The 72089-nt window shown below is 37.4% G+C and overlaps 2 long non-coding RNA genes across 2 annotated transcripts in view; one reads left to right on the forward strand and one right to left on the reverse strand.

The window, feature by feature from the left end:
* Positions 1–24243: 24243 nt before the first annotated feature.
* LOC113956076 lies at positions 24244–53241 on the reverse strand. Its single transcript, XR_003530741.1, has 6 exons — positions 53041–53241; positions 49711–49893; positions 46924–47053; positions 36060–36141; positions 28707–28858; positions 24244–24324 (listed from the first exon to the last, which is right to left on the reverse strand). It is a non-coding gene; the product is annotated as an uncharacterized LOC113956076 (long non-coding RNA).
* A 14060-nt stretch (positions 53242–67301) lies between these two features.
* Positions 67302–72089, forward strand: part of LOC113956078 — a 22405-nt gene continuing 17617 nt past the window's right edge. Inside the window, exon 1 of the long non-coding RNA XR_003530742.1 lies at positions 67302–67367. This is a non-coding gene — a long non-coding RNA (uncharacterized LOC113956078). The remainder of the gene's footprint in view (positions 67368–72089) is intronic.

Here is a 72089-nt window from a genome sequence, read left to right on the forward strand (position 1 = left end):
GCAATTAAAAATGACAGCTGTATGAATGACACTGTGTGCCATAGAATAAAAAGAGTTGATGATCTGAGCCTGAATTTCCAGTGCTCTTTGATTCCTGCCACGAAAATGTGCAAATAAATAGCACGCAAGCAGTAAACCTGATCAGCAGGAGTTCATACTTCTGTGTTTACTCATACAAAAGGCCCTTCCTCTATTTCATGTCTGTTGGCATTTGTTATCATCATCCATTATTCAAAAACCGTTTGATAAAATTTCCCACTAAACTGGGCTATCAGGGCATGTAAACAGCTTTGTTTCAGTTAATGTTTCATTGAAAATGACACGATAAATTAAGGACCTGTTATATTATATGCTTAAAAGGAGGGACACTGATATACAGCTACATTATTTGATAGCTATGGAGATCTCCAGAAGGCAAAAGGCAAGAATAATACAAAGACACCCTTTTGTGTTGCTTTCCTGCAATGGTAAAGCTGAAATGGCTGATCAATAACAAGTAAATATGATAGAGGAACTACTTTAACATTTATATACATATATATATGAAAATAAATAAAACTGTGAAGAATGAAAGCAAATCTCTTGCACTGATTTAGCCAAGACTTCTCTTACCAGCTTCACTGGACGTGATTCACTTCTACAGATAGCTTTGTTGAGCTGATTCAGGCTCAGCTGTGCAGCCCAGCACAGCTGGGGAGGGAAGAAGAGAAAATGATAGTACCGAAAAGAGGAGAGGAAGAAAAAGAGGGTAAAGGAAGGGCAAACAACAGGATTTTCCCCTTTTACTGGAAGGGCTGTTAGATTAGATCAGTTTTCCTGTAAGACTAATATTAAAAAAGTGTATTACGTAAAGGCGCGAAGTACTCACCCTAAAGCCAAAAGGAAATTAACTATATTTTTCACCGATTCAATTGTCAGCCTCTCTCTTCAGAGACAACAGCTGTTTCCTTAAGCTTTGAATTACAGTGTTAAAAATCTTTTTTTGCCCTCAGATTTGCCAGCAGTTTAGAAGCATTTCAGCAGTGAATTCACCGCAGGCTTTTATTTTGCTCACGGTGGTGCCAAACGCTGGAATACGAGCATTGGCCCGTGGGAATGCTATTGATTCTGCTCTACAAAGCTGCGGAGGCACATCTGGAGGTCAGGAACATCATGTACTGAGTAACAACAGACTCAGAGTTAGCTCACAGGTAAATTCCACGGTGACCATCAAGGTAATGATGAGAAGACCTGAGACTTCCACGAACCCCTTAGGCTTGTGTCAGGGATGGTACAAACAGTGCAGAGAGCCTCACAATTTAAGGTAAGGTGTTTTGGAGAAAGATTATGTAAATGACAAGTAAGTAGGAGAAGAGATCAAGAATTTCAAAGGAAGTGTGTCAAGGGTTTTGAATAAAACTTATGTAAATAATAGTTTGTATGTACAGTATATGGACTGAGGTCCAGAAATACTTTTTGTGTGCAGCATTTGCACTTACTGGAAAATACATAAAGAGAGACAAGGCAGTATCAGCATCCGGGTTTTTTCTGTGAGCAGTGCTTTCTCAGCAATGTGAGACATCACACTCATGCCCTCAGAGAGGCAAATTTAATCCACTGTTCTCAGACTACTTGTTTTCAAGTACTGTGGTTATGGTAGAAACAAGTGATTATTAAGAAAGCTGATTAATCAATTGGTACATGTTTATGGGAAGACTCATTTAACTTGGCACTCACAACTGTAGCTGGAGTGCAGGTTTCAGAGTTCAGGGAGCAATATACACAACAAAATGAATTAAGCATTTTGTTTGCTTGTGTCTACAGTAAAGTAACTTTATTAGGAGTAATTAAGAGTGCTTCAAAATTAATACTCTTAAAATAACAGTTTCCAGGCATATAAGTCATTACTTTTCTACTAAGTAAGGAGTGTGTGGCAAAAAGCCTCACACCTTATTACATTCCTCCAGTATTGTGGTTTCCATCATTTCTTTGAAATCCATACCTTTCATGTACAGTTCATTAACACTGATCAAAGCACGTATCTTTCTAATAAAGTCAATTTTTCCTTGTAATCATTTGTAGATGTCTCACTTCATGTAATATTTCGGATATTCTTTATCCTGTCATCTCATTTCTAATGTGTGGCTATGGTCAGAGAAGTGACATTATAGAAATTATGTCTTGGTTTACCACATTTCTTCTCTCTCAATGACATCCATAGCAAGTTTCTCACTTTAGAAGTCAAAGCAAGATTTTTATAACTGCCAATTTTCAAACTGTTGCCTGTAAAATCAGCTGTTTGGTTGACTGCAATATCTGCTAAAACAAAGCATTTCAAAATAATTTTCAAAAGTAATTTCTAAACTTGCAATTAACATATTGCATGTGCAAATCTCAATAATGACCTCTCACTAAGGAGTAAGGTGTATGGTGTCCTGCATTTGATATCGGAAAAGTCTGCTTTGCACATTGGAAAGATGGAAACCTGGCTGTTCAACCTCTATATCTGGCTCTGATTGATTTCTGATTCCTGATGAAGGTGGTAGCTCAGTAAATGCACATCTTCTAGTGTGAGATTTCAGTGGGGTTTGAGGATATGATGAATGTCCTGAACCAACATCTTTGGTAATGGAAAGTAAAAAATACTTTAACTGGGTAAGATGAGGTCAAAAGTCTATCTTCTGATAGTAGAATCAGCAGACATCACTCTGGAGGTTAAGTGGATAATGATTAGGAAAAGATATAGAAAACTGCAAAAAATGTACTCAAATGGGGATTCCTGCTCTTCCAAAAAATTCTTAGCTAAAGACTACTTTTGTTAAGTGCTCTGATAGGTGTCACTCTTGATCTCCTTGTCCCACATATTTTCTGTTAATTTCAGTGGCACTACTAGGAAATATAGCACTGCAGCTCTGCATTAGAAAAGATAAGCATAGTCTTGATTCCTTCTCATTTCTATTATTTAAAATTATTTAAACTTTCATCATTAAGAAAAAGGAAAAACCTTTTCAGGCAGAGACTGACAGACAAAAGGCTCGAAGTATGCTTTGTTTTTGGCCAGGTCATCTGGCTGCTTCTGGCCCCGGTTCGCCTCCATTCTCCTGTGCCCTGTTCTGCCCCCAGCCCAGACTTGTTCAGATTTCATCGGAGAGGCTTGACCCATCTGCGAAGGAACCTTTGGGGTTGTCCTGGCCAGAGCCAGCCACTGACAGCGTGAGTTAGTGGGAAGAACTCCTTTTTCCCCTTTTCCCCTTCCCCTTCTCTCTGTGGGGGGAGATCTCCATTTTGGCTTCTCCTGCACACCGGCGACTGCCGGTGATCCAACAGCGCCCCCTGCTGGCCAACACGGAACAACTGCAGGCTCCGCTCCTCCCATCATCCAACAGCGCCCCCTGCTGGCCGTGGTTAGAATTGCGCCAAAAGGTGGAAAGTACTGAACTGTTTCCTTTTGAAGGGGACTTGGATACAGAATTATTGTTTAATTGTTTTGTGTTCTTTTGTTGTTCTGCCAATACATATATACCCTTAAATAAAGGGCTGTTATTTTTTCTTTCTCTATACTTCCTCAGTTGAAGCCTCTTAATTTCAGATTTACAATTGCTTGGAAGAACTTAATCTTCCTCATAACTCATCGTCCTTAGCAAAACATTTCAGTCTCATTAAACTGAGACTGAAGAAGAACAGTGTAGAACAGTGCATGCATTTTGAAATGGCAATATTTGCTGATATAGGTAACTACAAGTAATTTCTCAATGTGTGCTGGAGAAGTTATTTTTATTTTTTCAAGAGGGCTCTTTTTGTTATGTTTAACAGCAGCCTTAGTAGGGAATCAACAGTTTTATATCTACTAATAAACTTCCAGTTCCAGATTATTAGTCTGTTGTTAAACTATACACCATATCATTGAAAGGCATCACACAGGTTTTTCTGCAACTTCTCTTTGTTGTTGTTGTAAATAACAGTGTTAATGTCTCATTTTAGGGCGCAGCTGAAATCCTTTGCTTTGTCAGTGACAAAAACAGAGATTTCTTGAGAGATTGTTTAATATTTCCACCAACTTCACCTGTAAAATTGTGCACTTGTGTAAAAGTATGACCAAAAAGTGTTTTTGTGGTGTGCAGTGAGATACATTGTCTCATGACACAGTTTTAAATATTTAAAATGCAGAATATGCAAAATGTGTACATATTATACATACATACGTTTATGGTTAAAGAATTTTTATGTTTAATAAGCCTGTGGATTTGAAGAAATACGAAAACAAATTCAGAAGTAGGGCTGACAAATTTCAGTCCTATTCTTCTGTTTTACTATATTAATAACCACCTAAATGTTTATAATAAAGATATTCCATGCATGTTTTCTGCGAAGAGAAGAGAAGAGAAGAGAAGAGAAGAGAAGACTCTATTAAAAGAATAAGAATAAAGTTATTAAACATGCTAATTAATCGACCATTAAAAGGGTGATTGGGGTCAGTGGATTTGTGGTGAATTTGGCATATTTATATTATGTGAGACTGACCCTTTTCTTCCTCTAGAAACCAAGTCTGTGATCTATCTTGCTGTCATTACACATGCAGAGCTAGGAGTTGGACTTGACGATTCTAGTGGGTCCCTTCTAACTCAGGATATTCTGACTCTTCCATCCTCACCTGCCTGAGGAATCTACTCCTCACTGTGATACCTAAGGAAGTTGTGAAACATATTCTGTAAATACACTTACCAAAACTCACTGATACCTGTGCATTGTCATCACCCTGCAGCCAGCAAATATTTGCTCCAAGCTCTTACTCATTAATACTGCCTCCTTCCATTGAACATTGGTGTGGAGTGACCAGCAAAAAGGTACAGATGAGCTACACAGGTATTTGAAGAAAACATGGCAATTCCTGGCTGGGCGGAGACTGAGATGAACAGAATAGTTTTCACCTTCTGCCTTTCTGCTCCAGCTGTAAATCGTTCATGGCCTCTGAAGAATAATTTCTCCAATATGTCTCAGTTGTTGAAAATGTCTACTATGAATTCTCTGAAAAGCCTCGTAATTTCATAAAGTGTTTGTTGCTTTTCCCACAACTCTTTTCTTTAATGTCTAATAACTAAATAAGTGTCATCAGTAGTATGGACATAGCTCCCACCAGATTTGAAAGCAAACAAAGAAGGGAAATTTAGCTTCATCTATGTAAATGAGCCCTTGTCATGCTATGCAATACTATAGACACTAAGGAAGTTGTGCTAGCAAAACTCTTTATAGAAGGCAATTTTTCTTGATGTAAGAAAGAAAAACGACAGAAATTTTGAGGAAGGGAATATGAGCGCACATTTACCCCTTTAAAAGGTTGCAACCATAAAACCTGTGTTTAATTCAAAACCTAGATCCAAAGAGCAGTAAGCCAAATGTTAAAATAAAGTTTATTTGGCAGTAAAATGATGAACTTTAAGAGTGCAGTGAATTGCGTGCCTTGTATATACATATTAATCAAAAAACCTTTTGGTTAAACTAATGTTCAAGGTATGATTCAAAGACTCAAAAGTAGAAAACAACCAGGATAGGCTAGAATGAATGATTTTTGAGTACTAAAACCCAGGGTTCAGAGCATTATGCAGACTAATTCAGTACCTGTAGTGTCAGCTAAAGACTGAGGAAAATAGCTTGTCTGGTGAAAGAGACTTTCCATTAAAGACTCTATATTATAATAAAGATATTTATGATAAATTTGGTATTTTCCCTGTTTCTAAACTTTAAAGTAGCATCCCCACAACAAGGTTTTGACATCAGACCATCAGTTGTCTGAGTAGGTTGAAAAAATAATGTGTACCATAACCATCATGTTTACCAGAGAAGAAAAACCTCCACTTGCTTTTAGTTTATCAAAAGACAAAATAGTTGATGACATTTATTTTGTGTTTACTTTCTTGTCTTTCTCACTCATCCTCATGTCTTGTTCCTGGATATATACTGTTTCATGTACTTTTTCACAGGCACTTGTCTGTGATCTCTGTTAAATAGCAATCTAAAAGGCAATCTCCTCTGATAGCCTTTCATATACTCTTTTGAACACGCAAGCATTGAATGAAGGTGCTAATGTCATTTACACGCCTAGCTCTCATTGTTGATTCAGCCTTGCTTTTGGAAAAAAGTATATACAGTACTGAGACATCTTAAGTAAAGATGTATCTTGCTCTCCCATCTTTCTTCCGCAATAATGCTCTGTCTCAATTAGATAAACAATCAGGATTGTTGTCCTCTGATGGACATTTTCTCTTTAAAATGCTGGAAGACATTTATTCTTACAGACTTATCTGTGCACAAGTGTACTTAACTGGTAGCTGGAATAGAATAATTTACATGTGTTCAAAGGCAGTGAAGCATGTGGGTGAGCATGCCTTTCAAAGTTCATGTCAGCTGAAAGACAAATATCTTCAACGGTAACGATGGTCTGAATGCATTTATAATCAATTGCTTCTTCTTTATACTTGTTACACTTGCCTGAAAAGTCTGTAGATTAGATGTCTGTTAATTGAACATTCAGAGGGGATTTTAATGTGGAGTCAACATTACTGACATATCAGATGGTAATTTAAGCACTAGTAAACTTGGGAATAGTCAGCAATTAGTAAATATATGTCTAATTATACCATGGTAAGAAGCAGTTTGAAGAAAATTTTAAATTACTTCCTTGTTATTCTTTATTTTTCAGTGTTCTGTGCCTGTAACAGGAATATTCTAACCTGATTCTCCATCTCAAGTTTAAAAGATTCAGTCCTGATGTTACTTTTAGAGTTGCCAAAAAAAAGATAATTTTATATCTTTTTTTTCTGATAAGGTTTTAAAAAACCATCACTTTTGATGATGTTTTGGAGGAGGAGAATAAGGCATCTTTCTGCGTGGAATTTTCAGTGTTTGGAATTTTCATTCATATCGAGAAAAATCAAGATGTTTCCTAAAGTATAAAACATACAACAGTTGTTCTGCCCCCAACCTCCTTCATGGACTGTATTATTGCCATGGTTTAGGAATGGTACTCTCCAGCTTAGTGTTCCCACTGAAACTCCAAACTACATGCTACTCACTCTCCTCCCTTTTCCACTCCCCAAACACGTTGTAGTCCAAGTACATAGAAAAAATAGCTTAGCTGGCACATCAGTCTCCAGAGAAAATGGCAGAAGGACACGTGAGCTACAAATCCCAAAGGAAACTGTAATAGTGATTCCATACATATAAAAACAGCCTATCAATGCTGAATAAAACATTTTCAACTGCTATAATTTACTTTCACAGAAAAGCTGTCTCCTATGTGAGTAAATAATCTCTTATAATAAACTCCAGATGTCACCCAGATAATGGGTTCCAAAAGACAATTGATTGTTTTTCAGTGCAGACACTCCCAGGTTTTATTGGATCCTGACATTTTCAAGTATGTTCCAACTCCAAATTTCATTCTTTGTACTGTATTCCCATTAAAACTTTGACAGTCATGATTTTCTTTTACATTTTTAGTTCCTTGGTCTAAACAACTATAGGTCCTCATAAACTGAGATGACAGAATCCTGAAAGAGATCTAATTAGAGTAATCTTGTGTGGGAGCCCAAACCCAGCTTTCAGCAAAAGAAAGCTCGGTTGACAAACATCCTGTGATCTGAAGAAATCTGGACCCTTGTCCTGAAACCTGTTGATGTGCAAACTGAAGATATAAACCTGGCTCCAAGAAGAATTAAGAAAGGACTTTTTGAGATGATTGTATCAAACCATGTCTAAACCGCTGTAATCCCTCTATCCTCCATGTAATCCTACTAGAAGAAAAATTAACTATTTAGAAAATGCAGTAAAAACTTGTGTAACTCCCCAATTAACATAACTCATCCCCTTCATTAACATGTCCAGCCTTTAAAATTGTGTTCTCGTGTTCAATAAAGGATTCCAGTTCCCCATACTGGGATCATGTCTAGCTTTTATTTTTCAGACCGCCACTATCTTATCTTTTATTAATTTAAAAGCCCAAACAGCAGTCTACAGTCTCATTCAAATCACATCATGTATGGAAAAACCTTCGTATTAAGAGGCCCTATTATTATTATATTAAGACAGTCACAAATTAATAATATTTTCTACCAACTATTAGCACAAAAATTCTAGTATAAATTTGAAAATTATACATAGACTACTACATAGTTTTCATATCATTCTTGCTTTAGCAGTCATCTACCCATCCAGTACAAAATGCAAAACTATTAATGGAATTAAAACTAAATTTATTAAAATACTGTTTAATTTAAAATATCTCCACATCCAAGTTGTAAAAAGGAAAATCTCTTTTATCCCTTGCTTTGATGAATCTAGTCTGTGCTCTTCTAAAAATGATCAAATTGAGCAGAGAACCCCATGAATCCTAACACAGCACTCTGAGTGATGTCCTTAATACAGCATGTGGTATTTAGGCCACCTTGAGGACAACTGCTTCCATCTAGCCACTTGTATCTTCAAACAGCTATTTAGTCAAGATACACTGTGTATCAGCTATTGAAGCACTCATCTAGTAACAGCTCCTTCTATGAAGCAAATTAAATTTGCACATTTTGCCATGTTTGAGAGTATTTCTATCAATAGAAAGAGTTTGGTTTGGTTTATTTGTTTTAAAATTATTTTACTTTATTAGTTATTCTATTTGTTGCTACTATTATTCTGATAGTTTTTTGGAGGAAAATTGATGGGAAAGAAAGAAGCAAGGCAAAAATCATATGCCATGTGAAAATAATATTTATATATGGGCTAGAAATAATTATAATTTTAAAGAATTTTCTCTCCTGTAATTTGTGCCATCCGTAGCATATAACTGCAAATTACTTCACAGGTAGTTTCATACTACCATGAGAGATGAAGCAACAGCATCTTCCACCATCTACTTCTTATGAGCGTATCCATATTTCTCCTTCCATGTAACCAATTTTACTGCCTCTTTATTTGAAACTTCACTCACGTGGACTAACACAGGTTCTGCACCTTGGATTGATATGACTGTCTCAATCAAACAGGTATTCTCCACCCAAAAATGGAAATGTGATAGTGTGATCATATGATTATGCAGATGGCACTTCATGATTCCTACTGTCTTGATTTACAATGAAATTCACATTTTGACAAGAACCTTGGTTTCCAGTAAAACGTAGTAGTAGCATTTCAGAGGTACTAGAGAATCATAAAAAGTGGAGACAAGTTCTATTACACAAAATTCCCTTTGAAGTTACCTCAAGTTTTGTCTATTAGTTTTAAGACTCTTGCTTCAGCAGTCCTGCAATCAGTTGAAAATCACTATAATATTAGAGGAAGTTTTAAGTTTTGTGCTGCTATTGAGTTTCATACCTACAACTGAATTTCCTTTATTGTGAAGCTACCAAGGCACATTGTGGGTAATCAACATTTTAAACATTTAGTAAAATATAGTGTATACATTTTCTCTGTGTTGCCTCCCTCCTTTTTTGTAATGGCATCTTTTTCATCAGAGAGAAAAATATTCAGCCCTTATTTTAATGAGTTTAGACAAAGAGTCTAAACTCTATCAAGAAGAGACCTATGCAAAATCCCTTGCAGAATCTGTGCAAAAATGACATGGGGGGAGATCTGTTCATTAAACTGTGAAAGAAGTGCAAGAGGTGATATACTCTCTGGTGCACCATTTTCTGCTGAAGCACGTGTACCTTCAGATGGGTCAAGCTGTTAAGAGTCATTGCTACTTGAACTGTGAAGGAGTCAGATTGGAAAGACAGGGAGTAAGGATGGTAACCCACCAGATGTTGTTGGCAGAAGGTGTTTCTGCAGACATGGTCACTGCATTACCTCAACTGCCAGATTTGGTTCCTCCTCTGTAAGCTGAAAACTTAAAACATCTGCAAACTTTTTCCGTGAAGAGAAATGTAAACATACAATCAAAATATAAACTGTGTTATTAGTTTAGAAGTGATGCTAGAAATCAATAAATAATAAAATGTGGTATTGTATATACCTTCTCAATTAATTTCCTGATTTATAAGTGAATTCTACTGGTGGTTCTGGTAAGCTTATAGGTCATGGAATAATAGAAGTATTAAGGTTGGAAAAGACCTCTAAGACCATGGGGTCAACTGTCAACCCAGCACTGCTGCGTTTACACTAAACCATATCTCCAAGTGACACATCCACTCATTTTTTTAAACACTTCCAGAGATGATGTAATGCCACCTTTTTCTTTTTCATGACTTCCCTGGGCAGTCTGTTCAAATGCCTGACCACCCTTTCAGTGAAGAAATTTTTCTCAATATCTAATCTTTTATCAGACCCTTGCAGTTCTGAGTAGCTATAAAGATACATTTCAGGGCAGGATATAATGCTTATTAGCAAGAAGGACAAATGCTGCCATCACCTGTTGCTACTAAATTTCCTGTTAAAAGAAAGAGATCATAAGCAGCACTCTGGTGCATTTCACTTTGGTTAGTGCATTTCAACAGTCTAATGCTTATCTAGTCATTTTATTTTCCAAAATAAGTGTTAATCTTTCAGTAGATCAGTTACTTAGGTAAATATGCATACAGCTCTATTCTTCACAATTTTATCACACTGCATAGTGTCTATACTGGGCTTCAGTAACATCACTTGGAGACTTCAGAATATGCACCATGAGTGAAGAATGTCAGTCTTCATCAGCTGTTTATTTGGGAAGTAATTATTATGCAAAGTTTGCCAATGTATGCTACTGAGAAAATCTGAAAATGGAATCAATCTGCACATGTCTATTTGAACATGACAGGTACATTAGGAAAATATAACCTGTAGTCTGAAGTAATCTTGTCATTCAAGCCTGTAGGTAGGTGAAAAGTGGCTGATTAATACTGTGTATAAATTTTCTATGTGAATATCAGCTCAGATTTTTATACAGAGTATTTCATACTTGAAGATCAGTGCCTGTGAAATACAGCATTAAACATATGTTAAAGAAAACTGCATCAATGCGGCAAAAATAAGCAAGGTTTAGACTAAATTAAAGGTCAGTGTAAGGTCATCTCCAACACTGGTACCCTGCTTAAAGGCTGTGAGATGCTGTTGACTGGGCACTGTGTTGTGAAGAGCTGCCACACCAAGCCAATGTTGGCACAGGCTGCAGTCAGTTAAGTATGATGTAGCCACCAGCTCTGTGCGAAGCTAAAAGCATTGGCCCCAGGATTTTTCAGGCCTTGTCTGGGCTTCTCTTTGCCTGCCTAAGGCTTTATTTTCTTTTGTTTAAGTAAATGTCAATGTTAAAAGAGTTAATGCTCTGTCAGAAGCAGTTCTGCAGTCAACCTACTATCAAAGCCTCACCATTCTCACAGCCTGCCTCTAGTGTCTCTGATGTACTCCTCAGTGGTGCTTTCCTTGATGAAGTCTGGCTTTCCTGAGCAGTAGAAGTTTTTAAACACTCCTATAACAGATATTAAGGCTACTTGCCACTGCTTGTTTCTAAAAAAAATATGTGTGGGCTTCTGTTTCTTTACAAGTGAGAAAATTTACAAAGAATTCAGCATCTTGTTCCAAAGTTGTTGAACAACTTGGGCAAGCACAAATGGAATAGATGCTCTTACTGGACTCCTCCTAATGTGACTTCTTCTAAGGAAAATTATTGCAAACAGAAATTAACTCACAAATTGTATCTTGGAAAATTTAAGGACTACTCAGAATGACTCATAATAGTTTTAAAAAGCCCTTAATGACAGCTCTGGAACTCATATCATGGTTAAGTTTAGTAACAAACATCTGACTTTTTTCAGATATTGTTCTAAAGTATGTAAAATATCTTTCCCACAGATAACTGACTTCAATGAATAGTAAAACACCAGTTTGGTGAGACATTACAAACTAATAAAAGCGCTTTTTTTTCAATGTTACTTAGTGTTACTGTCATTTTTGTTTTAGATATGAAGCATAAGTATGTTGCCAACAGAGTCCTGGCTTTCTTCATCAAGAATTCAATGACTTCTGTCATGAGAAATAAATCCAAGATAAATATACTAGATTTTGTAATTAGGGAGATATTTTTATACTTATGGAGCTATACTTTCTATTTTTATACTTAAAAGAGTATGTGCAGTATTTTTTACAAATAGATTGAAGTCCCTGGTATCTGGCAGAACTATCATCTGGGGACTCTTTCCTTGTGACTTTACACAGAAAATTCAAAGCAGTCACAGAATATCAAGATTTTCAAATATTTCTAATTCTTCAAGGTGGGTATATATTTATATATGCATAGGTAGACATACATATGTCTGGTACCTGAGATGAACAGCTTATAACTTATAGTCATTTAAACAATCTACGCTCATAATAGGAAGACAAGAAGAACAGAGGAAATAAGAATGCGTATTTTATGACAAATAAAAATACTGAACTTTTGAGCATATATACATATGTCATGGAAATAAGTAATAATGCATTAACACAGGAATTGGTAAATTTCTTTAGGCTCTGTTCCTCCCAGAACATTCTGTAGCTTTGGATACCCACAAGGGGTGTGTGTATGTATGTATTTATACATATATATGTATGTGTATGTATGTATATATGTGCATACATACATATATATATGTATGCACATATGTTGCCTATCCCTTACTGCATTACATAAATGAATTATGTGGCTTTTATGTTATGCAAGAGCTTGTTATGCCAAGGGCTTTATTTGCATATTTTGTACATGCATTGAATTACACTGACTATTTTGCCATTGTTGATCTGCTGAGGGGCAAAAATGATAAAAGTTAATGAAAAATTCAATGATTTATACTACTAAATTCAATGGGAATTCTCTCTTACTCTTCATTGGGACCAAGATTTCAGCTCTATTTTTATCATGGGCAGAGTAAGTAAAGATGTTTCATTATTCTCCAACTCACACAAATTCTTCTTTTCATTCTGTACTGCAGGAGTATTGATACCCAGAGTTTAAAGAAACTAATCCTTATAACTTGCAATTATTTCTCTCCTACTGAACTCAACTGCAAAGCTCTGAGCTGAGTTGAGAGTGACCCAGCTGAGAAATAGATTACAAGAAAGAGGAGAAGGAATTTTCTCATAAAAAGAACAGTGGTTCTGCATTAGAACACACATCACATTATTTCCATTGTATATATTTTGTATTTTTAACAAGCTGAGGAGAGGTTATTCCCAGAGAAACTGTAGGATGATACATCAGTTTTTGGAAGGAATTTACAGAGTTGCTGTGCATCTCTTAAGCTTTCTTCTTTTTAAACTGCATGCATTTGGCTCTTTCGGGTTCCTCACGTCTTTAATCCTTTCAGCATTCTTGCTGCCTGTCTTCAGAGCTTGCATGACCAGTGAAAAACAGAACACAAAATTCTGTTTTCACCAGAGCTTGGCAAAGTCCTTAGTTGATTCCTCAGTTTTACATAAAACTTCCTGATCCAGTTAAGGCCTGCACAAAGCCGTTCAAGTCAGCTGGAAGAGTCCCACTCAGTACCATGGGCTACATATCAAACTCTCTGTGGAGACATCAAAATGCAGATTATACTGTATTTCTTTTTTTTCTTCAGTCAGTGTCTAATTGCAAACTCCTCTCTGAAAGCCCCGTGCTGACATTCCTAAAATAAACATTTCCTCATTTATTGACCAGTACTAATTCCTTAGTCTGTTACCTTTGGAAACCAATTACATTGCTCAAATTTAAAGTTTTTATCTTCCGCTTAGAAAGACTGTTGACATACCAGAAAGAGTTCAGAAAAAATAGTCACAAGTATTATCCAACATCTGGAATATCCATTTTAGACTGAGTGATTATTTTGGTTAATACAGATTAATTGTTCCTGATCTGCAGAAACCTAAATGGGGATAAAATTCTTCATAGTAGCAGGCTCCATAGTATAACAAAATTTAATGCCTTGGAAATAGGTTCTAGGAAAACCTTAAATGTTTTTAACAGAGAAGGCAAGGAATCCTTGGAATTACTTACTTAAAAGCATGCAGATTCTTAATTTAAAAGAGCTTAAATCAAGAGACAGCCCATAGCCTGTGCAGAGCTGTTGTCCTCTTGCAGGACTCATTTGATGAAATTCTATGACCTATATAATGTATATACATGAAATCCAGATAGGTTTTATTGCCTTTTTATTAATAAAGCATGTCAAATTTTTAAAACTACTTTCACCTTTTCCTACAATTTTTATGCATAAACATGTCAAAATCAGTAAACGTTTTAATTAGGTTTCACTTTTATCAATTTCACATTTTAATATCAGCCTGTGAATGTGCAGTCTTTATCTATTCAGAGGAAATCAGATCAGGATCTGTCCCAAACCTTGGACATAAAGTGTACTTTTCCCATTACAAACTTAATTGAAAACCCCAAATGTACAAATCTTTCATAAAATTACATTAGAAAAAGAATGCTTCACGTCAAACAAACATTCTTTCTAGATAAAACTGAAACATTTTGTTTGGAATTTAAGTTTTGTGTGCTTTTTACTCATATTTTAATTAATTTTCAGAAGTCATTTAAAAACAATAAATCCCATTGAGCCAAAAATGCCAAAATGGAGTGTTACTATGCTGTCAAAACACTTTATATTTTAAGCAGGTTTTATGTTCTCGATTATTTGTGTCAATTAGGCAGTAATGGCATTTTGCACTGAAACTTTTTTTTAATAAAAGATTCTAGCTGGATCTATGAGGATACATTAATACACAAGAACACAGCAAGTATTTAAAATCAAAATGAAAAAGAAATTCTACTGAACCAAAAATATGGGAGTGAAGATGTTTGCATCCACATAATTGTTCTAAGATACTCTTTCACACTATACTTAGTCTCTTAAACAAAATTATATTTGATTTGGAGTAGAATCTAAGTGAATGTAGGGATGGTGCCTCATTTTGCTCTTATTAATATCCCGAAGCATGGTTTCTCTGTTTTTTCATGGTGCTAGGGTGTTAGAATCATAGAATATCCTGAGTTGGAAGGGACTCACAAAGATCATCGAGTCCAACTCCTAGTCCTGTACAGGACACCTCAAGAATTCCACCACGTGCCTGAGAGCATTGTCTAAACGCTTCTTGAGCTCTGTCAAGCTTGGTGCTGCGACCACTTTCCTAGGGAGCCTGTTCCAGTGCCTCACCACCCTCTGCGTGAAGAACCTTTTCCTGACATCTAACCTAAATCTCCCACGACACAGCATTGTATGATAGTATGAAAGACACCATGCATTGCAATAGCTGCCTCCTATTTCAAACACAACATAACTGAACTACGGAGAAATATTATTTAGTTTGCATAGATACTCATTTCAGGTAATGTTTGTCATAAAATTTTAGTGAGAGATTCTGTGGGATGCTCTCAGAGCTGTATACTTGCATTACACTTTGTAACTCTGTGTGCCATCCTTAGACCAATCAGCGCTTCCTTTTTTTCCCTTCTGTTGAGTAGCTGGAGGACTACTTGCAATATAAGGAGATGTCCTGGGATAAAAAGTGTTTTCCCCTGGAGTTAAGAAAAAGTGTTTAACCCCAGGAGGTGGTGTTCCTGGTGTGCCAGGGCTAATCAGAAGCTACATTTCGCTACTGTAAAAATCAACATATGGTACAGGCCGGAAGAGAAGGAAGTTGAAGTAGTTGAAAAGGAGGCAGCCATGGTCTGAGCCACAAGGAGGTAGGGGCCAGCGAGCCCCACTGGGGCTGCTGCAGGAACTTGGAACAGTATTAAACTGGGCCAAGTACTGTAGCTAGGAACTGGAGAAAATTTCCTTGCTGTGAGTGGGCAGCAGAAGACGGAAAAGCAGCGGCAGAGACAGCGCAGAGTGGAGAGCTGTGGCTAAGAGTCAAAAGAGAAAACAAGCAGCAGAGATGGCACAGAGCCGGCTGAGAGAGACGCAGAGATGTTCCTGCAAGGAGGGAGAGCTGGCAACAGAATAGAGAAAACTCAATGAAGACTGTTTTGGGGGTAAGACTGAATTAAATCTCCCCAAAACCCCTTTCAGAGACCCTCTTTTGGAAAGAGGGATGGACTCCCATTTGAAGGGAGTACCAAAATGCAGCAGCATCAGAGAAGAGGAGCGAAAGTCTCTAAGGAAGGCTCAGGCTCGAGGAATTGGGATTTTCACAAAGTAAGAACAGAAAAATTCTGACTGCAATACTCAAACCTGCTGCCTTAAAAATAAAGGACACTAACTAATACCACAGAAATTAATTTGAAGGAACTGTGACCCGAAAAGTGACAAAAAGACTTTTCTCTTTTCTTCCTGGACTCTTTTTGAAGAGAAATTTAATCTAATGTAAATATGTTATTTCATCATAGAAGAGATAGTTGTTACCTATATATATATGTAAATAAACCTTGTAAGTATTTTCCCGTTCCCCCAATGCTGAGTAGCTGTGTTTTGTCTGAAAACCCTCTCACACTGAAGCAAATTTTGGGAGGGGGGCTTGAACTTGGAAATTGGATTTTTGAGGGTCTCAAACTGCCACAATATTATTCAACATGAGAAAGAAGGCAGAAAATGGGGCTCCTGTGTGCAAGTGAAGCACAATTCTGGTCCATTGCTTGTAATAGCTTCCTGTCTTCCTGCATAATATTTTCACTTTCATAAGTTTCCTTTATACTGAAAACTAAGAAAAGGTAGTTTTGAACATTTTTCACTTGCAACCTTCACTTACATAGTCCCTTAGTCACTTTTCAGTGATTTCCTTCTATTCTTTCTAGATATTTCTAGAACTCTTTGTAGCCTTGTTACATTTGATTTTGCTTTCTTTGCTTCCCTTACTTTATCTCAGCTTTGTTAGCCAGCTAGATTCCATCTAGTCTTTTCAATCTATTCATGTGTTGGTTTTGGGGGTTTGGAGGGGGATTTTTTGTCTTCCCAGGATGTAATGAATAATGCAAATTACTTTGCTGCTACCTAACAAAAAGTATCATGTAGCTTTAGGTTTAGTTCTTTATTGCTTCGTTTGCCTCCCTGCAGTAGGTGGTGTCTTTTGATTGACTTTTTTCAGTCTTTGTTTTAGCTTAACAGCTGAATTTATGGACTGTAGTGTTTTATTAAAACATATTTTGATTTCATAGCTCAAATAACAGAATAGAAAACTCCAGTTTCCAGCAATCATGTCTCTGTTTTCTCAAAAAAATGGCTGATTTGTTTTAGAGTGAGGAAAGGAATTGCATCTTAATGCAGACATAGATAAAAGCTATTCAAATTCCTATACAGTCCTGTATTTCCACTTTCTTTCAAAATAGATGTAATTATTGTGATATATATGAAAGCTAATCAATATTATACATAAGGTACAGTAAATGCTAAATTGCTGTACATCCATTATACAGCACATCTGGCATGAATGCCAGATTTGTTAGCAATACCCTCTTGTGATTAAAACATCTTAATACATTACGTTACTAACATTTTACCCCACAACACTGTCTTTCCACTAAAAAAATGCAGAGTGCTTTATGAATAGATAAAGGAAGTAGAACCTAGCTCCAAAAATTATTGCCATTTAAAATTTAATTAACTAATGTAGTAGATTATAAAGTGTCTTACTGAAGACAAGGCACCCACCCAAATATATTTTTCTCTTACTTGGATTCCACCTCTCTGTCTTTGTCAAAACCTATTGTGACATTTTGAAATTCACTCTTGGGTGCTCACATTGTGGGTCATTTTATAGAGAGCGCATTCACAAACTCTATTCTCTGCCCTTTCCCCACTATATCTGAGAGCGTTCCCACCCCCAATTACTTAACATCCTGAAAAATATTAAAGTGCCACCATCAAAACTTTCCAATGGTGCATGAATCTGGGATTTCTGAATAGATGTAAAATCTACTTTGTAAATGTTTACATAGGGATTGGAGTAATGCCTTAGAAAACTCTGGTCAGGCTACAAAAAAGAAATCCTTATTAAAGAGGAAGAGAGAACTCTATGATTCCTGACTCTGAAGAATAAACAATAGCTCTTTAAAATTACAAGTAGGTGAATATATTATGAAGATATTTGACTTAATGCTTTGCAATGCACTTTGTTCAGGAATTTCTGTTTGTTTGGAGTTTTGTTTGCTTGTTTTTAATGAAGACATTTAGTGCACATTCTGTAACATTTTAATTCTATTCTGAAATTATACATGGCAAGCTTTAGGGTTTTATACTAGACACAGGAATGTATGCACACTTATTCCTTCAATAGTTCTGCAGCATACGATTGAGGTATATTTGTGAGCACACAGCATGTACTGACTTGAACATTAATACCAGAACGACATCATTTGGAACTAATGGGGATTTCAGTTCTGAACTGTGATCACCTTTGCTAAGAGAATTCTTCACAGCCTTGACTCTTTGGTGTCGTGTCGTACTCAGGAATGAATGCATAATACGTAATCTGCCCATACAAGCTCATGCGTTGCTGGGATCAATATTTAATTATTAACATGGCTGAAATCTAAATTTTTAGCTAAAAAAGGGTAGAGTAATTGCGATGTGTTCAAATAAAGTAATTGATATATGTGTACAGGTGGGGTGTCAAATAAGCAAACAAATAAGCTACCAGGGAATGAAACAGATATGATATGGACAGATATAACAGCCAAGTCAAAAGCTCCTTGGTTCAATTGGTTCAGTAAAAGCTCCTGGCAACACTGCTTAAGACAAATTTTAAAAACATTATAGAAAAATGTCTTAATATACTTTACAGAAGCTGGTGGTCAGTGATGTAATAGATCTTATTTGACTGATTTCCGTTAAGATTAGAAGCATCTGGGTTGCAAAATGAAAACCGGAATAAATACTAAAATAATTTATACAGGCTCTATATTGAGGGTAGTTTTATTCATTGTAGAATTAAATCTACTCTGTCTGAAACTTAAAATGTCTGAAACTGAAAATTAAAATGGTAGTCATTATTCATGAAAATAAATATATAGGGTGTTATTCATGATAGGAGAATGTATCATGTATAAATGGTCAATAAATCATTTTAGGGGAAAAGTGATATGGAAAATGGTGGCACTTAAGCTTTCAATTTTCATTAAAATTGTAACTGCGGCAAGTTGTTCAGCAGAGAGATAATCTCTGCTACAAAAACCCAAGTAAGCACTCCTAGCTGTTCAGAAATTTGCAAAAACTACTACCCCTTTAGCCAGTACCTGGCTCTGCTGACTTCCAAAACCTGCCATAGACCCTGCAAAGGGGCAGTGCAGGGTGATGCTCTCATATACTGTGTGCTCATTTCCTCTTTGGTTTTGAAATCTGTATGGCTTTAACTTGCACTAAATTTGTCACAAAGGACAGGGGGAAATTTGCTGGCAAAGTCAATACTATTAGTAAAATAGTACAATGGAGAAACTCTGTTTTACAACTGATTTTACTGCATTTTCTTATTTTCCTTATCTACCTTTTTGCTTGTTTTGTCAAAATACATCCTTAACCTGCCATCAGTAGCTAGTTAACTGTGTTTCTGGTTAAATCATTAAGCCACCTACACTTAAATGATCACATTCAGGTTCAAAACACTTAATTCCAGGAGCTTTGTTTTGACAAGATCACCAACAGAGGTCAAATTTAGTGCACTGAGCATGCTGGCATCTCAGACCCTGTTGAGTCACCATCTCTGCCATAAGCTGTATTTCATATGCTATACATATATCTTTTCATGCTATATGTAATACCATGAAAAGATATTATGCCTATAACTAACCCAATGCCTTAAAAAACCTCATTATAGAAAATGTTGCAACTAGGATTAGCACTATAATGTAGTTACATACCAGTTGATATCACTCCTCTTCCAAACATATCCTACGGCAGACAGTCCTCTTCCTTCCCCCAAGCAGAGATGGAGAGAGGGGCAGGAGCAGGGTTGTAATACTCTTTTTTTTCCAGTCCTCAGGTCACATTTTACTTAAGGTACAGACCAATCAAGAAGCCCAAAGACTGCAGTGAGTGATGCCAACTGCAGAGCTCTTGGCTTCCATCTGCACTTTGGGAGGCACACATTGAGCTGCATCATTCCCACTTCCTCTGCTTTTAGACATTGCAAAAAGTATTTCTCATCAGGACTTAAAAATCAGCCATTTAGATGAAGACAAAGAAGGTGAGCAGATGAAGAAGGCAAGAGGACAAAACACCTTCTAGATTTCAGACTGAAAAGAAAGACCTGATTTAGTCAGTTAGAGTTTTCAGAAGAATTGGACTCTGAATGTAAGAGTTCATGGTTTACGGCAGTAAGGACCATATGGTAGTTCCCTTTTTGGCTATTTAGCAAGACTTAATTTTCAAGTACAGTTTAATTTTATTCATTGCCTTAACTTTTTTTTTTTCAGGTTTTAATTTTCTGTATGACATTAATCTTTCCCTAGTGTTTCATTTTCAGAGGTTTTTTTGTTTGTTTGTTTGTTTTAAGGAACCTTTTGGTCTGTGGTTTTTTACCTCTTCCAATTACCTTACAGGTAACAATTAAACCACTGCTAAGTAGAATATTGTGAGGTTTTACATGCTGTACTGGCAATAGAGCATTCCTAAATCCTTCACTGAAGTTTACCTATCTTGAAAACTGTTGGTTTCCGCTTACAACATACTCATAGCACACTACCAATCACTTGTTTTGCACTGACCTTCTGGTTGTTGGAAGAAATTAGACTACCAGTTATGGTAGGACAAGTTCAATTTCTGTGATATTTGTTCAGCTGCTACAGAGGCAAATAAAAGCCAAATTAATTTGATTTGCACAGGCTGTATATTGCCATCTAACTGACAGACAGCATAGCTCTTCTCTAGAACAACTCACATGATCCATCAACTGTTTTCAAAATACTGCAGCAGGTTACCCCTTCCTAGGAAGAAAGCAAAGTTTCAGGAAAAAAAAATGCTCTCCTGTGGATTTGTGAAAGATACATCATTAATGGTTCACACTGTCCACACAAATAAAAGTGCTTGTACTTCATATTCAATTTTCTTCATGTCCCTAAAGTTTCATACATATAAATAAATATGTAAACATATGTACATAAACACGTAACCATATATGTATATATGTATATTAGTAAATATATCTATATATGTAAACATAAGTGTATATGTCTATTTGTATATATTTAAATATATATATTTACATTATCTTCTCTTGTATCCTGTCTTAAGTTCATTTTCCTCCTTTGGAATGGAAAGATGAACACATATGGTATTATAATGATATACAACTCATTAAAAACAAAACCAAAAACTCCTTGCAATTCAAAATCACTACATGTGCAAATTAATCAAGGCAAAAGTTACTTCAAGTTACTCCAGGTCTCACTATTTCCCAGCAATTCTCTGCATTCCCTTTAACGGGAGTCCTTGCACTTTCAGGTTATGAAAGGCCCTATTTTGAAGTATTGATTCTTTTTAAAGCAATCTCATCTTTTCTGGAATGTGAGTTACATGTGTGAAAACAGGGTACATCAGCATACCCAGTCACTGCAAAAGAGCAGCGTGTTCTCAGCTAAAGCCAATTTGGCATGTTAGAGGTTACTGAACTGGTAATGGTGTTTCACGATGGTCTAGTAAAAGGAATGACAAAGTTGTTACAAAAGAAAAATCTCATGATGTTGTGTGCTATCTTCTCCCAGATGGCTGTGACCGAAAAGGCCTCAAGTGATTATTACTGAGCAGTTTGAGTTGACTTGTTCTGGTTTAGAGTTTGTGGAAATAAAGCAAGCCCTGAGGAAGGGCATGCAAAGAGAAGATCTCTGGTTAGGGACTTGATTTTTCCTAGTACAGATGGTGAGCCTGCACAGTAACTCAGATCTGTAAGGTTCAGACAGTCCTATACAAATAGATGAATCCTTTGCATCAGAAGAACTGAATGCCTTTAAAGAAAAAAACACTTTCAATGAATGCCTGTTGAAATTCAAATCTTAATTCATGCCAGCTATGCTTGTGTCCCCTTTAGATTCTCTTTCTGTGAACATTTAAGCAAGCAATCATTGTAGAACCCAAAATTTAACTGCACATCTTCCATAGTCAGATAAGATATAAGTTTTCTATGGAATGGGAAACTAATTGAAATGGCAAGGTGTAGAAGGGGAAATATTCCAGTAAAATCTTATTGGAGCCCTGCAATAGGAGCAACTGAGCACCCACCAAAAGATAAATTATTCATATATAATAGGGGAAGCACATATGTAGATATCCTATGTGACACTGAGGAAAACAGAATACATATACTTTATATACATGCAAATATGTCCTTTATATTATAAATGTCTATACCTACATATAAAGCTGTATAAAAGATATTGTCATAGGTTTACTACTTCTAAAAGACCAAGTGGGAATTTTTTTTCTTTCTCCTGCATCATTATCAAAGAGGGATGTTGAATGAAGAACAGGGAGGGTGGTTCTTTTAGCTGAGGTGATCAACACACAAAAGAAATGGCTGCAGTTTGCATTCCAAACTGATGGCCCTCAGAAGACTGGGGGGGGGGGGGGGGGGGGTATTATTTTTTTTCTCCTGGAGAAACGGCAGGCACTTTTGTCCTGACTCAGGGAGAGGATGTGCGTGGAGGGATTTTTGTTTTGTTTTCTCCATTTTCGGCTTCTCCTGCGCACTGGGGCCCCCACGTGGAGACTGCCAGAGCCCGACAGCGCCCCCTGCTGATCATGGCTAGAATTGCGGCAAAAAGCTGAAAGTGCTCAACGATTTTTTTGAAAGGAACTTTGGGTACAGAATTTTTGTTTAGTTGTTTTTGTGTTCTTTTCTTGTTCTGCCAATACATGTACATCATTTAATAAAGGGCTGTTATCTTTTCTTTCTCCATACTTCCTCAATTGGAGCCTCAGTTTTAGATTTACAATTACTTAGAGGGAGGAGCTTGGTCTTCCTCATAATTCATCCTCCTTAGCAAAACACTTCAGCCCCGTTAAACTGAGACAGACTCACACATTCTGCAACTCTGCTATTTTAAAAGTGACCTGTAAATATTTCCTTGTTTAGTTTCTGGAGTTTTTCCTCCTTGGAAAGAGGATTTCAAAGTGATTGTGGATTATCAAAAGCCTGCTTTAATTAAAACCCAATATTAATAATGAGTTGTACACATACATGACCAAAATAGTCAAGGTGAGCAATAGTTCCATATACAATGCATATATGGAATTAGCATCCCTAAAGGCAACTTCATGGATCAGCAAACAAAGTGGTGACTTATTTGAATGCAGAAAATGTCAGAGGAGACACCACAGCTCCAGCCTCATTATTCAAAAGTAAATAAGTCACATGACTGCTTGATACGGTGATGCCTATTTCCTTCTAGACATTCATTAGACATTTGTTCTTATTCTCAAACAAAAATCAGAGAATAATAAAGAAAACCAAAGAATAATAAAGCAGTAAATCATTTTCTTTATTCCTCTTTCTAATGTGGTGCAGAGTATGCAATCCCAGTGTCCTATGTTCTGTGTGACTGTGTCCACCCTCTGGACTGCGCAGTGTCTTGTCCTCTTTTACTCCTGTTAAATAACACAGGCAGCTCTGAGGTTGCCAGCAATGATGAGTTTGTACTCAGCCACACAAGCGTAAGGAATAGTCTTGTGCTTTCTACCATTTTTTTGCAAAATATCTCTTCTGAAGCAGCTCAAGGGTAGTGTGCTGGATAGGTACCCTATCGTCTACTCATGATGTACTTCTAAAACCAAGACCTCTTTACCTCATCCAAGCATATGTGCAGATCAAGCTGGAATGATCAAGTGAGGGAGATCCATTTCCTTCTCACTGTTTCTTATAGAGGAGGTGTCACACCGCTGAGAACAGCAGCAATGCTCCAATATAACAGATGACACATCGGTCCTCATGTTACTTTTCCTCAGGCTTTTTGGTACTGGGTAAAGAACGAGGATTGTGCTGGCATTGCAAACTCTTTCTCAAGCAGAAAGAATTGCAATTGTCTCCTTCATTATCATGCAGAAATAAGCAGGAGAGGGTGATGATTTGACATGCATATTCTGGTGTTTGAGTCTGTGAGTTTATGAGCACTTTCATAGCCTGCTAATTCGCATGGAAGTAGGAAATACCTGGCACTCCACAGGATGTTGAGCCCTTATTTACACTAATGTCAGCTTTTATGATTTAACATAACATTTATGCCTGTGCAATCACAGATGAGATTTTCAAACATGAAATTTTTTTACTGCAGATGAATTACTGTAATTACATCTCACTAAAGCAATACAACATACTTTCTTAGCTATGAAGAAAAAAGCTATAAAGATAAAAGATTTATCTATATCTGAAAATTAATCAGACTTGTGAATGCATTCTCTGGACTCAGTCAAATTCGGAAACATCATGTGTGGGCAGTGTTCATGACTAGGAAAAAGACAATAAACAGTGTAGATACTAGTCAGCCCTGCCTTTAACCAAGTAAATTGCTAGTCTGGGAACTTATTACTCCTAACTAGGATGACCTGAACACAGTCATTAACACTTGAGAAAATGCCAGGCATGCTGCACCTCCTTACTATTATTGGCTCTTTTATTTAAGAAGTAAAACTGAAATCACTTCCAAACTTTAATAGCAGCTAAAAGAATACCTAGAGGGTGGGAGTGCTAAGAAGAAAATCATTCTTCCTATTTATTGTAATTTCATATGGAGAAAAACAACTAAGGATTGGAAAGCATATTTGTTGGCAAAAGAATTTGCTAAAGATTGAAAACATGGTGGGGCTTTTCAGCAAATTCCCTTGCTGATAAATGAACACTAATGCTTAAGCCCTTCTAATGAAGACAAGTTTACCATGGAATAAAGTCATCAATGATGAGCAGAAAATAGGGCATTTGTAAATACAGTGTAATGCAGAATGATAAAGCACATCCAATTTATGCCAAGACGTGCTTGCAGAAGTACGATAAATAATATCTGCATAATCAATGACTGGAAGAAAGACAGACTGAATAAATTATTTTCTGGCAATTTACAGAAAACAAGCCTAGCACAAAAAAAGACAATTTGACATTAGTCTTTTAACAAGATTGTTTGACAAACACTAAAACCAAACTTACTAATGATTCAAAGGACACAGTATTTATAACTGTCTATTTTCATTAGAGATAGAAAATTTGAATTAGGGCAAGAGCAAAATTCTTGTTTTTTAAGGTAAAAGGTAGAATAAACAACGTAATAATATACATAAAATCCCACATGGATATACATATACACATATATATATGAATATGTGTGTGTGTGTATGTGTTTTTCCCTGTACCCGAGATTCTTTGGTTTAAAAATACACACAGATTGAGAGGGATGGGAGAGAAAGCTAGAGAAAAATATATTTGAGGCTCATCAATAGCTACTAATAATGAGATACTATATGTATTAGAATTACCTATAGTAGATATGCATTTAATGGCTGGATGCTACACCCACTGGTCTCAATGGGAAATTTTTAATTGAATTGCGTGAACTAACCTTTAAAGAAATTATGGAACTACGTTAAAACTGAATTGGGAAAGTTGTAAATTATATCGCCATTCATTTACAGAGCCATTTACTTTATGATGTTAAATATCTCTATGATGCATGTTTTTAGAAAGCTTCAGTAGCTGTTTAGGATACCAAGAGTACCAAAATGAGCGATAAGCCATTTAATATCGAGATATTGGCTTTGGAGGACCATGTTACTGAACAGAAACAATTACCCTCATGCTTCCATCAACAAAAATAAAACAAAAATTAATGAAAATATATGGGAGCTGACAGTACATAAAACTTTTTCCTGTAAAGATATTCAATTGATTGTTATAATCTGCATAAAACAACTAGATATCCAACTTAAAAAAACATTTAGCAGTTTTTGACCTTCAGTCTATGGAGGACTTTAAAATTCAAATAGCCACTAGATTTTCTTTCTACATAAGACATTCAATGATGTCTTTAGCACTACATGCTCTGTTAGTAAATAAAACACTGCTCTTATTTTGGTGTTGTCTCAGCCCTATTAAAACCTCTTTTCATTTATCTATGAAAAAGTTCAAGCAGGCTAAAGTTTGTCATTTTTTCTATTTATGTGACACAAGCCTAATTTCATCAGCTAAGCAGATGAAAAATGAAAATCAATAGTCAACAAATTTGATGCTGAGTGGGATGGTTCATTGTGACTAAGAAGAGACTGTGAAATCTGTTTCCTTAAAATTTGCTTCTGACTTTGGGATTTGGCTAGTGGTTTGAACCTACACAGGTGGCAGTATCACTTTTCTGGGGACTCCACAACAAATTTTCATCTATTGTTGTAAAATGGGCATGTTTCAAGTAATCATATCTTGATAAGACACAGTCTAATTAATGGAAATAGTTATTAGAGGTCTTAACATCTCCCCAGAGGTTTCACTTCAGCCTATAGGTCTTCAGACGCTGGTCAGGCTTCACTGCCTGAGTGCACAGAGTTACTTCCCAAAGTCTTTACACCTATTTCAGGACATCAAGGCTTCACTGCACAAAGACTTATGTAATAAAAACCTGAAAAGCAGTTGCTGCTCCCTCTTCCAGACCCAGGCAGCAGTCACACACAGAGACAGGGCCTAGGAAGGGCCTGAGCACAGACCTCAAAGCAAGTGGAGCAAGCACCCCATGCTAGTTCCCAGAGAGCCTTTTGGAAAGGCTAGAGAGTGTGTGTTGAGGTGCTTTTTGTTGGAGAATCTATACCTTACATAAACCATGCATGTGTGAGAAAGTTAAGGACTTTCTACAGGTTGGAAATGGCCACACACTGAGCAGTTCTCTGAAATGGTAGCTTCACCCATTGCTTAGGAAAATGTGCTGCTAGCAATAAACTAAAAATTCACATTCTGAACATAATAGACTGAGGTATAAGACAATATGTCACTTTTTGAAACAAAATATCTATGGATAGTTTATTTTTGTGCAATACTGCTTTGCTGTTTAGGATTTGACTAAGTAATATTGACAGGAAAAAGAGTTTCAGCTTCAATGGAAGCTTTACTGCACTCTCCCAAGTGCTGCATTTCTTGTGCCGACTAATATGGCATCAAGGCTAAGAAAGTCAAATGGCTTCTGCAGAATGAGATGATCAAACCCTTAAAGAAGCATTGGTAAAATTTTCAGTGTTCTTAGCATTGTAAGCACCAATTATTTGGTGATGCTGCCTCCTACACTGCAGTGAACCTGCAGGTGGAAGACAAGGGCACATGGATATTTCTGGGTGGAAAAATCCCTTTATAAAATATGGGGTTTTTACAAGAAAAATACTATACCAATTTCCAGCCCTCTGATCCCATCTACTTCCTACCCACAACAGAGCCATCTGAACAAAATATTAAAAGAAATAGTTCGTTTTGAGGGCCTAACAGAGCCATTTACTCTCCCGGATCTTGAAAGAAAAAGGTGAGAATTAAGTTGCCATTTGCAAATACATATATTTACCAATATTGGTAGATAGGGGTTTTTGTCTATATGAGGTGCATTTTATAAATACTAGTAATTTCAAGTTGACAGTAGATTGTACTTAAACTAAAACACATGAGGAATGGAAATAGTTCTGACTCTAGGATGTTCACGTATAAAATGCCACGTGTACATGTTTTGCTGATTCCTAGGAGCTTCCTTTTGAACAAATCAGTCATACAATCAATCAGGAGAAGGAAAAGAGGGACAAAAGCGGGTGTTAGGCATTATATTTTGTGACGGGCTGAAGACAGCATTAGTGTTCTAATCAAGGGGTTTTTTGAAGCTAATAACAAAGTCTAAGAAAAGCAATTAAACATAAGACATGTGAGGAAATAAATGAAAATAAGTGGAGAATCTAAACATTGATTTCCTTTTATGTAATTCTGGTAATGAGTGTTATTTTATCATGTGTTTCTCCACTATAAAGATGCATGACCCAATCGTTCACAGCTCTGTGCTGCCATAAAAATGACCTATGAAAACTCATGCAAGGGAATTTTAGAGGCAGCGTTTAAAAAAAAAGAAAAAAAATCACTTTATAGCATGAAGTAGCCAGAATAGCACGAGTGTTAAATAATTGCACTTGCTAACATGATTTCTTGACATCATGGTTATCTCCTAGCAGTAACCTGTGAAGTTACTCCCACAATATAACTTAAAAGAGATATGGTCATCCTAAAATAAAGGGAGCAAAAAATCATGAAATCCACCATCCACCTTTCAGCTGCAATGACTGTAACTGCAATTAGCAGTGGCCATATTTTAGTGCAGTTTTCTAGGTTCTCTCTCCTGTATGGAAAAGTAGTATGGTAAGAAATGCTGAAAGACACCCTTGAATATCCTTCACCTGATCTGCCTTGCGTGTTTCTTACCAGAAGCCAAAGATCTTGGCCATTAAGTTCAAGGGATAAAACCTGCTCAAACTTTAGCATTCCATTTAGTGTTAATTTATCGTTGAACTTTTATGGAACTACAAAAGTTTTACTATCTTTATTAAAGCCATCTATGTTTATTGCATACTGAAGCTGCAGCAAGGAGATTCTGGGTTGAATACTTCATTTATGTAATTTTTCTTTTTTATTTTAAAAGAAAAATTTTGGAGAAATTTAGTGAGTGCCTTGCTTCAAGAAAGTACCCAAATACTATGAATAGAAAAACATCACTTTAGTGAGCCATTGAAGGAAGTCTGAGGTAAACTTCCATACAGGTTCTTTGTCAGAGCCTAAAATTAAGAAACCATCTTTCATAGTTTGAGAAAAAGCTGCATAAATATTCCTCTCCATACCTTGTCACTGCAGCATATTCTACCATCCTTGCTGTTTTTCACATTGACCTACTCACAGACACAGTAACGAACTCATTAGCTACATTTTCATTTACTTCTCATGCCTTAGGAGGTGATAGGTCTGGTCCATTAACACAAGGTTCTTCTCTCTGCTGCAATTTGCATGTGTTTAAGAAAGAAAGGTTTAATGTTAATATTTCAGCTAACAAGATTTTACAATTTTAAAAACAATTGCGAAAAAAATAACCTCTGACACATCAAAGCAGGGATGTTTTCCACAAGAGAAGAATCCATAATGCACATAAAAAACTGAAGAGATGCTGGGGATGAAGAGCCTGAAAGATTTTGAAGCATTGCTACCGACCGTAGGAACAAGTATTGTCTGACATGGGGACCAGTCCTATCAGCTATTTGGTTTTTCTCATCTCTAGGCAACTTTTCTTTATATAATATATAATGTATTTCTTTATAATTTTTCTTTATTTTCTAATCCTGAGAGGCAAATCATATGTATAATTTGATTTTTATAAATGAAACAGTACAGAGGAATTTCACTTAGTAATTGTAGACTTTTTAACATGGTAGAAAAAAACAAGGTCTAGAATGTTTTGGTCATTTGTAAAGCAGAACAACATATATTCTCTGGAAAATGAAAAGTGAAAGGGTATATTCCCCCACTTTCAGCAAGAGAGAGAGAATGAGAAAAGGTATTAGGGTAGGTAAAACCCCAAAAACTACACACAAACCGAACATTTATTTTCAAGAACATTATTTGAGACTAGATATAAGAAAGACATTTTTTTATGATGAGTGAAACACTGGTACAGGTTGCCCAATGAGGTGGTGAGTGCCCCCTCCCTGGTAGCATTCAAGGTCAGGTTAGATGGGGCTTTGAGCAACCTGGTCTAGTGGAAGGTGCCCCTGTCCATGTCAGGAGAATTGGACTAGATGAGTACTAAAGATCCCTTTCAGTCCAAGCCATTTCATGATTCTACCATCACCTCACTTTTCTTAATGCATGGAGATTTCTCCATAGGCTTAGGTAACTCTACAGGAAGAAGGGGTAAACTTGCAGAAGTTAGCTGAAGAATTTATAGATATTCCTAAGAATGTTGTATACAGACAGATACTGCATGGCCTTAATAAAGGAATCAGCTCATTTAGCCGTATTAAATCTCAAAGCAAGACAGAATTTATTAAGTGTAAAACCATTTTCTTTCTAAACAAGGAGAGGAAATAAAGAGCTCTTTCTCTTTCCTCTAAAAGGCTTTTGAATTGTTTTCCTACTGTTGCAGAGTGTGAAAACTTCTGCACAGAGCATACCTAAGTGGGGCAGAAATATGACTGAGATTAACTATTTTTGCCTTTTGCAAACAATCTAGTGCAGTGCTCATGCCATCTAGTCACCAGTGTACAAAAGACAGCGTCACTTCTCAATACAGTTTTCTGTTCTTTGTACATGTCGCTCCAAAATAGTGGGGCCTGGTAATAAGCACAGCTCCTAGGAGCAACTGCAATATAAATAACAACAAAAGCATATACCTTATTGTACCTATAAGAGCCATAACCACATCCAGAGCTTCTCTTTAACTGGTATAGTTTTGCTTGCCTCTTTAAGTGAAGCTACGGCAATTTAAACTGTAAAATAACTTCTCAAAATTATAGCATCAGAAAATTTGATGGTCTGAAAGTACTTCAGCTTTTAATATAATATTTTTTAAATATTAGAAAGGATCTAAGCTTTTAAGAAAAACTAGGTAACAGCCATTTTCTTGTATTATACATTAAATGAATAATACTCCCAGAAAGTTAAAAATGCTTTTTTTTCTCCCGCTTACCCTCCTCAACTTTCTAGTTAGCATAATTCATGGAGAAACAATGGGGGTTTTGAAAAATAATGGTTTGAAAATAGATAAAACAAACTGATAAGGGTCAGGTTGAACACAAAACTTGTGTATTTATGTGATTGGATCCCTACACAAATCGCTTTATTGAAAAACAAACATTGGTAGGTTAAGGATCAGAATGGGTGGATATACTCACTGATTTCCCCCAGCTCCTCTCTGGCAGTTTTGTTTCACTGTTGCTGTTCTTGTTTATGTAGCATCTAATCCTTTCACCTGTCTCCTAATAACCATGACAGATATCACTGATATTATCTCCTACCCTATCTCAGTTGTCTTTAGGCTCTGAAACTTTTCATTTCTCATAATGTCACAAGTAAAAACAGAATTTGCCCCATGAATTTCAATGGTAGTTTAAAACACTTTTTTTTCTTTTTTTTTTTCTTTTACTGCTAGGGCTTCCAGGATTTTTGCTGTTTGATGTTGGGAAGTATGGACATGTAAAGAAAAGATCAAAGTACACTCCTGGTTAATAAAACTCAGCAAAAGTTACTGCACAAAATGCTGGTAAAATTAGACTTCATCAAAGAATCATGGAGGACTAAGGATCAAGGGGAAACATTAAAAATCACAGTAGAAATATTTTTTTAAAAGCAGAAGGAGGAAGAAAAGTTTGGTTTTACAAGGACAGGAGGGAAAAATGTTACACCTTATTATCTAATTTCTTATTTTTGTTTTCACACTGGCTTGCAGATAAAGTGTTGGAAGGCAGATTAGAAATTCCATAGGTTAATAACATCAGTAATGATCAATAAGCATATCCTCTGAGTGAAGGCACAAAATTTACATTTGATGTCATAATACTTCATAATTAAATTAGTTATAAAATATGGAAAAACTATAGTCTTGTTTTCAAGAACAAAGGCAACAAGAACTTTACAAAAGACAACCTTTAAGTATAAATATTTATTTAAAATATTTTATCTACTTTTTGTTTAGAAAAGGGAAGGAATGACTTTAAAGTAGCCCATTTTTTCCTTTGTAAGGAAAACAGGTTATCTATAAGAATGCAGCTCTGTGTTCCATATTACATTACTGGTACTTTTAATATCTCTAGCATTGTCCGTACCATCTGTTTCAAACATCAAGCATTCCTGTAACACAGATATTATTGACAAATTGAGAGTCATCATGGCTGGGCTTCGCAAATGAAGATTTGGGGAGGGCTCTACCCACGTTAGTTGCAAGCGCGTTGGTGGCTAACAAGGCCAATACAAGATAGGCACGTTCAGTTGCAAAAGGCACATCAGAAAGACTCCTCAGGTGGTATATTCTGCAAGGCACGATTCTCTCTGCATTGTCTTTTCTCCTCAAGGGTGATCCTGTGTGCTTTCTCAAAAGCATCAGCAGCGTTATAGATGGTGTGTCTCCAGGCCTCCCGATTGGAGGCCAGAGTAGACCAGTTATGTTGATCAATATGGCCAAGGCTGAGATGTTGTTTCAGGGAGTCCTTGTATCTTCTCTTCGGGGCTCCTCTCTTGTGGCAGCTGGTAGCAAGTTCACCATAAAGCAAGATCTTAGGGAGGCGGTGGTCCTTTCCAAAAGCTCTCTATGCCTTTGCTAACCTGTTGTGTATCTCTCCATCAATCTTACCATCCGAGGAGATGAGGCTACCAAGGTAATTAAACTGCTGGACTGATTATCCATACCATCTGTTTCAAACATCAAGCATTCCTGTAACAGAGATATTATTGACAAATTGAGAGCAACTATTTGAGAAATAACTCATTACAGAGGACCTCACAGCTAAGATTATGCCCTATCTGATAAATATGAAATTAAACTTGTAATAGTATAAATTATGGTCAGTTCCTTGTTCTTGCTATAAATGACCAATCTTTACCAAAGAACACTGTTAATATTTTCTTGTCAGGGAGTTTCACACATTAACTCTGCTATGTAAAGTGTGGTTCCTCCTATACATTTAAAAGGACACTTTTAATTTGAGTGTTTTGCATCAAAAATAAATGGTTACTTGGGTTAATCTTCCTATGCTCCAACAAATCCAGTCCTCTAAATAACTAAATATTTTTGTCTGTCTCTCTGCAATAAAACAGAATGCTACAAATAATTTTTGTCACCCTTCCATCTGGATAATCCAAGTAGGGCAGGGAGTTCAAGGTGAAAACATGACTGATTTTATAAAATTGTTCTATTTCACTACTGACCAACTGTGTTTCCTCCAGTTCTTCATGAGAACTGAACTCTACTGGCTTGGCTGTTACCAGGTGCTGAACAGTTGTTTCATTACACTTGTCCCAAAAGATGTTAATTTTTTCTCCAGAAAAGTAAGACACTGACACTGTGGAATAGATTGCATCCAACAGGTGAGAGCCTTATTAAACTTTCCCATAAGAAAAATAAAGAGATGTAGAGCAGTGTGGCCCTCCTCCGTAATGATCACACAGTTCTATTTAAATTGTCCAGTTGGGTCAGACTACAAAATTTGCATACAAGTGTAGGATGATGGCACTGAGCTTTCCCTGCAGAGTCCTGGAGCAAGGATTCCATGGCATTAAGCACCTAAGGGTCATCCTCTTCAGATGAGGAATGAGAAAACCACTGTCATTCACTTAGAATGAGTGAAATTTAAAGCCACACACAGTCCCTTCCTTGCCTTTCCAACTACATGTATGGGAGCTGAAAATAAATATGCCTTGTCCGGTGACAAATTCATTTTTTCTGACCCTGGAAAAAGCAACCATTTGGAGTCTAGAAACATGCCAGAAAACTAGTCTTCCCCTAGGAAAAGGAGAGCTGTAAGAACAAAGAAGGTATAAGGTAATGTTTCTGGTTACTTTTACCACGTCAAAGGGGTAAATGTTTCCTAAATTGTGATGGTTAGTTTAGATGGGCAGCAGCAGAGATGACTATGCTCATTCTTTCATTACATTTTGAATATGGATTTCAATTGCTGTTACTCAAACACAGAAAATAGGATGAGGAGGTTCTTTCAGACTATGCAAGGGAATCATCCAATGTGTGAATTTGTTGTTTTCAATAATGGAGATTTAACAAGTGAAAAGAAAATAATAAAACAATCATGATCCAACTCCCTAAAAATTCATAAAGCACCAACCACCTTTTAGGAGATATCACTGAGTTAAGGTCACTTTTCACTTTTGGTATCACTGTAGTGGATTCAAAGTATTATCAATAAAGTTAGCAGAGCTTCCCAGTCACAAGCTATGAAAACAAATTGCTTTCAAGCAATTGAATAACTTCCAATATCAGATTCTATGAGTAGAAATAAACAAACAGAGTTTTGTTCTGATTCCTGGGGAAGAATCGTGTTCAATGGACATTTGGCAATTTGGATTCCAGCCCCGTTTTCTTCCTGCTGTGCAGTCACAGGAAAAGTAGAGTATTTTTAACCAGTTACTCACTAGAAATATTTGAGAAACTGTGTTTTTGAATCCGATATCCTCTCAAGTAGCTAACTCAGATGGTATTTAAGTGATTAACTCAGATGGTATTTAATGTCATTCTGTATCTCACCAAATATTTTCTCATGAACTCTCTTGAGTTTTTACTTCCCTTCTTAACCATTTAATTAATTATTTCTTCATTTTTTTATGTGTTTCCATTTTGTTTGCTTCTTTTCAGTTTTTTAATATGCAATGCATTTCACACTCTCTTCCATTTCTTCCATATCCTTCCCTCCGTTTTTTGTCATATTATTTTCCTCCTTTTCCCTTCACTATTTCTCTTGCTTTTGTTGATGCTCCACTTCTTTCACTCTATCAATCTATTGATTGACAAGTTGATGTATTGATTGACAAGATGATGTATTGATTGACAAGATGATATGTTGATTTGAAAGGATTCTCTGAAATAATTTCAATACCACAGAAACATTCAGATATCCACAAGGCATGTTCATTTTCAACATATTATATTGTCATTGGAATACTGAAATTGCTGGAGTGCAGTGACAATACTCCATTTTGCTTCTTCAGAGAATGTAAGTTTGCTAAATAGGCACAAATTATGTATAGCAGAGTCATGCCCATCAAAATTGCAGTCTGTACTCTGCCCTGCTCAAATTAGAGTCTGCTGCCAGATTGTTTGAAAGAATATACAGGAAGGTACACAGCTGTGGCAGTCTCCAACTAAATGAATAATGCAATATCAACATCTGTACGATTTTTGAAATGCTAAACATTCAAATATGAAGCCTCTGCCGAGGACACAGATGGTAATATGTTGTTGTTCTTGCAATAGTTCCACCAGAAATGGACAGAGTTCCATAAACAGACTGGACTGTTAATGCCTGAAACAATCCTTTCATTTAGCAGCACTAGCTCTCAATGCATCACAGAATGATAAATGCTTGCTTTTTGGGTTGCATTTAATTCCAAGCTTTGTTATGCTAAAGGAATCTAGTAATGAATATGGACATCTTCAGACATGAACACAGATACCAACAGTTGACAGTACTCAGCAGGTGAATTTAAAGTGACAATCCAAGTTAAGGTAGAATAATTAACATAAATTTTCCATTCAATACAAAAAGAATAAGAGAGTCCTATGTTTACCTCAGGAAACCTCAAACAACTAAGCAAACTTTTCCTAGATGCCCAACAAAATTATTTCATAGGATTATGTGTATTTGTCTGCTTTTTAAAACACATCAGTATGCATTGCCCACTAAAAGAATAAAAAGAAATAAAACTTATCTCTGAATACAAGCAAATGTGTCTGTTCATCATCCAGGGTTTTTAGGACACTGGTGGAAGAGAGCATAATATCTTTTAATTTATTCTTCATCTTGCTTTTTTCCATCCATAAAAACTGTGTTCCAAAGGCATTCAGCAAATACAAAAAAAAAGCACTTTTGCTCAAATTAGAGTCTGTCCCTGGATTCAGAAATAAGCTAAAAGAACTAAGTGGAAAGTCAACATAAAGTCAACATAAAGTGTTGAGAGGCATAGGAGTTAAAAGGAGCTAATACAGAAAGCAATGACTATATAAAACAAGCCTCTGAGAGAAGGCATGAAATCACCAATCAGCTTGTCTGGACAGTTGCAGTCTGAACACTTGATCCCAGACACAATTTATCATCTTAGCTGGGATAGGCTCACCAGAAAAATCAAGGATTATTTCCTCTGTGCATTGACACAACTGAGACAAGTATATAATAAATGTTAAAAACTGCACCCAAACCGAAGAATATTTGAAAGATTAAAAGACAGGAAAAAAGGTCAAGATACTAAGTCAGAAATTCCAGGAAGCCTGTCAAGGCAAAGAAGGAAAAGAATGTATCATTTTCAACAAGGGATCTTGATTAACCCTATACATAATTCTATAAATTTCAATAACCCCCACTTCACAGTGTGCTTTAATTTTTAGGAAAAGATCAGAACTTCAGCCAAAAAAACCCCAAGAAATGGCATTTGCCTTTCGTCTTTTAATGCAGGAAACATGATATTCAGAGACAACTATTCACCTCTGCAAGGTTTGGAGTTCATAACCAGTAGGCTCTTTAAGCAACCAGCATCATTTCTCCTGCAAATGCTCTGTGGCAAAATCTGAAAGGGACAAGGGACAAACTTTGTGGTCTCATGCTTTTATCATGCCCAAACTACTTACCTTTTCCTCCACATCCTGGCAAGAAAGGAAGTTGTGCTTCTGCTTTTTACTTACAGAGCTACCAAGAAAATTAGATTTCTATTTTCTTTTTGGGTACTTCTTCCTAGGTTTGGGTCCTTCGAATGTTAATCATTGTCCAGCAGAGGGCTACCTCGGCTCTGGGCCTGGTGATGCTGCGTAGAGCCTGCAGACAACTCTGCCTTTATCCTTTCAGGAGAGAAGGAAATTTTCTATTCCTAAAATCACATTCTGAAAAAAACACATTAAATTGGTATTAGAAACACTTGGCTGGGGGAGCAGGAGGAAGGCAAGACAGAAAGAAACGTAAATAGGAGCAGGAGAAGCACTTCCTAAAGTCAACAAATCATGAAGGGGCCTGGAGTGGAAGACTCTGGGGGACCAGCAAATGGGCAGTAGTTCAGTGGTTTAATCACCTCATAATACCCCAGGGGGTGAAAAACTGTGCACAAAGTCCTCAACTATAGTTTTAAGAGTGAGAAAGTTGCTATAAAAAAGAGCCTTTCAGGTCATTTCCAGGAAAAAAAACATGTACTGTTCTTCCCACAAGAGAAAAAGAAGGATTCATAGTCAAAGAAGAGGCAGACTGTGAACTCTGGGGTCACAGAAGGTGTTGCAGACAAGATTAAGACTCAGTAAGAGTTCTCCTTAAGCACACAGGCAAAACTCAGGACCTCTGTGCTGCAAACTGAAGAACTTCTGCTACTGAAGTAGCAGATAGGGATAAAATGTCTATGGAAATAGCCATGGAATGCATGTCTATGGAAATAGACACAGACATGCAGTTTGTGTGTATAGCACTGGCCAAGAGTAAGAAAAAAAAGAAAAAAAGTTTTAGAAACTTAAAAAAAAGTAAGTTAGCTGTAGGATTCATATATTTCTACACAGAAAAAAAAAAGAAAAGAAAAAAAAGAAAAGAAAAAAAAAAGAAAAGAAAAAAATGTACACCTCGATGCACAGAACATCAGCATTTTGCACATGCAAGAATCTGAGCTTCAAACCAAACCACAGGGGGCTCAGTGACTTGCCCAAGGTCAAAATATAAAACCCATGTAAGGCTCTTTGATTGTGATTTGCTTTTTAATATAGAGAAAGCTCACATGCTGAGGGAACTGAAACACTTTGCAGGCAAACAAGTGCTCCATCTACCTAATTTACTATTCATATATACTTTAAAGAATCTGATCTCAGTAGATATTTGTTCACATCACAAAGCTACCACATACTTTGAAATAATCTGTTAGAGTTGGAAGACTCTGTAGAGGAAAGACCCAGAATCCCAGAACTGAAACAGAAGACGTGTTACAAAGCAGGATAAAAGGCTATGCTGACATGCATTCAGGAACCCAAGATAATGTTTCTATGCTCTGTGAAAAGCTTGAATCCAGGCTATCTCATGTTAATATTCATATGTAATGTGTTTATCAAAACCTTAGTAATGGCATTAATATGGTAATACAACCTCTGCGCTCCAGTGAAACTTTTACAATTGGTAAGGATTCTCATTTTTTTCCCCTTAGAAATCTTCCTAATTTCACCACATCTTCTTCTATTGCTGAATTGCTTAAGAAACTCCAGATACGTACTCAAGCACATTACTATAATAGCTATAAAATCTGCTATGATACACTCAGGCCAGTAAGAGTCTCACTGCTACAAAGCTTCCTGCAAATATCTGAGCTAAACACAGAAATGCCCTCAGATACTCTTATTTTTAGCTATATATAGTTAACTCCAGCTGAACAATCACTAGAACAAGATTCAAAATTATATATATTGTGAAATACTTTGCTCATGGTTAGTAACCTTGCTGCTAAGCAAGCACTGAAGCAGTGTCTTTCTGTAGTATGTGTCCTAACGTGTAGAGTTCATACATGTTATCTGTTTCCGAAGAACACAAAACTACAGGATGTTGCCTCTGATTTGTCTGTCAGTGTCTGTTTTCTGCTGTACATTTGCCACCCACATTAACTAAATAATACTTGAGAGTAGAGAATATAAGCACTTTTCCATGACATCTTAATGCTAAACAGTCTGTTAAGTTCTGACCAATGCAGAATGCCTTTAACTATACATACACACCTACCTACATATCTAAGTATATTTTTATTTCCATAAGAGAAGCACCATTGTAAATTAGGAAGTTGGTCTATAACAGGCACTGATACTACTGATTACCAATGCAAAGCCTCAGAACAAAGGATCTGTTTGGAAGATTATTATTTGTAGACCTAAGATCTTAGGAGTGTTTCAGTATGTTGAAGAACCTCGTAGAGTGAGAACAAAATGCCTTATGAAACTTTAAATTATGTAAAATACTGAGATGTATTATATGAGGCATTTTAAATAAGGGCAGAATAAAGGCTAAATACTTCTGAACTGTCTCAGAAAAATTAATCCTTCTTAATTCATGCACCATTACTAGACTCTGATATTAAAATGCCTCCTGCCTTTAGGCTGATGTGATTATAATTATTCACTTGTTTTAATTCATATTTTATGTACTGTATGTATTTTTATGCAGCACCAATTGTGGTGGCATCCAACAATTAAAAACAAGCATAAATTAATCTCTAATTTGCAGGCAAACATCTTCCATTAATGAAATAAAGGACTTTTACAATTCTTAATTAAAGTTCTGAATAAACCAATATATCTCATATAAATCTTATGAAATCTGAAGTTTTTGAGAGGACCTTTTTAACAACACTTTGGAGGTCATTTTATCCCTGTTGCAAAAATAAGAGCCTAAGCTTTCTTTCTACCTGACTACTACTGTGTGCCCCAGGACCAAGTAATATCCTCTCAGCACCATCTGAGTAGTAGTGTATTGGCTTCTAGCCTCCAAAGAGTTATGTTTCCTTTTTTAGCACTCACTCTCTGAATGACCCTGGGAACGAAAACTGGTATTTTATGTACAGTTTCTTTGTCTCACAGAGGTGCCACAGTGAGGGAGTCAGGGAGCCAGTGAGACTATTTCCCTATGTAGAAATTGTAATGTCTTTTCTATAAATGTTATTACAATCACTTTGGCAGGGTTCATCCTCAAACAGTGTCCTGGAACTTGGATCTAAAGGTACTGTTTTGAGTATAGATCCACAGAACAAATGAGAATTTGGGGCAAAACCCCCAGGTTTTTCTCGGGAATGGGATAACTAAGAACACCCTTCATAATTATTAGGCTTTTGCAGTTCCTGAATAAGAAACAGTGTGTGGTGATTACTGCCAGCAAACTTAGAATGTCACTACAACCAGCAGCCCAGCAGGCTTTTTCTTGTAGCCACATGCATGATGGCAGCTGAAAGAAGACTCTAGGATATATAAATCTCCCAAGATTTATATGTTACTCCCAGATGCAACACAGGAGGAACTCAAAAAAGAACATACAATGAATACGTTGAAGTGGAAAGTTTAAAATTCAGAGCTCATGGCAAACATGCCTTTAAGAAGAGAGAAAAATTTAGAAATACAGAGACATTTCTAACTGATGCAAGTTTCATAAAAATCTTCTTTCTTTAGACCTAATTTTGTACCATATCAGCCCCAAGTCATCCTTCTGATAAGAATATAAGAGATTGTGGCAAAAATCCAGCACCCAAATAGTTGGGTGCTAAACTGACAAGTGGTTGAAAATTAAAAATCAAAATTGACTTGGCACTGATCACCACTTTTTATGCCATGAGTAGCCACTTGCTGTACAGATAGAGACATCATTCTATTAATATTTGACTGGTGAAGATTGGATTATTGGTATTTAATGTGAATACTACCCATGAGTATGCTGCACTGCATAACCTGTACTACAAACTGAAGTCCTAGAATGTATTCATAACTTAGTTACAGTGGGAGTCTGAGACTAAAATAGAATTATATGTAATATTGTATAAGTATTAAGATTCAATTATACAGTAGAAAAGTACATGTATATGGTACTGATATTTTTGAAAAATAAGAGTAAAACGTATTTTTTAAAGTTCCTTATGGACTTAGACAAAGCTGCTCTGTCTTTAGATGTAGAATGGCATTTTTACCATCACCTTTTTTAGGTTAGGAATAGTCATATTGAAAAGACTGAGAGTACTACTCATCAACACTTAGATTTGAAAGACAGATGAGGAGGATATCTCTATTAAACTCCTTCTCAAAGGATCTAAGAACACATTTAAAATTTTAGAAATAGAGCTACTACTTGCAATCTAAATATAGATTTATCCTATATATCATGAAATATGTAGTCCCTATTCTAAATCATCAGTAGAAAATGTAATCAAAGATTTACCATCTTTCTCGGGATAACCAATTAGAATATTCTTGGTAATTAATTCCTACACTGCCTCTTGATTACTCCCCACAAAAATGCATATATGGGTATGCTTCTATAAAGATGAGTTGTTGTACATAAAGGACAAGTATATTCTTTTAATCGTAACCAGTCTAAAATTTATGGGCAAAAAAAAATTGTGCAATAAAGAGCCGTGTATTTCTCTCTCCAGTGAAATTCTGTATCTCTCTGCCTCATCAAAAAGGAACTATCATGTGTAGCAGAAGACTCTTGGAAATTAAATAAATCGTGTCATGCAGAGGAAATAAAATCAAGCAGTTCCATAGCACAATTTAGTGAAATGATGATAAAGGCAGATTTTACAGTACTTTCATCTGTCATATACTTGTCATATGTTCATTTTAGTATATGTGCCAATATGAATTATATGATACTCTATAAATCTGCTTTTTTCTTTAAAAGTTACAGAAAAAACCTGTGCTTCTACTGATTTGAATTTGAAGGGGACATGTGCATATGTACTCATACATCCAGTGCTAAAAGACAAAGGTTATATTGCAAACTTAAACATTCAAATACTGATAAATGCCAGAAATATTTCCATTTGGAATTCTTGACTATAAAACAGTGTTTAATTCCATTTTCACTTTATTAACTAGAATCTCTTAAAACCTTACTTGCTGTTATCTTAGCCCATTGTCCTGATAAACTAAGTTCTCTAGGTCCCAGACCTGGTTTATCTGATCTAAGATACCCTGTCCAATTAATTCTCATGCATTTTGCAGCAGGATTTATTAGCTGAAGCATAATGACACACTGTATGCAATGCCTAGCCAAATTAGAAATCAGGCACAAAACCTCGTACCTCATTCCAAAAAGTTGTATGGGCACATGCTTCATTTCCCAAATTCTTGCTTCTACCTTGGTTCCCACTCCCCAGCTCTCCCATACTTCTATTTTCTAAGCACATCTAGCTATTCTTCCATTTCCATCTATGTGAGGAAGCATTCCTCTCCTTTCCCCTTTCAGCCAGAAAGAGACAATATCTTCACTGCAAAACCTGAAGCATGTGAAGACTAGAAGTCTTCAGGGAACAGTGATGCTGGAAAATATAAAGTCTCTTCTTAGCTCCATGAACCTGGGCAAACTCGAATAAATTTTCAATAGACAACAAAGGACAGAGCCCTGATGGAGCAGCCCCTCTCTGCCAAACTTAGTGACATTTATGTGACAGTTATAGTTCATAATTATTTTAAATTCAGACTAGGAAATATTTTTCTATGCTAATTGAGTGAATACTTTCAAAATTTTCCCAAGTTGTTCACCTCAAACAATTACATCTAGGCAAAATTTGAAACATAAAAAAATAAATGTCAAGGAACACAAATAGATACTTCTCCTTAACTAACTCTGAAGTGGACCTTGAAAATCTTCACACACAAAAGGAAATCTAGCATGTTCTTCTACATTCTGCAGCTTTTAATTTTCATATGAAGTGAACAATCATTATCCAAATCTGAGGGCACATGTGCTGGGGATGGGCATGCTGCCTAGATTTCTGCATGGTGCTATTTTATGGAGACATCAAATACCCCAAAGGAAAAAAGGCATCAAACAGTTGTTGCAACTCTGTCAATGGAAGAACAGCAACATCACAGAAAATTTTAGTGATCTGTATTTATCTTTATTTTATCCTTGTACTAAGGCAAGTGGACTTTATAAAAGAGGTCTCAAAGCTAAGGTCATGCAGGGAGCAAAAAAGCAAGTGTTCAAATACTGTTCTGTGCTTGGAATATGCCAAGTTGGAAGGGATCCACAAAGGTCATCAAGTCCAATTGGACCTGCACAGGACCATTCCCAAGAATCACACCATGGGCCTGAGAGTGTAGTCCAAATGCTTCCTGAACTCTCTCAGGCCTGGTGCTGTGACCACTTTCCTGGGGAGCCTTTTAAGTGCCCAACCACCCTCTGGGTGAAGAAACTTTTTCTAATATCCAACCTAAACCTTCCCTGACACAACTTCAGGCCATTCCTTCAGGTCCTGTCACTGGTCATGAGAGTGAAGAGATCTGTAACCTGCCCCTCTGCTTCCCCTTGTGAGGATGTTGAAGAGCACAACAAGGTCTCCCCTCAGTCTTCTCTTCTCCAGCTGAACAAAATGACCTCAACTGCTTCTTATACAGCTTCCCCTCAAGGCCTTTCAATATCTTCATTGCCCTCCTTCAGACGCTAACATGCTCAGAGATGTTAATGCAGAGAGCAAATCCAAACAATTTTCTGAAAATTTCTGTCATTTTTACAGATATTAGGGAAGTTTCTATAAAAGGGAAAGACCATCTTGAAAGCCGTCAAACTTCTAAAGTTCTGATATGGCTGAAAAAAGGTCAATCTTCTGTCTGCTATAAAGAAAAAGCCCACCAAAACCACTTGCTGCTAGGAAATTGAATCAAAAGTTACCAAAGATACACCATCATTGAAAGCAGTAAAATTTGATCTCGAGAAAAAAATGTTTTCTTTGCTTAGTTTTTAAGAACATGTAATAGCCTAAAAGCAAGACTGGTGATACTTCTCTCTGAAAGCTTTCCCAAGCTTTTATTTTCTTGTCCAGCAAAATAATGAAAAATCAAATTCTTGAATGTTTTGTTTTGTTTTGTTTTATTAAATGGCAATGTAAACAGAAATCAGGGTGACTACAAGTGCTGCAGTTCAATCTCAGACAGTACCTTTATAGTACCTGAAGCACCTGGAAATTTACTACAAGGCACCAAACTTCAGAAATAAATATCATCAACAGCTTTTGCACCTCTAGCACGAAGGAATTATGCCCAAATAGTAGAGTTCACTTTGACAGGAAAAAGAAATTACTTAAACTTTGTATAAGATAGAGGAATTAACTATGACAGACATTAGCAGCTATCTAGATAGATGGTTGCTTCCTTCCATCTTACCTACTAAACGTTTTGATCTCTCTTTCTCTCTCTCTCTCTCATAAAAACACACCAGAAATTCCTATACACAATGGTGATGTGAAGAACTTGAATACAGCGTGTGGAACATAGCTGGAGTGAAACACTTAGAGTGTTGAATAGGTCACATTAAAAACAAATAACATTTATCAGTAGAAAATAATCACTTAAGACTGATAAATGTATTCAAAAAATGTAAATAAGTAAAGCTTTGCTCTTAAATATTAATATTATTTTCTTCATAATCCATGCCTATAACACAAAATGTAGCTTTTGTTGGCTCTCATTGAAAATTTGGGTGTTGGAGGATGTTATATACTGCCATTTTAAGTACAAAGAAGTTGCAGGGGGAGTGGCAGGGGAGAACCACTTTTTCAGTACAAGAATACGTATGAGACTCCACTGTTTTTCCTGGATTCTATCTTAATTTCATGCATAATGAGCTCAATAGAAGGCTATAATTTCATTTCAGTGGTCAAGGAATCAGACCACAGATATAATTCCTGCAGTGAACTTCACACGGAATTTCAGTGGAGGAAACTTTCACAGGTTAATGTTAGATGTTGTTCTGGAAGTTGGTTGGGGACAAGTACTCACGCAGCAATGTGGTAACGTTTTCCCCATGGAAGGAAAAAACTGCATATTATCACTTAAATGATGAACTTGATATCTCCAGCAGCATAAGGCGCAAGAAATCCAAAGTAACATTTCCATCTTCTGTGCTAATGTTATCAGGATTTCTAGATGGTTCTTTTTTATTTTACCTTTAAATGAAGCAGGTACAAGATGCAGTGTTTAGTCTTATACCTGGGACTTGATCTTGTAAAAAGATGGAAGCTGTGAACCGAAGTAGAGCCAAAGAGTTCAGAACGCATTCATGTTGTAAGCTTTTACATAGAAGGCTTTTAATATCTCAAATAATCAATTTTCTAGTTTCTGTTCTGCAGGAGTCACTGCTAGAAAATTATGAAGGCTGTTAAATATGACTAGGCATTTTTTTAAAGACTTAATAATGTGGTTCTCTTCACAAGAGTTACTGACTAGAATTTGGTTATATCAGGTTTATGAGACATTACCGACTCCAGCAGAGGGGGTCGGATGGGAACCCTTGTGAACAAGTCCTGTACAGACGCAGAGACAAGTTTCTTTCCTTTATAATGTTGTATATCCTGTGTTCATCAAGTCTTAAGTGTTTTTCATTCTTTCATGGAAACTCAGTACACAACATCTAAGTGAAGGAAAGTAAACTTCAGTGAAGCATAGGTTAAAGTTCCTCCTTTCTGACTGCTGATAGCTCTCATGCAAGAGGTGGTAAACACTGTCTAGAGGCTAAAATTGCAAACCTGGACCACCTACGAGAAGTATCATTGAGTCTCAAATAAGCCCTGCATGTTTTTGGAGGTAAGTTCTGTGTAGTGATCAGGCAGCATTAATACTTTCATGAATCTTTAAACTTTCTTCTGGGAAAAGAAAACTTAGAATTGTGGTTTGGGCTCCACAGTATGCCCAGGATTTTAATATAAAAAAACAGCACTTGTTTTTTTCCTATTATGGCTTACCTGTTGGCAGATTTTCTGCTTAGAGAGCCTACCAACTGGGTTTATACCAACAGAAACAGAAACAGTCGGATTTAGTCTGTGATTAACAGAATAAATTGCCCTTCCTATAGATAAAAAGTCTGCATTTTATCAGAAGGGATAGGTCACAGAAAAGTGATGACACAGCCAGGTTCTCATACTTGAATACACTGAGGAAGTGACCCTTTTGGAGGAGGAGTCCACCCTGCCAGCTGTGGATGATGGACAGAGCCTCCAGCACCAACACTCCGCAGAGGTTGCTCTACGCCATCTGAGGAGTAAGTCTCCTCAGCTTTGGGCTCCTGCCCCAATTCCTGCTTCTCCGGGCTCTCATTCCCATAAATCTAGTCTCCAAAAACATAATTGATCTAGATGTTTCCTTCACTTTCTTGTGACAAATCTGCAGTACAATCCTCAAAAGAAATCCAGCTGTAAACTCTGTATGACAATGGGATTGCATTCTCTGTAAAAAAATTAATGTCATATTCTTCATACAGTAAACCACAATTAGCCTTGCATTTCACTGTCACAAACTTTGCTATCCTGATGATCATTATCCAGTTGGGATCTGTATCAGCTGTAGGTTCGTTCTGATCTCATTTGTTCCATTTGGTTACTGTAATCACAAATTGCCTTGTTTCATGGAGCAGAAATTTACTTCACCAGATAATGATCTCGATAGGAGCCATGTGCAAGGCTGATAAGAGAGCCTGGAAAGCAATGATTTCTTTCCACCAAGTACCTGGGAATCTTGGAAAGATGCACTGCCTTACGTAGATTAGGCACCTTCATCCAGGCAGTGAGATTACTGCTGCTTCCTTCCCTCTTCTATGTATCTCATTACGTAGGCCATAGATTTTAAAATTTAGGGAGAGCTGATAAATACACTAGAGCTGTAGGCACTAATTCTACTTTTTATTGAAGATTGAGAGCAAATCCTTAGCATAAACTGTTTCTTGTCTGCCTCAGCTTAGCTGTAGCTATTCATAAATATATACCCATTGCTAGTGCTGGTGTCTCTCTCATGCCCACAACAGTTGATCTGGGCTGTATTTAAATCAACAACCCAATTTCTCTGTGATATATGAGTGATGAACTCCTGTGAAAATCTCATCCATATTACATTGTATATCACATCCATACATGCAGCTGCTACAGTTGACATCTCAAACTTTAAACAAGGTTTACCTTAGGTGATACCTTCCCCTTCTCATTTTACCAAAAAACCCAGCACAAAAGCACAAAAGCCCCAAACCCCCAAACACATATTCAGGGCTGACCTTTGGTGACAGATTCTGATTTGTGGGACATTGTCAATCATAAGAAAACATTTCTCTAGTTACTACAAGCTCTAATGCTCATTAAAGACATGAGCCAACTCCCATGGAAGCCACTGGGATTCTTTCACTTGTCTTCCTTGTGGTTCAGATCAGGACCTGAAACACTCATATTTCTAAAAATCACTCTTGTTTCCAGTGAAGGCCTTCTGTCATTTCTATATGAAGTGTTTATAAGAAGATATTGAACTGTACTTCTCAATGACTCAGTAAATAACTCATGTCATGCTCAGTGTTCTTGGTTGGTAATTAAAGATTTAAGACATTCAACAAAAATGTCATTGCTTAATTAAAACCAATAAAAATCTTTCCAAATAAAAATATTTGCCTGTTGCCACTCAGACTTTGTTCTAGGTGTACTATAGATTTTTTCCAGCTAATCTTACTTAAAGCAAGCAGGAAGTTATTTTTCCCTATAAAAAAATCATATTGCCTCAATCTTCACACTGTTAAGAGTTTTAATGTGTATTTATTCTTCAAACATGTGGTCCCATATGCATTATTTAACTTCATTAGAAATAATGGACAAATCGATACTCACTGTACATCCATACTGCTTGTGTTTCTTTGTTGGAATTGTGGAGCTATAGTCTGGTTATTATCCGAAAGCATTATAGACTCTGTTGGCCTCTACAGCTGGCTCTCAGGTCCCTCTGCAGCAGTTTCTTGGTCTATAAAGCAGATGTATACTCTTAATACCTTCAAAACAGAAAAAAAAAAGAAATCCCTCCTCCATATACCTCCCCACCCCCAATGCCATTGGTTTGATGAATTACACTGACTATTTAGTTATCCTTGCAGAAGACACTGTTTTGTTGCATGCTGAACAACCACATGAACAGTGAAGCAAAAGAGAATGCCAAGAAGGAAAGAGAAAGATAGAATCCACACATATTGTCCCAATGATAAATATGAAGCAGGATCCTGTTATGATCCAAGTTCAAAGGAACTAGCTGATGTCTTTGAGACCCTCAAACGATATATTCTGGGGTATTGGAAAAGAGAATGATTTGGAAGCCTAGTCTAGATAACTTAATAGAATAAAGGTCACATTAACGCTAATTTATAAGCTTGAAAATCTATTACTTTGCTTTCTAATTCCTGGTTTTGGAGATGTGGACACAAAATTAAATAGAAAAAAATGTGTTTAAAAGCAACTTCTCAAGTAAATATTTATATATTTATTTATTGCCTGTATGAACAGTATTTAGGCCTATACTGAGGTAAGAAGCAGCAAGGGAAAATGTCAATTTTAGAAAATAAAGCTTTATAAAATCACCTCAGTGAACCAAAATATTTTCACAGAACAGATTGTTCATAATATAGCTTTTTTCACCAATTTTAAATCATAAAATATTCCTCTAGCCTAGTTCTGCCTAGTTCTGTTTGAGCTAGCTCTAGCACTGACACAGTATAAATATTCCAGTAAAATACTTAGTTCAGCTTTCCTGAATCCAAGTCAGAGGCTTTCTCACTGTTTAAATATCCTTGATTTCTTTTTCTCCAGTACTTTTATTTTCATGTTCAAAGAAGTTTAAGTAATTAGTAGGTTACCCTTTTTCTTCTGCATAACTCTGATGGCAAACTCAATCGTATTGTAAATTCTTAGGTGTTCTGTATTCTATATTTTAATTTTAGCTAATAAAAGATGAAAGGATTATTAGTACCAAGTACTTTGGCTGACCCTAGAACACTGTATTTCCCTTTCCACTTTAAATGGTGGTATGTACATTTTTATGAACTTGTTTTTACTTCTTAACATCCTAATTTCCTCATAGGCATCATGTTTTTGATATCTTTAGGGAGTCTTTGATCTGTCTTGCACCTTAAAATATTTGATCTTTTTTTATTTGATGTAATCATTTTTGTTGGGTTCTTTTGATGTCTCCATTGTATGCTTTCCTGTATCTCTCTATTTTTGCTTTCAAAGAGCCCTCTTTGTTCAGAGGCAGACATTCTTCCCCAATGCTGTTTTCCTGGCATGTTCATCTATAAAAAATATGCATCCTTTGTTTTTAATTTGAGTGGCTCTTATACTATGCCAATTCCTAATACTTACTTTCATTCTATGACATTCACAATTGCTAAACACAATGAAAATGTGTCCTCCTGTACTTTGTGTTTCTCAAGATCACCATTATTCTAATAAAAGTTAAATAAAGAATAGTCTCTTAGAATAGTAGAGCAAGAACTTGAAATGTTCATAAAATATCTCTTTTTTTATACTGTGATATTGACTAGCTGATATGTAGCTACTTGAGTCTTTTATGTTTTGCCAGTTTTTTTCTGCCTCTTAAAATTTAACTCAGAACTATGCAGAGTACTTCAGCTTTAAGAATCTGAGTGAAAATACGATGCAGAGTACTGATGGCAGAAAGTTGGCCAACCAACTTCTCTGCAAACTGCATGCTCAAAATTCAGTGGCATGATACTTCTCTACCAGAATTTTAATTATAGATTGTGGTATATAACCTTTCAGGAACAGTATGATTCCCTGATTACCTTGTCTTCTATAGTTTGTAACCATTCTGATAGTTACTAGGATCATTTCTAGGATCTGAAGTCAAGGGTGGCTTTTTGATTTGGTCTTTAGTTGGTTAGTTGGTTTGGTTGGTTGACTGGTTGGTGGGAGCTTTTTCTTTTTTCGCAGTACATCAAAAAAGTCTTCCAGTCTAAAACCATAGAAAATTACATGGAAAATTCAAACAAACAGCCCAGAAGTTGTCTATGCCTAGAAGTTCATTGTAGAGATGATTGTGGTCATTTAAATGCAGGCCTTACTCTAATGTAATATAGCATCATTACTTTTATGAGATCTATGGATGACATTCTTCTGTGACACTAGCATTTAGCTAGAGGAAAGAAATCCCCAGCTCATTTATTCACATAGCATTAAGATGTGTTGTTATGAGCAGCTCAAAAGGGATTTAGGACAACACAGGATCTATACTCATTCACTGCTCATAATACACCAGAACTATTTTCATTCTTACTGAAAGTCCTGTAACAGAGGTAACCATATAGTTTCTTGAGATTTGATTAAGTGTCTCCCTATAGTTGATCAGAGCTCCTGGAATCAAATGACTGGATGAGAATGTCAGCTTTCACATGAAAGAAATTGAATGTTTTTATCCTCCATGATTGTCAACAACTGCTAACAAATAAAACACCCTATCCTAATAAATGGAAACTAAAGTAACACATAACATGAATTAAAAATTTTAGATGTGTGCATTTTCAAAAAAATTGCACATTTGGGAGACAGCGAAGAAGTGATTTATGGCAATAAATTCTGCCAGGATGCAAAAACCCTCCACTTTCATCTCACCTTTTGAAGTGGTGCTGCAAGTCAAGGTTGATGCATATTCTTCATGGTTTACACTGTGGAAGTTCAGCTTCCAGTACCTGTCATCCATAGTTCCCCAATGGATCACGACGCAACACAGACATCCTCCTTTCCCCAGGCAAAACCAGAATTTTCATAAGAGTGGTCACACTCAGATTTTGTACCCTAAAAAGAGAAAATATGTTTCTTTTGTGGCATTTTTTGGTGACAATAAATAAAGTAAATAAATTAAAATTGAGGGCTATTTTGAGTAAACTATTTGTGCACCTGTCAGTTTGACAGTCATATAACCTCTCCCCCGTATCTTTTTCAATATTAGTTTTATCATAAAAGAAATAATAAAACAGACATTAGAATTCTATACCTTGCCAAAAATAAGTGAAGCTGGTATAAAGACTTCAACAATATCTTTACATGCTTTCCTTCCATATCAAAAATAATCTTGACATTCTGTATGTCAGCCAGCCAACACTGGCTGACATAATTTCAAGGTCATTATTGCCATTTTAAAAGTACAATCTCTAAAATAAATAATATGACTGGAGTTGTGCTGTACTTTTGCATTTGGCAAAAATAGAGAGTTTCAACGTTTAATTATTTGTATGACTATCTCAGCATTATTTTCTTACATAATATTGAGAAAGATTAACTACTGTGTTAGTGCTGATTTTAAGAAAAATGTCATTTTGGAAAAGCTGAAGAGAGGGGAGTAACATCAAGATGAAGTTACCAACAAAGAAATTGTTCTTTCAATGAAGTAAGCCCCACAGACATTGTAGTGTAATTTTTTGTTAATGAATGCATTAGCAGAACTTTAACACAGAAGAAACCTCTGAATTTTAGACTGTCCCAGATCTTTGTTCAAACTGGGTATGACAAAAGCATTTTATATTGATTATATATTTCATCTGCACAGTTGGATGCACTAATGATAGATTCTGAGTTTATTTTCACACTAACTCAGAAACAGTAATTAAAATAATTAAAATTCTTTGCACAGCATAAAAATTCAACAGTGTAATGTTATTTGCAGATTCATCATGAAGACCTCAATGACATGATGGGGGTTTTACATGTACATGGCTGCTAAGATCAAAGGCTTGAGGCAGCAAGAACTTATGCAGCGAGCATCGGACCAACAGAATATTGTTTCCCTCCCTTCTTGCTCATGTATCCAAGAGTTGAGTGGGAAAGATGAGCTAAAGGGGTTTCCATTAGGTCTTTTCCACTGCCATCAAGCACAGAGCAGCCTGAGCTCTCTCTGCAAGGCAGCCTCTAGCCCCACGCATGCACTAATTTAGCTTTAGCAAGAGGCTTATGTTCTGCAGACCTGAAGGTTATACAGGTTACTTGCCAAGAGCCCAAGGGTCACATCCAATTTGCATATAAACCATAGACATTTGTTGGAAGTGCATATAACCATGTTTGGCATGTAGATGGAAAATAATGTATGGTAGTTCGAGTTCATTAGCAGCACCAGTCAGCAGCTCTGTCCCCATCCCTCCGATACAGGGAGAGGGCAGCTGGAGCACACATTATATGACTCAGCAGGTCTCATCTGGCCCTTGGGCTGCACATTATATGCCCCCACTCTACTGTTTGATGTGCTGAACAATCTCAGATTTCCAACTAGGGATGTAAACTGATAATGAGATTGCTTTAATGCTCTAAATCTCAGTGGCATTATCAGAAAGGCCATTTTCTGGCTTTTGCAGTTGCCTGAAAGGGAAAGGGAAATAAACACTAGAGGTGAAAACAGAATTGTTGTGTAAGTTACAAGACAAACAGGAGCTGCTGATTCAGGAGACACTGTAAACTGGCTGCAATCAAGTACCAATTTTGTTTTCTTCTGATACATGTCACATCAAGTACTTATTTAAAATGCTGTTCAGGTGGACAGGCTCAAAGAAAGCAGCATCACATTTCCACCAGAGACTTGAGAACAGCAGATAAACAGTGTGAATGCCTTGTAAACATTCAAATAGCACAGTATGCCATATGATATTTTTGTGTACAATCACAGTATACCAAGAGATCTGCTTCACATCAGCCACAAAACCAATTATCTGCTCAATGCAACATTAAACCATCCACTGTCACTTCTGTTTCCAGGTGTTACAATAGTCCATAATTGTTTCTCTAATTCTCACCCAACACTTGGGCTATAGCATAATTTCTAGTTGTCAGGCATCACATAAGTCTATTTTAAATTTTGCCAAAGTGTAGTCTTGAGAAACTACAAACAGCAGGGGCCAAATTTTAATAAGTATCTCTGCTTCCATCACTTCAGCAACATGATTCCCACTGTTGTAATAACAGGGGGTCTTTAACATACCTTCAGGGACACACAGTTAAAGCCAAGAAAAATGTCACAATTATTAACTGACTACAAAGAAAGAAACTAAGGAAACTATTTTAGCATTGCTAGAAAAGTTACTATCTTAATTAGAGCATTAGAACATTGTTATATGTCTCTCTTCAGTAGCAAGTGGTAGTGACATCTGTATTTATACTGAGGTAAACAGACAAGACACTGACGTTTATTAAAATTAGTAATGTATTCTCTTGCAGTATCCTTGAACTCCCAAGACCTGTCTGTACTGTAGCTGACACCACTGCATGTCCTCTCTATCCTCTTCCCCAGACCACACCTGTGACATGTGGGGGCATGTCACAAGCCCCTTTCTTATGTGAGATATACACCCCTATCCAGTGACATCCAGCAAGGCACTGGCACTTTATCCTTTCACTTGTTCTGTCCTGAGCTGTTTTCCATCTTTGGCTAGTGCCAGATATGTCCAGCTGAGCTAAACCACCTAATTACAAACACATGCAACACTTTTGTCAGGCTTTGACTGGCAGTAATGAGGGTAATCTTCAGTTTCCAGAAACTCCTAACAAACAGTTGTAAGCCACCGACCAAAAATCCAGGAAAATTAAATTAAACTGCTTGTGAGCTCAGTGGGTGCAGCTGCATCACTAATTTAGTCTTTTGTAGGGTTTCTTTCAAGAGAGAGGCTGTCTTGTGTCCATACCTAGTGTCCCCTGACACTCCTTACGCACAACACTACCCACTCCAAGACCTTTCCCTCCTGATGGAAACAAGAAACATAGAGCACCCAGCTCCCCAAGCATGCTCAGTAAATCTCAGAAAGGAAACCAGTGTGAAATTCATACTGAGAAAGCAAAGTGTGGACACAGATTTAAGGGCCATAACAACTGAAACAAAATCTAACCCCGCAACTCTTAGTAAACCAGGTGCACTGAGTGAACTCTGCTTCTCCCTATTCCTCACAGAATGAATGAAATTACTAGAGAAAGCTGTATTGAAGGGGGAGAATAAAGTAGAAATAGGAAGTTGTGGTAGTTTTATTCTAGGCCTTCCTTGGTGACCAGTTTGTAACCAAGGAAGTGGCCATATTACCCAGTATTCCCTATGATTTTTACATAAGCCAGGGGTATAAAGAAGAAGGGAGGAGAGGCTTTTGCTCTCTTCCCTTCTGGTGGCTCTGGAGGTGCAGGTTCCCTGCTGTCAATTCTGCCATATGGGGTAGTGGGGCCTGGTAGGCCTTGTGAGACCTTGGGAGGCAGAGGGTGCCGGTGGTCATCCAGCACGATTTCTGTTGTCCCAAGGAGAGTAGTAAGATATTCTTTTGCTAATTCTTTAGTTTGCTAGATCCTGAGTTTCTCATTGCGTGTATATCTATTTTGTTTTGGTTTTTTTCTCCCTCCCCCTTTCCCTTTTCCTTATGGAATTGTATATAGAATTTCAACTGTATATAATATATGCAAATACATTTATTTTCATATAGTTTGGCTAGTCTGGATTTTTCATAGTTTTTTTCTTAGCTCTTTGTTTTGTGTTGGGTCTGGGTACTTGGCGGGGAACCAACTAAAACTTAGGCAGAACTTAAACAGAGTAATAGATTCTTTCTCATTTTTGTTAGTAGCTCTATAAAGAACAAAACTAATAGTTGTATCATGAAGTGGGGAACAATATGTAGCTCAGGGAGAAAAAATACAGTCATCTGAGTGAATCGACTAAATGTGCCTCAGACTGAGTGGCTACTCTAATCCAGTGCAAAAGCTTGCAGCAATTTGGGAAGGAAACACGGAAAAATTGGAGTTCTCTGAGCACCTGTGCAATTTAATCTTCACTAATCTCTGAGTAGTATCCAAACCTAATATTTATTACTTTACTCTAGGAATTGAATTGGCCCCTCTTACTAGCAATCAAATCAATCAATTATTCTCAACACAAAGTATAATAATATTTTAAAGTCTTTCACTGTTTTCTTGGTGAAGCAATATTCATTCTTCAGCAGTTGTTGTGTAATGGACTGAATTACTGAGTCTTGAACTACACGATTGGTACTGAAAAGAGTCTGAAAGTGTTCAGACCATCGATTCAGAATGGAGGTTTTATCTGTCAGAAGCATTTGACCATCTGCCCTGAGTAGGGGGCTTTGTACCTGGTATGTAGGTCCTTATGCTGTTTTCAAGGCCTCATAGAATCCTCTATAATCACCTGTATCTGCGCATAATTGAGTTTTTCCTGCTAGACTGATCCACCACTTGTTCTGGATGTCACAAAGTTTCTGTTGGAGCTTGCTGCATGCAAGACAAAAGACTGCTTTTCTTACATAACAAGATGGCTGAGCAAGATGTGCTTGGTGAGCAGTTCTCTTCTTCTTCAACAATTCCTGGATCTCTTGATTGTTTTCATCAAACCAGTCCTTGTTCTTCTTGAAGAAGAACCCTAAGCATTCTTCAGAGGACTGCAGGATGCTATTTTTAATATGTTGCCAAAGTGCTTCAGGAGAGAGATCTATGGAATGATCGAGCCTAGTTTGAAGGTTTACCTGAAAGCTGTCTCATTGTGGCTGATTGAAGATTGTTAACTTGGAGTCTCCTCCTTGGAATACTGCTCCTTTTAGGTTTGAACTTAAGGTTGAAGTTTATAGAGCACAAGTCGATGATCTATTTGGCATTCTGCACTAGGCATCATGTGGGTACGATGAACATCGCGAACATCTCTTTGTCGCACCAAGACATAGTCAATGAGATGCCAATGCTTGGATCTAGGATGCATCCAAGTTGTCTTCAGACTGTTTTTCTGCTGAAAGATAGTGTTGGTGATGGTGAGCTGCTGCTCCGCACAAAACTCTAGCAGAAGGCGACCATTATTTTTGCTGTTTCCAATACCATGCTTGCCTAATATTCCTTTCCAGGCTTCAAAGTTCTTTCCTAGTCTGGCATTGAAATCACCAAGGATAATGATCTTATCAGCTGCTGGAACCTTTTGGGTAAGGCGGTGCAGGTCGGTTTAAAATTTATCTTTTTTGGCAGGGTCAGCTTGGAGAGTTGGGGCATATATACTAAAGAGGAAAACATATTGCTTGTTGTGTAGTGGAAGGCATAAGGAGATAATGCGATCAGAATGATCTGCCAGCAGATTTTTGAGTTTAGGAACAAAAGAGTTTTTAATCATGAAGCCAACTCCTGAAAGATGCCTTTTGGTCCTCGGTTTGCCTGACCAAAAGAGTGTGTAATTGGCACTGTGTTCTCTAAGGCTGCCTTCCTCACGGAGACAAACTTCACTGAGTGCAGCAACATGATAGTTTGTGGGCAATTAGGGCAGAGCAACACTCAGGATGTCCACTATCCTCAGTATCAAGCATGGTTCTGATGTTTCAGCATGTGAGTGCCAATTTGGGTACACCTTTGAAGGCAGGTGTATGCCTTTGTCTCTTGATCTTTGTGTGACCGCAATTAGAAGACGCCTGTTAACCAACCGGGTGAAGGGTGGAGATGAGCTTTGGTTAGACCACCTTTTCTAGGCCCCTCTCCATGTGGAGCAAGCAGTGCTCTCCTTGAAAAAGTTGCTTGGTCATGCAGGATGCTGCCAAATCTCCGGGGTCAGACTCAGGCGACCAGTGTCCTGAACTGGGTCTGCGGTTTCCAGTGCACTTTATCACCTGCCTTTTCGTCCCTTGCCCATCGCTATAGGCCTTTACAAATGTGGGTATAACCTTTAAGCCTGCGCAGTAGATTTTTTAGGTGAGACACATCATGCGTGGAACTGGACCCACCCTTTAATCCTAAGGTTCATTTGCCAGGGCCTACCAAGCTTGGACAGTGGCAGCGAGGTCCTCAAGACATAGATTTAATTAGACTATCCTTCTCTTAAATGGATGCCCTTACAGGGCTAAGCAAGCTCCATCTGCCCTGGTTTGGAATTAGAGTTGTCCTTCTCCTAAAAGGACTGCGGGAAGGCTAGTGAGCCTATCCTGCCCATGGACACATTTTATCTGGCCCTTTGTTTTTGACCTGTCTGGCATGGGAGACCCTGCTGAAGGCATGTACCATCGCCAGCATAGCTCGCAACCGCAAAGGGGCACACAGGCTTCTTCCCTGCTAAAATGGTTAGGGCAAGCCTTTCACTCCCTACTTTTCTGCCACCCACCTATGCTCAAGCCCGGGGATATACCCAGGAACATTCCTTTGTCCTGACCATCCTTTCAGGATGCTATAAATCCAAAACAAACCAATCCTGGGCAGTAGCTACATGTGAGTCAAAAGCAAACTGTTCCAGCCCCCACAGCCACCCAGGGCTCGGGTACCTCCCACGGCCCCAGCCCAGTCAAAACCTCTCAACCTCCCGCAATAACCCACTATCCACCCTGATCTTACCCTCCCCCCACTGCGTTACCACAGATCTTCCCTTGCACTGCTCGCCCACAACACTCCATACAGGACTGCCCCACCTGCCCTCTCACTGGTTCAGGGACCCCCACGGCCCACACAACACCCTTCCCCTCCTCCAAATTGGACTGGCAAACCTCTGTGTGCTCCAAAGTTCTTCCTCTCTTCTCCCACGAGGGCACTATCCCTGCCGGCAGCGTGGCCCAGCGCAGCCGGCATCCAGCGCAGCGTGGCTGGCAGTCACAGCGTGGCCCAGCGTGACCCAATCTAGAAAATTAGAGGACAAGTAAATGTGCAACTGTTATCTTTACATAAATAGATATGAAATTTTTGAGAAATACAAGCATTTTCCATTTCTCAGACTCTTTCTCTCAGAAGGTGAAATGATTTTATTTATCTAGGACTTCTCTCTTAGTAAGAAAAGCAGCATGTGTTAATTTTTCTAAATTTTATAAATACAAAACCAGTTGTGACTGCCTCTTAATTGCAGTAAAAGTGCAGACAAGTTTTAATTTATAATGATAATATCACCATAATGAGAAAATATATTAAACATTTAATTGTCTACATCAGTACAGAAATTTCTTACCTACAGGAAGGTAGATAAACATATATAGTGAGAGTAGAGTATTCTCTTAAATCATTAGTTATGTGCTACTATTTTTGGTCAACTCTCCTTTGTGACTTTCAGGCAATAAAGTTCATGCTTTGGAAGATTGTCCTAGACGAAACAGATCCTGCAAAACAAGAATTTATAAGAAATAAATTAAAAATTAAAAAACAACAGGTAAAATTACCTAGAAGCACATAGAAAGGAAACGGAGTCTAAGTGAATTTCCCTGCAAGGAAGGACTCAGATAACTATACTGATTTAGAAGTTAAAATAATGCACTATAAAATCATACATGGGAGCTCCTGAAGGAAAGTCACTATTGCTAAATACAGTATGAGAAGAGGAATTTCTGAACAGTCTCTGTCTGTTCCAGGAAGGACAAGTTTTGCTCCCAGCCTCCTTAAGCACTGGTTACCTGAATGATGTGTATCCATGCTTCCTCACTTCCTAAATAAGTATGAAATATTGGTCAACATGCTTCCATCAGTCAGTTAGAGCCAGGAGGTTTGGGAAAGGAAGAGTCTTTTTGGTCCATTTTGCACTTAATGTGAAAGAGAAGGACAATGACCTGGCACTTATTTCAATTCCTCACATCACAGATCATATATAAGAATATAATTCATAGAAGTCGTTCTACCAAAGTCAAGACATCTTAGCAGAAAAAACTGTTCTATCTGATTACAGTACTTGTTTAATTAATGTAATGGGTAGACAGGACAGTATCATGCTAAGTAAACAATCTTAACAGAATGTGTTTTGAAAGTGAAATGTACTTGTGATCTACAGATGATTTTTGTTATTCTAAGAATAATGATAGCATATTCAAAAATAGTTTTCTGTGTGCAATTTTGCTTTGCCTTCTTTATATAGTTCTCCTTATAAGTTCCTCTAAATTATTATTTAAGTATTTACATGGAGCACAACTTTATGGCAGAGCTTACAATCTAGGACTGTGTACTATCAAATTAGATCTCAACTACATACATCATCCAGAAAATTTCAGCATTTGCACAACATATTTATTCAGGTGGAATTTAATTAAACTGAACAAATTAAAGCTGACTACTGAGTCATTTCAAAACATTGAAGCAGAGAAGTAGACAGTGACACTGGAACAATTTACAGCCATCTAGGATGTTGTCATCTCTCAGTAGCCCTCAATTAGCCATTAATAATTTTGTGAAATTTAAATTCTATTTGTACTGTGTAAAAACTAATTTGACAAGAGAGACCTGTTAATCTATGCATTTCCACAAGTCTGTCAAAATGTGAAAACACTACAGAATATACTTTTTGACCACTACAAACAATTGTCATATTGTCTAATGCCTATGTGTATATGTATACACAAACCTCATATTTTTAATCTTTGCCTTGTTAGCTTTTCCTTCCTCTACTCAGGTCATGATGGAACATAAATTGTGTTGACCTGATGTCTACATCTAGACTATACAAAACTGAGGCTGCAGCTAAATGAGCACTTTGCACACACATTTATGTACTTATCAATTATAATTACAGGAATTGGAGGGGGGGGGAAAGAAACCTCTCTCAGCTTTGTATTTATTTATGCATTTGATTGCCTTGACCAGTCAGGTGAACTCAAATTGAAAGCTGTAGCCTTCAATTGTAAAAGGCCAGTAAAAAGGCCATATGCTTGCTTACTCCCTGTGCTCAGACTGTCACACTCGCTGCTGGTTTCAGTACCAGGGAAGTATTTGCCCCCGATCAGTTGATATACTTCAGCCTCTTGCTTGTCTAGGACCACTTCTCACCCTATGGCATTAACTATAGGAAAATCATGGCTGACAATGTTTAACATAAACTGTACTAAAAAGCCTCTAGTGAGGAAAGTCCCACAACCTCCACAAGTAACACATTCCAGTGCTTAACTCTCCTTGCACTAGAAATGCTGAATACCTAATCTGATCTCCCTTAGTGCAACTTCAGGCCACTATATCTTCATATAACAGGGGATGTGAAAAATAACTAATCCTTTTAGATCTTAAATCTTACGTATCTTAATATCTTATGTATATTTGGAAACTGTTACTGTGCCTCTCTTCTATTTTCCTTTAGAAAAACCAACCCTAGTTCAAAGAGCCTTTTCTCTCAGGCAGTGTTCACAAGCCCTCTGAGCATTTCTGCAGTGCTCCCTTACAGAATAAGGCTTCCTTGTGTTTCCTCTGGAGCCGCTCAGGTCTGCATGGGACCTGATTTTAGAAGCTGGGCAATTTCCAAGGTAGCTCACGAAAGGTAAAAGAATTGACTTACAAGATTGGATGGCCAGAAATCTTGCTTCATAAAAATGAAGCAACTTGGGCTCTGACTGATGACAAGGTATCACCAAAATGCAGGAACTGCATTACTCTGTAGTAACTGGAGTAGAAACAGGTTAAATATGCCACATTTTCCTAGAAAAATGGAGCATACTGGATAGCCCTGATATGTTCCCATAAGTTAAAGCATTTAAACACATTCAAAATAGAATCTGTCTCTAAAATAAGCATTTTGAAAGCAGAGGGAAAACATAAATCACTGTGATTTCTAAAAAAAGTGGAAAATAACGGATGAAACTAAAAACAGGTATCAAATAGCACAGAACAGTTCTAGAGAGTAAAATGATATTCAGTAAAAGTTCACAACATTTAAATAGCTGAGGATGATTTTTCCTTTACTGAAAAAAAGCCAGAAACATGTATGGAAATGACTGCAGGAAAAAAAACTGATAAGGAAATCTACAGTCAAAATGACAGCAGAAGAATCAGAGTAGGCAGTACCAAAAATATAGGAAAAAAGAAATGTGATCTGCTTTTGAAAATCAGGCACACTTAACTAAGGCAGGTAATACACAGATGACTCCCCAAGTTAAATTTTTCCTGCATACTAACAGAGGCATCTTCAGTGTGGCTTTATCATTTTATATGCAAAACCACAGGGTCTATCCATACACATACATGGGAAAAGCACAGATATCCTATGCTTTATGGGGTGGAAGTCTGTGGGACTGTTCTGTGTGCTTAGAGAGCTGGGGTTCAGCCTGAAGAAAACTTCTGTAAGGAGACCTTATTGCAGCCTTTCAGTACTCAGAGGCGGCTTACAAGAAAGATGGGGACAGACTTTTTAGCACAGCCTGCTGTGATAGGATATGGGGTAATGGTTTTGAACTAAAGGAGAGTAGATTCAGACTAGATGGTAGAAGAAATTTTTCGTGATGAGGGTGGTAAAACAGTGACAAACTCTCTTTCCCAGAAAGGTGGCAGGTGCGCCATCCCTGGAAACATTTAAGGCCAGGTTCAGTAGGCCTCTGAGCAACCTAGTCTAGTTGAAAGTGTCCCTGCTCATTGCAGGGGGGTTGGATTAGATGGCCTTTAACGGTCCCTTCCAACCCAAACCATTCTATGATTCTATTTGTAGTCCAATATTTCATGAAGCCAAGAAGTACTCATTAGATGAAGAAGAGTTTAGGGCTATTCAGGCAAACTGTAAACCAAATTATTTAATTTCAGTTTTTCAGCAATATAACTAGGCAGAAGCCAAATAAGTAGACTTGAAGAGCCAGGCTGTATGCAGAATTTCCCATGTACTTTGATGACTGGAAGTTAATAAAGCTATCACTTTCTTTTGCATTAATAATGTTTGTTACTGCCTCAGTTCTATTAGATTTATGAATTGTTCATAAACAGAGTCTCATTGTCTTTAATACAGTTGTTATGTATATGCTCTCCTGGAACAGTTTAGAAAACCAATTTTCAGGTTATTTTTGGTGAAATACTTGGTTTATATATTCTCAGATTTTATAGTGGGTGGTTACTGGACTGTTTCAATTATATTGCCTGACAATCTTCTTGCAAATAATAACACATCCTCCTCCCCACACCCACTCAGTGGCATGTCCAGGAGGAATTCTTAGATATATAATTGATCCATTTCAAATAACTAAAACATCTGAGACTCATGCATATTTGTACAGTTAACGAGAAGATGCTAGAAGATTCATGACACATACCCACTATGGAGCACAAATATTCAAAATTTGACCCATGTCCTCAGAAACAGACTTGTATTTATGAACTTGATTTAAAACCTTTGTTTATTTTTGAACCAACTGTGGACACTAGCTTGGAAACTATTTTTACTACTACACTGAATTACAAAAACCTGATAGTGTAGATGCAGATGCTATAGGCAAGATGTTTGGCTAAGATAAACCAACAGATTTTACACAAAACTGGACTTCCTTTGACAACTGGAGAGATTTGGCCAAAGATATTGATCAGACAGTTAACAGACCTTTTTGAAGCTATTAAGGATTGGGCAGGCTCTCCACTACTTTACTTTTGATATTAATGACATAAAGTCCTACAAAAGCAAGTTCACAATTTTCTCAAATTTTAACTAAGTAGAAAAAGGGCAGAATGATACCTATAAATAGACATAGAAGGAGTTCTTGATCATTGGATCTCTTAATTCGGCGACTAGGTCAGAGTTCAGTGCACAAAAATACTTTGTGAATGAAGTATACAAGTAAAATTATTTACTAATACAAGAGTGCACTAAGGCAAGTTAGCATATTGGCAAATGTTCATCTCTTAAGACTGCAGAGTTATGAAAATACATACTGTGCAAAAACTATGAAGCTAAAATTCTGAGCCCCTTCCTAGCTTCTAGAAATGTCACTTTTCAGCTGTGTACTCTTTCCCAGAAAACTATAATGTATTATATAGTGGAAAGTGTATTTATTTAACATTAAATAATGTGCAAATAATAGAATTCTGTATTTACATGTCTTACAGACATTTCACAGAGCTTGTTACCAGGTACCTTACAGCACAGTTAACTGAACTACACAGAATAAATGATGCCTGCTTGTAAGTATTTGCAGAATCATCCCTAAAAGAGGCAATGTGACAGGTTTGGAATTCAGTGTCATACATCCCCTAATCAAACACTGAAAAAATATCATAAAAGACCATTCAAAATAATGAAGAGAAAGATCATACTATTCAAGATAAATTATATTTGACATATAAAACTCAAATATTAACTTGAGCTATTCAGCACAGTACAAGTGACTGACTATAAAAATACCAGTTAAGACAGTTATTCAGGATTCAAACCCAAAAGAATTTAAATTAAATCCAATAAACATTATTCTGATAAAGGTTTTATTGTTATTTGGACTGTTCAGGTTGTCTGGCATTTTCCCCATTAAATGCTGTGTCTATCATTCAACACTCAGAAAGATTTTACTGAGGGTTTTTTTCCAATATTGACTCCAGTTATTATTTTTAAGGAGAGAGTGAAGACACAGGTGTTTACCTACCTGCACTTTCACGGTTCAGATTAGGTAGTTTTCCTTGCATCATACACATTAATGTCCTTGAAAGATAAACACACTTGTTAAAGTATCCTTGCAAGGTGACACAGTTTAGTATTTAATTAGTTATTCCCCAAAGTTTAAACATCAGAAAAGGAATCACAAACACAGTGATTAGTAATCCTTTCATTTATATGGTCATTGAAAAATTCATATTTATCTACATATTTTTGAAAATCTACTGTCATCTATATAAGGTTTTTTGGAAGACAGAAATACTCTTTTTCAGTGGATTATCTTGGGAAAATTTAAAGAGGTACAGACAATCTGTTGTTTTCCCTGCGTTTTTAGATGCAGCACTTGAAGATCTACAAGGAAATAATTTCTCCCATTTTTGTTTGTTAAAAAGTTTTCCCCTTGAAAAACTATGTGTAGTAATTTTCTTTCCTCTCCCCACATGTAACAAACTACTCTTATTGTTTGTGTGTTCTTCCCTACAACAATAGAAAGAAAAAAATTAGGAAAATGTAACTAATTCCATAAAACTTACTAGAGCATTGTCTCAGTTTAATGAGGCTGAAGTGTTTTGCTAAGGAGGATGAATTTTGAGGAAGACCAAGGTTCTCCCTCTAAGCAACTGTAAATCTGAAATTAAGAGGCTTCAATTGGGGAAGCATGGAGAAAGAAAAGATAACGGCTCTCTATTAAAGGATATATGTGTATTGACAGAACAACAAAAGAACACAAAAACAATTAAACAACAATTCTATACCCAAAGTTCCTTCCAAAAAACCAGTTCAGTACTTTCAGTTCTTTGCCACAATTCTACCCACGGCCAGCAGGGGGCGCTGTTGGATCACTGGAGGAGCAGAACCTGCAGTGGGTCCGTGTTGGCCAGCAGGGGGTGCTGTCGGGCTCTGGTAGTCGCCATGTGGGGGCCCAGTGCGCGCGGAAGAAGCCGAAATGGAGATTCCCCCCCACTGAGAAGGGGAAGGGGAAATGGGCAAATAGGGGCTCTTCCCACAGACTCACACTGTCTGTGGCTGACTGTGACCATGATTCCCCCCCTTCATTGATGCACACAAGCTGCTGCCAAATATGGGAGCGGAGGAGGGAAGGGGTGACCTCCTCCCTCAAAGGTTCCTTCGCAGATCGGCTGAGCCTCTCCGATGAAATCCCAACAGGTCTGGACTGCGGGCAGAACAGGGCGCAGAAGAACAGAGGCGAAATGGGACCAGAAGCAGCCAGATGACCCGGCCGAAAACAAAAAAACACTGAAAATCCCTCCACATGCACACCCCCCCGACTCAGGGCAAAAGTGAAGTGCCTGCCCTTTCCCCAGGAGAGAAAAAAAACTCACCTCCACCCCTGAGGAGTCTTCTGAGGACCATCAGTCTGGAATACAGACTGCAGCCAGTTCTTTTGTGTGTGTCAATCACCCCAGCCAAAAGAACTACTCTCCCTCTCCTTCGTTCAACATCCCTCTTTCATATTGATGCAGGGGAAAGAAAAAAAAATCCCACTTGGTTTTTTAGAACAAGTAAACCTATAAGTGTCTGACAAGACACTCCAGTAGGCAAGATGCTTCTAACATATCTAAGAATTACTAGATTTCAACTTCATGCTGTTCTCTTAGTGCTTGTAAAAGCTACAGCTCTCAGAGCCTTCAGCTCTTTTTTCATTACTTCCGCAGAACAAGTGTGGCTGCAGTACAAGATTTTCAAACTTTACAGATAAATACCTCCCCCTTTTTTGGAATCAGTTCTACAGGAGTGAAGCAGTAGTAGATTGCTGTGACATTATCTCCTAGGATGCCCCTGCCAGTTGCAGTGCTAAGTGGCATTCTCTTAGCTATCTAGAGAGTCATCACATTGGTCTTGAGAGACAGAATGTACTCCTCAATATCTTCAGGAGCTGGAAAAATGGCTAAGGACATGGTACACATTTTTTCAGCCTGAAATATATCTACTTTAAATCCTGTTTCTTCAATTCTTTACAGGGTCAATGGAAAAAAAGGCACCTGTTGAAAAGGAAAATTGATTCTTTTGTACTTTCAACACTGAGCAGCTATTCCCAGCTGCTGAATGCTCCAGAAGCTGATGAAGCTCACATGCAAGAGGGAGGAATACATTAGCAGCTCCTCATCAGATGGCAGCAAAACTTCCACCCCTCCACATCTATACCTTGGAAGTGAAAGAGTGACTGACACATAAGATATTAGCTTATAGATGATCAATGAAAGTCTCTGTTTTAGCAATGCTTTCTTACTGTTGCTACTGTCAACAACTACAAGGATTGCACACTTCTTTTCTCTAAATATTTTATTGATAGGTAAGATAACCACAAACATATACACTTCCATTGTTCAGTAGGATCAATACCAACTTTAATGTTGCTTTAGCACTGATTCAAAGTTGTTTTAGTGAGAAGAAAAATCTCTAACTATCTATAGAGTCTGAGTCTCTAATAGAACATGGCTGCCATTTTTAGAACAACAAATCCCAAACAGGAAATATGGCTGAATGTTTTTTTCACCAAGTATTGCATGATCTCAGGAGAGTACTAGGTTAAAAGACAGAATAACATTCATATTAAGAAAAAGGAGCTACGCATTGATGTCATTGACATCTCTGTCACTGATTCTTTTTGTGATCTTGCAAAATTAATTTAGTCTCTGTTTTACTTTGTCTTTCTATTGTGAAATGAATTCTTAACAATATTCAGTTATTGGTTGTTGTGAAGTTTGTGAAGACTGTGATCTTTGGTTATACTGACCTAAGCCCAAGTCTACCCTCTTGGGAAGACCTGAAGTCCTGCTCCATGATCACCCAAACATGCCTCGTTTACTTCTAAAGGAATGGACGGCTGTCATGGGTTGAGATTGGCCCCCCCTGAAAGTCGGAGGCTCAGAGGTGATTGGGTGCCAGGGCAGTGTTCCCTGGAAGGCAAATCACCACTTGTTTTGTTCGCTCCTGTGAAAAATCATATATACACAGCCACTGGAAGCTGTTGGCAATATCTGTTGGTGTCTGCTGCTGCGTGTAGGTGTAGAAGGCCACGGGGTGGCTGGGCTTCCTTCTTCCCCCCTCTCTGGGGGGGAGGGAAGGGGAGCCTTGTGCCCCCCCTCCCCCAGCTCTGCCTAGGCCAGAGTTAGAGGCAGCATTTGGAGTGAGTGTGTGTGAGGGATGTGACTCACAACACCTGAGATAAGACGGAGGAGGCTAGGCCCTCTTCCCCCTCCGCAGCTGCGGGATGCTCGGGACAGTGTATAACTGGACCAAGCTGCCTGTGGCCAAGGCTAGGGGGCTTTTTTCTCTCACCGTTAAGTGGGAGTGGATGCAAGGCTCAGCACTGAAACAGAGCCAAATGGATGGGCTGAATGCAGTTTGGTGTCAGGGAGAAGAATCCCAGAAATTGGAGACGGGCAGAGAGAGAGACTCGGGAGTTGCCCTGCCGAGGTTTGACCAGGGGCAGCCAAAAACTGACTTGGAAGATGCTATGATTGACTGAATTACAACAGCCTACAGAACCGAAGTATGAGACTGAGAGAGAGAGAGATCACACAGCAGAAATGATACAGAACCAAGGAGAAAGGACTTAAAGATATCTTGGACTTCATGAAGAAGAACAGACTGCAGCAAACAACTAGAGGTCAGTGGGGGAGTGTTTCAGGTTCCCTGAACACTCCCACAAGAGAGAGACTGTGTTACCTATCAGCCTGAAAAGGCTTTTCCTGGACTAATTGAGGGAGGAGCTTCGAAGGGACTGATAGAAGTGTCACTCACTCATGGCCAGTCTTCACGAACGAAGATTTGGGAAAGGTCTTTACCCACATTTGCTACAAGCACGCTGGTGATACAGGGCTTTGCAAATGCGGGAAAGGCCTTCAAGCCTGAGCAATGGATTTTTTTTAGGTGAGACACAGTGTGCGCTGAACTGAGCCCACCCTTTAATCCTAAGGTTCATCTGCTGGGGCTGAGCGAGCTTGGACGGTGGCAGCAAGGTCCTCAGGAGGTAGGTTTGTTTAGAGTGACCTTCTCTTAGATGGATGGCCTTACAGGGCTGACGAGCTCCATCTGCCCGGGTTTAGAGTTGTCCTTCTCTTCTGTGTGTTCCAGGGCTCCCCTCTCAACTCCCACAATGGTACTGTCCGCACAGGCGAAGCTCCCATTCTCTCGCTCCTTTCCGCGCCCGGGGCTGGGGGCCCAGCTCCCAGGGCCGGGGCCACACCACCGCGACACACCTATAGAAGTGTAATATATATATATATATATATATATATGTAGTTACTTTTAGCTTGTATAGTATTTATTTGTGTAAATAAAATGTATATATGCTTCCTCCTTCCCCTGTTCTCTTCGGTGTTGTGGGAAGGAGTGGGGGAAGCCTGGAAATTGGATTTTTGGATTTCTAATGTGGCTCAAACTACCACAACAGCATAAAACAGGAAAAAGAATCTAAAACTTATTTAAACATGGATACAGTGTGGGCCCACATTTATTGCTTGGAGTTAGGTGGTCCTCAAAGCTCACAGACAGGTATGCATAACGGTAAACAGAACTATTTAGTTTCACTTTTTATCACTTTCCTGCTCTCTGATCCAAAAGCATTTGAAAACTTACTAATATAATAAATGTGATTCAATTAAATGTTCACAAGATCTGTGTCCTATTTTCCCCTTGGAGGGTTTCTAGCAGTGTGACTTAGATCCTTGGAAATCACAAGCAATCTGTTCATTTTCAGGCAGTAGCTAGCCTAGGTGATACCGCTGTAGCAGAATATTCAAATAAGGCAAAAGTAAAAATCTAAAGAAGAGGTCTGTTAAGGTTGTTTTTTGCTTCCTCTGCCCAGCATACCTACAAAGAAAGCACTATTAAATGCAGGAAGAGGAATCAACACAAAACCCAGTTCTTTCTCTGGTATTCATGTCTTTCAGATATGCCAGTGCAAACACTTCAAGGGATACAACTAAGCAAGAGCAAGCCACAGTAAAGACACAAGGTAGGTCCCAGCATGTGATTAGAGACACAGCTTTACAAGCAAGTTCTTTTCTGCAGCAGACAGCACCCGTGTCCCTATAGATATGACTGAAACTGGATTGTACAATTCCCAAGGAGGAATATATCTCATACACTGTAAATAGACTGACACTGATGCTGCCATACACTTATTGTCCAGAAAGTAGATTATAAAGCACAAGTTTCTGAAAGTACACCTGCAGCAAGTTCAGTGCAGCACAAAAGCTGACAGTGACCCAGCTACACATAAGCAACATTAAAATCAACAGGAGTTGCAACAACATTCAGGATTACAGCCTTCAGACAAACAGCTGAGATCCCTCATATTGTCACAAACCTGTGTCTGAATTATATCACCAATTCATCTATGCTAATTTGTGTTCATTATGTCATGGTATCTTTTGCTTTTTCCTAATTTTTATGTTCTTGTTGTCATCCAGTACTTTAGATACAATCAGAAAAAAGTTACTATACTTTTTTTAATGTTAGATGTACCCTTTAGACTTCATTTGTCAAGAAGGTAGAATAACATTAGATATCTACAACAAATGCTGAATTTATCTTGTATTCTCTGTATTTATTCTTCCAGATTCACTATCTTCTATACTTTCAGGTTCTTTAGAGTAAATGCATAGCAGGCTTAAATCTCCAGTTTCTCAATGAATATGTTAATTTTGATCTCTTCCTTCTCTGGCATCCTGTCAGCAAGACATGGCAACATAAAGGAAAAATATAATGCCATTAATACAGAACATTTTGATTACTATGACCTCAAAATTTTAAAAAGCAGTGGCTTGACTGACAAGCAAATACCAGTTGAGAATTTGACAAGGAAAAGTTCCAGTTCATTAACAAATAATATAGAGAAATAAACCAACCTCTTTTACTGGATGGAAAGCAGTGAGTTTCAAATATCTATTATTTATGCATTTACCTGGATTTTCACATTATCACATTGTGAGGAAAGATTATGTGCAGGTATCCCAAAATACCAGGCAGTGGAAGGATTTAGGGAGATTTATTTCCAAAAGCCAAGAACACTAACATTTTGGCACAAGGTGCGACGGGCCTGGGAAAGACATGCCCTCTGCTTTTTTTAGGGCTTTTATCATTTCTTGGCCCCACTGCTGTAGGGGCCTTCAAACATTGCTGCAAGGACTTATCTTTTCTCATACCAAGGAGTCAGTTGCTCTGGAATTCAGGAGGAGAAAACACCTAAGACTATCCCTGGGAAAGATGCCTCTTTCCAGGTGGCAAAGCTTTCTTGAGCGACATACCACTTCCCTACTCAGATTAAATCTTCTGGAAAGATTCTTCTATACTTACACACATATAATGCGACATTATACCATAACAACCCAGAAACCAGGTATTTAAGCTCTACACAGACAGAAGATAGAGAACATAGGAAAGGCAAATTAAGCTTTTCCTTACTTGTCCTGCCAACTGGGAACCACAAGCTGGGTCTAATGCCCAGTGGATTCCAGGCTGTTGTTTAAGCCCAGAATGTGGAATGACGGATCCAAATTTTCCTCTGGTAAAAATCAGCACAAACCCACATCCTTTATATACCACCAGCCTGCTGTCAAAATTAGCTTTCCTGCTGGTCTGCAGAGGTGTGGATATTATTGCCATCTTTCTCAGCAATTGTGCAGACAATCCTTTGCATCCCATCATTGTGAGAGGGGCTCAACCTTGCCTGTGATTGTATCTTTGAATGAAATTTTCTAAGTACCAGAAATACAAATATACAACACAGGAAGGTTTACATTCACACTGGTTCTAGCACCCCTAGTCAACAGTATGCTTAAATAGTACAGTAACATATTTCTTTGAGCAAATGTAACATTTACTGAATTCTCCTTTCTCTTCCTTCCAGAAGCTAATAAAAAATAACAATTAATGGAGAGAACTAAATCAAATAAAAATCTTATTTCAGATTTATTAGAGAACAGGAAAGATAGCTACTGCTTTTTAGAATAAAGTAGACATTCATAGCTCTTTGTGCTCTGAAGCAAAACCATGGAAACACTTGCTCCACAAATACATCTGCTCATTGAGACAGATATATGCACCATACACACATACCTTTTGGAGCTGGTTCTGCATCTTTTGTCTCTTAAGCCTCTCCAAAACAGGTCATGCAAGGAAAGAAGTGGATGTTAGGGAGGAGTTTAATTTACATTTGTTCTCACCTATCATAGAGTCCAACATAGATAATATGTCACCAGTTTAGGTTTGACAAGCTCTTTGACAATTCCATGTCCGCCTCTAAGTGATTTGGACTATTATACAGGGTTAAAAAGCTGCAACTCAGTTTCCTCTAGCCATAGGAAGAAATATTACTTTGGATGGTGATTTACATTGAGATTAATCACAATCATGGCCATGGCAAATGGTTACCCTGTTTTGTTTTTAGTGATTTGATTGTACTGCACACAACAAATCAAAGATGACTGAGTTTTTATTCTTGGTACTCTTTAAAAGTAACCTTACTGCTGATATTACACATTGATATTACACCTGAGTTAACCGGTTATATGGTTATTTTATGTAGGTAGGTGATAAGTCTTATGTCATCATAATGAGTATATGTAAGTGCTAAATAAAAGTGGACACTTTTGACCAGGAGCCTGAACATCTGACAAGCCATGTGGTGCCTAGATCAGAAGTTGTGTTTTAACATGCTATACATATGTGGGCAGCTGCATCATTTGGCTGTGGGTCCAGGCTCAGACTGGAACACCCCAGGCTGGTTTGAATGCTTCCTTGTAAAGTCCATGATGGTTTTCAGTTGGGGTCATTTTTAACAAAAGCAAATGCAAATGAGAAGCTACTCAGAAATAGCACTGCATATCAATTTTCTACATCAATTTATAATGCAATGGAAACAGATGGTACATTCAGCACTGTCAGAGAAAGCCATTTGGGTTTTTGGGGACTATCCCTTTTTTCTTCTTAATGGTATATTTACTCTATTTTCATTGCTGAGTTGTTTCAACACCTGTATAAAATAAGATACCACCATAAGTGAGAGCTACGTAAACTAATCTTGGTAACAGATGCAACTTTTTCAGTCCTAAACTGATTTTCTGACCAATGATGTAGATTGTAAAGCATACCACTTTTTGATGGCAATCAAAAATGTTCACTTGGTTTCTACTTCCAGAAAGAGGGAGTAATTTATCAGAGGTTATGAGAAGCCATTTCAAAAAACATGAAAGGTTCCTTCAATTTTTAGGAGGCAAGTTTTATGTCAAAGATGAGTCAACAGATCATTTATTTTGATGTTCTATTCCACGGAGTATTTGTATTCTACATTTTCTACAGTATTTACAAGAAAGGCCAGTATAGTGATCTAAATTCAGGACACATAGCTCAGAGAAGATTAATTTAGATCAGGCTTGGGGCAACGCAGAGCTTGTGCAATTTACTGCCACCATTTCCACTGAACCTTCATTGATTAATTCAGCTGCAGAAAAAAAGTGACCATTGTTTTTTTAAGGGAGGAGCACGACCAAGGTTGCCAGGTTGTGTACTGATATTGTACAGTTCTGAAGTAACCCCTTCTAGTGTCTACAGCCAGTCAGAAATTCCTCAGTTACACATTTTCATCAGAAATCGTTCATTCAGGAAGAGACACAACAACTAAAATCCACCAAATATCTCATACCCAGAACAAAATTTATGGCCATGATGAACAAAAGCAATGCAGAAGGCCCAGCCTTCCGGGACACAAAAAGAAACCAATTTAATTTTGAAGACTGAACTTCAGTTTTCCATTTTCCAATGTCCCCCACTCACTGTTCTCTATCACACTTCACAAGTTTTATTCTACTTTACATTTAGTGATTACTTCCCAGAACAAACACTTGAATCCCCATCACAGGAAAATAACAAAACTGCCAAGCTAAAAAGTATTTCATCTTCTTGGTCTTCTTTTTCCTACCTTCAAGGCCACTGTAGTGAATCTTTTAAGTTGAGACAATTCTCTCAGAATAATAAAACCCCTTTCCTTCAAACAAAGTTTCTCTTTAGGCAATATGGGTGAATAAATATGCATTTTCTTCAGGGAGCTCTGAACACCAATTTCTGAGTGTTGTCTCCACTGTACAGCAAACATCTACACTGGAGATATATATCATAAAACAGTTTCCCTGTATCCATCAAAGGTAAATTAAGAATAATGGGAAGTATTGTAACAATTCTCACAATAACTCAGACATATAATAGCTTTGGTAGCTCAGAGAAGGGGCCATTGGGCCATTGTGGATAACATCCAGATATGCAAATCTTGATAATAGGGGCCGTGGGGGGGAGGAAGAGGGAAAAGAAGAGAAGGAAAGGAAGGACTCATGTTCTGTGCTCCTCAAGGAGAGAAGGAAAGTGAGTGACAGTTCAATATAGTGCATGAAAGGGGGAAAAGATTTGAATTAGCTGAAACAATGTAGTTACAAAAGGAATCAAGAAGTGTTCTTCTCTGAGATATGAAACAAATTATTTAAATTTTATAGTACTTGGTTTTCCCATTTCATGAAATAGGGAGCAGATATTCTTGTTTTGTTTGGCCTATTTATGTGAAGTCTCCACAGCACGATCTATGGAACCTGTCACAGTTGCATCAGATTACAGCTGCAGTCTTTAAATTCTACAGCATTAATTAATGAACCTTATTTATGTATTTGTGATAGCATGCTCTTCCAGC

This window comes from Corapipo altera, unplaced genomic scaffold (assembly GCF_003945725.1).
Source record: "Corapipo altera isolate COAL_440 unplaced genomic scaffold, ASM394572v1 212, whole genome shotgun sequence".
In the NCBI taxonomy this organism is placed as follows: Eukaryota; Metazoa; Chordata; class Aves; order Passeriformes; family Pipridae; genus Corapipo; species Corapipo altera.